Source organism: Erpetoichthys calabaricus, chromosome 10, assembly GCF_900747795.2.
Source record: "Erpetoichthys calabaricus chromosome 10, fErpCal1.3, whole genome shotgun sequence".
In the NCBI taxonomy this organism is placed as follows: Eukaryota; Metazoa; Chordata; class Cladistia; order Polypteriformes; family Polypteridae; genus Erpetoichthys; species Erpetoichthys calabaricus.
In genome coordinates, this window is record NC_041403.2 from 3,463,774 (window position 1) to 3,533,991 (window position 70,218).

A 70,218-nucleotide genomic window follows, 5' to 3' on the forward strand; every position below is an offset into this window, starting at 1 on the left:
ACTAACAAAGTTCATTGCATTTTTCATTCCAACAAACGTCACTTGCAACCCACTCTATAACCTAATAATGGAAATCATAAATACAAAAAAAAAGATAGGAAATAAAAATGACTGATAGAACAAGGACTAATCCCATTGGAACCCACTGACTGTCACACTGGTGGTATGATGGCAAGGGTCTAAAATTCGGGTAACTGTGAGGACAGTGATGCCTCTTAATTGCTGTTAGTAGAATTTTTATTTTTTTAACTTTACACCATTTGTTTTTCTCTTATTTAGCTACCCTAATGAGGGCAGACCACCAGAATGTATAATGGATCTATCTATCTATCTATCTATCTATCTATCTATCTATCTATCTATCTATCTATCTATCTATCTATCTATCTATCGATCGATCGATCGATCTATCGATCGATCTATCTATCTATCTATCTATCTATCTATCTATCTATCTATCTATCTATCTATCTATCTATCTATCTATCTATCTATCTATCTATCTATCTATCTATCTATCTATCTATCTATCTATCTATCTATCTATATAGTGCCTTTCACTTCTATCTGTTTTGTGATTTGTTTGATGTTCAGCAGAAGTGGCTGCTCTTCTTTATCGTTCTGCCATTATGGTGGTTATCACTTTGTTTTGCGATTACTTTGCCATAAACCCTCTACCACAGGATATTTGTGTCTTTTATTGACATTTAATAAAGTTTGGTACTCACTGATATATAAACATAATATTTACACCTAATTATTAATTGTGAACATGCATGTATTGTGCCTTGGGTGTTTATCAATAGAGGGACTTGCAGGGCCTGTAATTTTATTACAATAAATTTTTCTGGTCACCGGTTTGCTGCAAACTTTTTAAAATTATTTCTTTAAAGAGCAAAGTGTGCCATGTTCAAGATCACTTCTTTCTTGTGTAGGTACTTCTGTGTCTTGTCTGCTTCTTTTTCCTTATTCTTCGTCTCTTAGTCACCTTGTGTGGTGTGCTGGACACTCAGCAGATGTCACTACTGCTCTTTTTCTTTCTACCATCATGGTGGTTATCACTCAGTTTCTCAATCACTTAGTTATGTATTACAAAATACATTCCAACAGGTAGGGCATCAAAGCATTTTCACCAAATATTTTTTTCCAAACTCTGAAGTTTAAACCAATTACAGCAAACTCACTGATGTTATCTTTCTTCTTCACTCAATAAACTGACCACCTTTAATTTATCTTCTGGTGGTGGCAATGATAAGCATGTAAGAAGAGATGTTGGTTGGCATGTAATAAATGATATCAGTGGGCATGAGTTTTGTCACGCTATGAAATGAAATCAACCCTGTCTGTTGTCTTACAGCACCAAATGTTTTATGGTGGGGAAGGTTTTGGGGAGAACCCTTCCTTAAAACATAAATCCCCTTTTCTCAAATGCACAGATTCTTCTCCTGCAGACCCAGTGCTCCATGTCACACCTTCGCCACTACTTCCATTTGCCTATTCTTACTTTTGTTAACTTTCAAGAATACACAGTTTATAGATGCAGAGCACTTGCACTCAGGACAACGGTCCACTATTTTCAGACTTCACCACGGTGTGACTGTCACCATTGGGAGTGTTCCATCTCCATTATCCCTGATTGACCTACTTGAGAAAAGATCTCAGTTCCCAGGTATTTTCCAAAGCGGTCGCTAGCATCCTAGTTGGAATAAGTTCTTTTTAATTGCGACGTTTAAGTAACCTGAAACTATATAGATATAATATTACAATACAATACAATACAATACAGTTTATTTTTGTATAGCCCAAAATCACACAGGAAGTGCTGCAATGGTCTTTAACAGGTCCTGCCTCATGACAGCCCCCCAGCCTCGACTCTCTAAGAAGACAAGGAAAAACTCCCCAAAAAAACCTAGTAGGGAAAAATGGAAGAAACCTTGGCAAAGGCAGTTCAAAGAGAGACCCCTCTGCAGGTAGGCTGGGCGTGCAGTGGGTGTCAAAAGAAGGGGGTCAATACAATACAATGCAGTACACAGAACAGAACAATTTCTCAATATAATAAGAAATAAAAAATATAAATTTTAGAAGTACAGAGCAGAATTTAACAGTAGATGATATATCCCATAATAAGATTTGTATTTGTATAGAGTCCTGGAGACCTCATCCATCAAGCTGCCTCCTCCATTTGGCCATTCCACGGCTGAAACAGTGCTGGGCCAGCCAATCTGATGAAAGGACCCCTCTTTCCCATGATTCCTGCGATCCTCCATCTGGGATGACTTTTCCTTAGGCAGGCAAAACAAGTTGGCAGGTGGGCCATGGCACCAAGTGCCACATTTGAGTACCGAGAAGAAAAACAGAATAGGTGAGGGTTATTATACAATTATAACTGTCATGTTACTTATGTTTTAGTGCTAATGACTAACAACAGAGATGCAGTCTGTACAGCTAATCAGCAGCTCTAGTCAGGATATGCTAAACTGAAGTAGTGAGTCTTCAGCCGGGATTTAAAAGCTGAGACCGAAGGGGCATCTCTTATAGTAGCAGGCAGACCATTCCACAGTTTAGGGGCCCTGTGACTAAAAGCTCGACCTCCCACTGTTATTTTATTAATCCTTGGAATCATAAGCAGACCAGCATCTTGAGATCTTAATGTGCGCTCTGGTTTGTAAGTCATGATAAGTTCAGACAAGTAAGCCGGACCTCGACCATTTAATGCTTTATATGTTAAAAGAAGGATTTTGAAATCTGTCCTAAACTTAACCGGGAGCCAGTGTAAGGATTTAAGAACTGGAGTTATGTGTTCGCATTTTCTTGTTCTTGTAATAATTCTTGCAGCCGCATTTTGGATTAACTGGAGGCTGTATAAAGAACAGTTTGAACATCCAGTGAACACTGCATTGCAGTAGTCAATCCTACTAGAGATAATTGCATGAATTAATTCATAAGAATCCTGTTTATTTAAAAAGCGCCTTAATTTCCTAACATTTTTAAGATGGAAGAAACATGTTTTGGACAACTTTGTAATATTCACTTTAAATGACATGCTAGAGTCAAAGATAACTCCTAGATTGCGGGCTGATTCAGTAAAATTGACTGGGATTCCAACTGAGTTAAATGATGACAAAATATTGTTGTGATCAGCGTCATTCCCTCCAACAATTAACATCTCTGTTTTATCTGTATTTAAAGACAAGTAGTTCTCATTCATCCACTCCTTTAATTCGCTGACACAACTAATTAAAGACAACATTGGAGAAACTTCATTTGATTTAAATGAAAGGTATAACTGGGTGTCATCTGCATACGAGTGAAAATTAACATTATGTTTCCTAATGAGAGATCCCAGTGGAAGCATGTAAAGTGAAAACAGTAAAGGTCCCAGTACTGAGCCCTGCGGGACACCATATTGAACTTCTGTGTATAATGACGGAGTACTGTCAGCACATTTCTGTACATATTGGAATCGATTTGATAAGTAAGAACTAACAAGCGAGCACGGTGCCTGTAAGCCCAACATCATTTTCTAGCCTGTGCAGTAAAATAGAATGGTCGATGGTGTCAAATGCTGCACTTAAGTCCAACAACATAATTACAGTTGAGTTTCCTTCATCAGAGGATATCAGAATGTCGTTTACAACCCGTGTTAGTGCCGTTTCTGTACTATGACCAGTGCGAAAACCAGACTGGAATTTCTCAAATAAATTGTAATGCATAAGGTGTGTCTGAAGCTGACTGGCGACTACTTTTTCTAGTATTTTAGAGAGAAATGGTAAATTTGAAATAGGCCTATAATTATTTAGTATATGTGGGTCAAGGTCTGACTTTTTAAGTAATGGTTTAATGACTGACACTTTTAGTGCATCTGGTACTGTGCCATGCAATAATGAACTATTGATAATGTTTAGGATAGGCGCTGCAAGAACATCCATTGCACTTTTTACTAGTTTTGTTGGCACTGGTTCTAGGGAACAAGTAGTGGGCTTCATTTTATAAATTAAAGTTAAGACTTCCTGCTCAGTTACAGGATTAAAATTACTAAAGTGCTGAGTGCAATGTGAGACAGGGTCTGCTAAGCTAGTATTTGGTTTGTACTGTGATGCAGAGATCTGGGATCTTATATTTTTAATTTTCTCATTGAAGAAGTTCATAAAATCTGTACTGCTAATGTCTGTTGGTATTTTGCACTGTTGATCTGAATTTCCATTTGTTTATTTAGCCACTGTTGTAAACAGTGCCCGAGGATTTTTATTATTGCTATCTATTAATGTAGAATAATATTCTGACCAAGCTTTAAAGAGGGCTTTTTTATATTTATTAACACTCTCTGTCCATGCAATTTGAAAGACATGTAGCTTTGTTGTTCTCCATCTGCGCTCCAGTTTTCGACACTCTAATTTAAGAGCTCGAGTGATTTCATTAAACCAGGGAGAGTTTCTATGTGCTTTGAACACTTTTGTTTTAAGGGGAGCCACTGCGTCCAGAGCATCTCTCAAGGTCACATTATAATGTGGTGTTAGCTCATCTAAATTGTTTTCCGTGTTTACATTTGATGTTAACTGATCTCAATGGTTTTCCACAATTACACTCGACTTACTCAAAGTATCTATAAATTTTGAAGCAGAATTACAATCTAGATGCCGCACTGTCTTTGTTTTAATCTGGGAGTGTGTTGGCAAGGGCAGGACTAAATCAAATGTAATTAAGTAGTGATCAGAAATAACTTCATTTAATGGAGTAATAATTAAATTTTGAATTTCAACTTTGTAAGTTATAATTAAATCTAATGTGTGTTTATGATTATGAGTTGGACCTCTGACATTCTGACAAAATCCTACTGAATTTAACAAATAAGTAAAACATTTGCTAAAAGTGTCAGTTTCCACATCAATGTGTACATTAAAATCTCCCATCAGTACTACGTGATCATAATTTATAGCCAAGTCAGATAGAAGGTTGCTAAATTCAGACATGAACAATGAATACGGCCCTGGTGGTCTATAGACTACCACTATAATTGATAGATAGATAGATAGATAGATAGATAGATAGATAGATAGATAGATAGATAGATAGATAGATAGATAGATAGATAGATAGATAGATAGATAGATAGATAGATAGATAGATAGATAGATAGATACTTTATTAATCCCAATGGGAAATTGTGTTGGAATCTGTTTTAATATTTAAAATGAATGCTTCAAAGGATGTAAAGTTGCCTAAATTTTTAGAAGTGATTTGCATTTTGTTACAATGAATTATTCCAAGGCCCCCTCCTCGACCTGAATCTCTAGACTTATGAAGGAACGAGTATCCATCTGGTGACGCCTCAGCTAGGGGGACAGTGTCACATTTACTGAGCCAGGTTTCGGTGAGAAGACACAGATCAGATTTTGTACTTAATATAATATCATTTACCAAAACAGCTTTAGTGCCAAGAGAGCGAATGTTCAATAAGCAGCATTTAAAACTGTAGGCTTCTTTCTGAACTGCTGATATATTTTTTGTTTTAATTTGTAGTAAATTTCTATTACAGATGCCCCTGGTGGAGGGTCTGGTTTTATCCCTTGGTCTAATTATACACCTTATTTTTTGGTTATCAATTAATTTAAGGTTTGTATCAAGACTAAAATTACTGGATGCCCCAAGACAAGGATTATGGGTAATGGCTTCAGGAAAGTAACAAGTGGGATAAACAACAGCCTGTGATTTAAGATCACATGACTGCGGCCTGGATGGTGCTCTGATCAGTCAGCCAGGCAGTTTTGCTGCCATATTTTGGGATAATATATAAGATCCCCTCCAGTTAGGATGAAGACCATCTCTTCTGAAAAATCCAGGCCTTTCCCAAAAATCATCCCAATTGTTCACAAACGCTATGCTTTTGTTTGCACACCAGGTTAGTAGCCAGCAGTGAAGACGATTAAAAGGCGATATCCCTCCCATAGTGATACGGTGGTATAAAATCACATAAGAGAAAATGACTTAGCTTTCTTTAATATGCGGCATTACAAATGGAGGAAGCCAATTGACAATCCTTTTATCAAGGTGTATACAGTCTGCCATTTTCTGTCGCTGCGCTGGAAGGATTCTCAGGACCAGATGACGATATCCCCCATCCGTCCGTCGGCTTGAAATATTTGGCTTTTATACTGTCTTCTCCATGTGCAGGCCCTTACTTAGGTTCCAAACAAGGCCAGGAGAGGATTCAGTTTCATCTCTAACATACCAGAAATAGTACGATGCCCATTTTCGTAGTTGTACCTTCTCTCTTCAAATGCTTGCCTAGCAGTTCTAAATGCTGAGAGCCTCTGTGTGCTAACTTTGGCCTGCTCTGTACATGTGAGTGGATTTATAAAATAATTTTTTTGTACAGAGCACGATGACATTAAACTTATTATTCTGATTACACCAGGTCTTGGTGGTTAAATAGAGCAAAACACGCAACCAGAACAGCAGGCTTAATAAGTTTTAATCAAATGATTGGTGCCATAATCAAAAGCAAATAGAGATTTCATACCATACAACCTGAATTGTCTTGCAGTTGTAAAAGCAGATGAAGATCAGAAACACATTCAATAAGTGTGTCGATTCCAGATGGCTCTTAACTTATTGTTCCAAGAAGTCTTGGCGGTAACTGCAAGCATTTTGGTGACTTGTGGTTCTGCCTCTCTGGTCACATCTATTGGCTGCTGGATTTCTAAATCTTTTTTATTTATGTTTGACTTTCCAAAGACGATGTCTTGTCTCTCTTCTGGAACTCATAAATCTTACTTGTCCCTTCCTCAAGGCCTTCTTCCTGGGTATATCTAAAGCTTCCTTGCCTCCAACGTTCATAGCTCATACAAACTAAACACCTACATTTGTTACATCAGAAGCAGTACTTAAGTTGCTTCCCACTCAGAAGTAGCATTTACAAAAATAAGTTAAAAAGGGTGGCACGGTGGCGCAGTGGTAGCGCTGCTGCCTCGCAGTTAGGAGAACCAGGTTCGCTTCCCGGGTCCTCCCTGTGTGGAGTTTGCATGTTCGTCCCGTGTCTGCGTGGGTTTCCTTCCACAGTCCAAAGACATGCAGGTGAGGTGGATTGGTGATTCTAAATTGGCCCTAGTGTGTGCTTGGTGTGTGGGTGTGTTTGTGTGTGTCCTGCGGTGGGTTGGCACCCTGCCCGGGATTAGTTCCTGCCTTGTGCCCTGTGTTGGCTGGGATTGGCTCCAGCACACCCCCATGACCCTGTGTTCGGATTCAGCGGGTTGGAAAATGGATGGATGTTAAAAATGTGAAAACAGGTTGCTTTGCACTCAGAGGTGGAACGTCAGAAAGCTATTAGCACAGCTTTGCACGGGGCACCGCAGGGTCAGACGGGGATGGAGTTTTGTAGTGAAGCACTCTTGTGAACTGCAACATCTAAAAGCAGGTTGTTTCACATTAAATATGTGTCTCAAAAAACGCCTCAGTCTTTTTAAAGTTTTGACTTCGTACATGTGAGGAGGACTCTAAAATTCCAGGAATTGTTAAAAACAGCCTTCAAAAGTATTCTCCTGGAGATGTAATACCCTTGTCCCCGTGCTTCTTCCATTTCCTTTACTCTCTTTCATTATGATGTCTAGAGGCTCTTCTGTTTTTTCCTGGATTTCTTTCATAGTAGCAGATCTTCCCTTCAGTCTCAGTTGTTCCAAAAAGATGTCACAAGTAGCAAGATCTGGCAAATAGGAGTAGGTGCAGAGCAACAACCAGATTGTAGACCTGTGTCTGTTAACATAGATGGGAGTTTCTCTCAGCCAGCTCCTCTCACACATGGCATCTATCCTGGCTCCCCTTCTATCTTCCCCTTCATCTGCTCCCCTTGAGGGCCATCTTTTACAAACATGATGTGGCGTCTCATTGATATGCTCATGACACACAGCTGTACCTCAGAGTTAGTCCTGACATCACTTCATCTGTACTAAAGCTGTTGAAATGCTTTGAGGATATTAAATATAGGATGGCACAACATTTTTTACAGTTAAATGAAAATAAAACAGAGCTCTTTATTTTTGTTCCTACCACCTCTGCAGTTGAAATTGGCACTCAGTTAGGCACCTTGGCAACAATGATTCATAATGATGTCAGAAACCTACAGTAGGTATCATCTTCAAGTCATCACTAAGTTTTGAAAAACAAATCTTCACGATAGTAAAGTCCAGTTTTTACCAACTGAGGCAAATTTCTAAACTAAAATCCTTTCTTTCACAGGAGGACTTAGAAACAGTCATTCATGCCTTTCTTACATCTCGCCTTGATTATTAGAATTCCTTATATGTGGGTCTGCCAAAATCTGCTCTGTCGCACCTTCAGCTGGTTCAAAACTCTGCAGCTAGACTCTAACAGTGGTGTGAAAAACTATTTGCCCCCTTCCTGATTTCTTATTCTTTTGCATGTTTGTCACACAAAATGTTTCTGATCATCAAACACATTTAACCATTAGTCAAATATAACACAAGTAAACACAAAATGCAGTTTTTAAATGATGGTTTTTATTATTTAGGGAGAAAAAAAATCCAAACCTACATGGCCCTGTGTGAAAAAGTAATTGCCCCCTTGTTAAAAAATAACCTAACTGTGGTGTATCACACCTGAGTTCAATTTCCGTAGCCACCCCCAGGCCTGATTACTGCCACACATCAAGAAATCACTTAAATAGGAGCTGCCTGACACAGAGAAGTAGACCAAAAGCACCTCAAAAGCTAGACATCATGCCAAGATCCAAAGAAATTCAGGAACAAATGAGAACAGAAGTAATTGAGATCTATCAGTCTGGTAAAGGTTATAAAGCCATTTCTAAAGCTTTGGGACTCCAGCGAACCACAGTGAGAGCCATTATCCACAAATGGCAAAAACATGGAACAGTGGTGAACCTTCCCAGGAGTGGCCGGCCGACCAAAATTACCCCAAGAGCGCAGAGACGACTCATCCGAGAGGTCACAAAAGACCCCAGGACAACGTCTAAAGAACTGCAGGCCTCACTTGCCTCAATTAAGGTCAGTGTTCATGACTCCACCATAAGAAAGAGACTGGGCAAAAACGGCCTGCATGGCAGATTTCCAAGACGCAAACCACTGTTAAGCAAAAAGAACATTAGGGCTCGTCTCAATTTTGCTAAGAAACATCTCAATGATTGCCAAGACTTTTGGGAAAATACCTTGTGGACTGATGAGTCAAAAGTTGAACTTTTTGGAAGGCAAATGTCCCGTTACATCTGGCGTAAAAGGAACACAGCATTTCAGAAAAAGAACATCATACCAACAGTAAAATATGGTGGTGGTAGTGTGATGGTCTGGGGTTGTTTTGCTGCTTCAGGACCTGGAAGGCTTGCTGTGATAGATGGAACCATGAATTCTACTGTCTACCAAAAAATCCTGAAGGAGAATGTCTGGCCATCTGTTCGTCAACTCAAGCTGAAGCGATCTTGGGTGCTGCAACAGGACAATGACCCAAAACACACCAGCAAATCCACCTCTGAATGGCTGAAGAAAAACAAAATGAAGACTTTGGAGTGGCCTAGTCAAAGTCCTGACCTGAATCCAATTGAGATGCTATGGCATGACCTTAAAAAGGCGGTTCATGCTAGAAAACCCTCAAATAAAGCTGAATTACAACAATTTTGCAAAGATGAGTGGGCCAAAATTCCTCCAGAGCGCTGTAAAAGACTCATTGCAAGTTATCGCAATCGCTTGATTGCAGTTATTGCTGCTAAGGGTGGCCCAACCAGTTATTAGGTTCAGGGGGCAATTACTTTTTCACACAGGGCCATGTAGGTTTGGATTTTTTTTTCTCCCTAAATAATAAAAACCATCATTTAAAAACTGCATTTTGTGTTTACTTGTGTTATATTTGACTAATGGTTAAATGTGTTTGATGATCAGAAACATTTTGTGTGACAAACATGCAAAAGAATAAGAAATCAGGAAGGGGGCAAATAGTTTTTCACACCACTGTAATTGGGTTGAGAAAAAAAGATCACATCTCCGCCATTTTAGCCTCTCTCTCCGCTGGCTATCGTTGAGGTGTTGCATTGATTTTGATTGATTTCAAATGTGCCACTTGGTGCCACGGCCCACCTGCCAGATTGTTCTGCCTGCCTAAGGTAAAGTCATCAGGTAGAGGGGTCCTTTCATCGGATTGGCTGGCCCAGCGTTGACTCAGCTGTGGAATGGCCAATGGGAGAGGCAGCTTGATGGCCGAGGTCTCCAGGACTCTAAACAAATCCAAATACTATTATGGGATATCATCTACTGTTAAATTCTGCTCCATACTTGTAATATTTTTTATTTTTATACTGTATTGAGGATTTGTTCTGTTCTGTATATTTTATTGTATTGACCCCCTTTATTAGACACCCACTGCATGCCCAACCTACCTGGAAAGGGGTCTCTCTTTGAACTGCCTTTCCGGAGGTTTCTTCCATTGTTGTTTTGGGGAGTTTTTCTTTGTCTTCTTAGATAGTCGAGGATGGGGGGCTGTCACGAGGCCTTGGGGGATGCTAAGTCTCATACCCACATTGTCACCTGTGGGGTCCCCACAAGGATCAGTCCTTGGGCCGACCCTCTTTAATATCTATATGCTACCCCTGGGTCACATCATCTGTAGGCATGGAGTTCCATTCCATTGGTACCGCAATGACTTGCAGCTCTATGTGAGACTGGATTCGACTTCTCTTACACCTCCATCAACTCTTTCCTCTTGCTTAGATGAGATTGAGGCCTGGATGTCCAAGAACTTCCTCAAGCTGAACAGCACCAAAACTGAAGCTCTTTTAATTGGCACCACCCATCAACTTCGTTCCTCTGTAAATTGTATTTCCTTTTCTGACCGTACCATTACTCTCTCCTCTTCAGTTGCAAACCTGGATGTCAAGTTAGACTCCCATCTGTCATTTGATACACATGTCCATCACCTTTGTAAAACTGCATTCCTTCATCTCCGAAACACAGCCAAACTCTGTCCCTACCTCTCCATCTGCGATGCTGAAAAGCTGGTTCATGCGTTTGTCTCATCCAGACTGGACTATTGTAATGCACTCCTCATCGGGATACCCAACAAGAGCCTTCAAAAGCTCCAACAAATTCAACATAGTGCTGCAAGAATCCTGACGAGGGTGCGGAAATATGAACACATGTCACCAATCCTTCTGTCACTTCATTGGCTCCTTATTCACCTGCATATCAAATACAAACTCTGTTTGTTTACTCACCAGTGTATCTATGGAAATGCTCCATAACATCTTAAAGAACTCCTTATACTACAATCCACTACAAGAAACCTCCGTTTTACAAATACCTACCGCCTTCGCCCCCCCGTGACCAAATTTTGTACAATGAGTGACTGAAACCTTTGAAGCCGCTGCTCCACGGCTCTGGAATGTCCTACCAGAGAGCCTGAGAACACAGCAGATTGGGGGCTGTTTTAAAAAAGAGCTAAAGACTTTTCTGTTTAGGAAAGCTTATTAACAAGAATGCTATAATTATTGTTGTTTTATCTCTGTTTTTATCTCACTTTGGCTTTGTTTAAACTTTTTATGTTGCACTTTGAAATTTACTGCTAATGTAAAGTGCTCTATAAATAAAATGCATTATTATGATTATTATTATTAAGAGGCAGGGCCTGTTAAAGCCCATTGCGGCACTTCTTGTGTGATTTTGGGCTATACAAAAATAAATTGTATTGTATTGTATTTTAAAATCTTGTCGCTCCAAAATACATCTCTGACCTCCTTCACCCCTATGAGAGCACTGAGGTCATCTGGACCACCACTCCTTGTAGTCCTAAGATCTCGGCTGAAGTCGAGCGGAGACGGAGCTTTCTCCATTGTTGCTCCACGGCTTTGGAATGACTTGCCTTTTCACTTCAGGTCTTCATCCTCTATCAAGGTTTATAAAACTCAGCTTAAGAGCTGCTTGTTTTCTTCCACCTTTCACTGTGTATAATGGGATTGTGGTGATTGTTATAATTGGTTGTTTTATTAATCTGCTTCTGCATGATTGTTTGCCTTGTGTTTATTGTAATGCTTCTTTATACAGCACTTTGGCGCAACATCTGTTGTTTTAAATATGCTTTTATACAGTGCATCCGGACAGTATTCCCAGCACATCACTTTTTCCACATTTTGTTATGTTACAGCCTTATTCCAAAATGGATTCAATTCATTTTTTTCTTCAGACTTCTACACACAACACTCCATAATGACAACAAATTTATTTACAAATTTATTAAAAATCAAAAAATTGAGAAATCCCATGTCCATAAGTATTCACAGCCTTTGCTCAATACTTTGTCAATGCACCTTTGGCAGCAATTCCAGCCTCAAGTCTTTTTGAATATGATGCCACAAGCTTGGCACACCTATCCTTGGCCAGTTTCGCCCATTCCTCTTTGCAGCACCTCTCAAGCTCCATCAGGTTGGATGGGAAGCACAGCCACAGCCATTTTAAGATCTCTCCAGAGATGTTCAATCGGATTCAAGTCTGGGCTCTGGCTGGGCCACTCAAGGACATTCACAGAGTTGTCCTGAAGCCACTCCTTTGATATCTTGGCTGTGTGCTTAGGGTCGTTGTCCTGCTAAAAGATGAACCGTCGCCCCAGTCTGAGGTCAAGAGCGCTCTGGAGCAGGTTTTCATCCAGGATATCTCTGTACATTGCTGCAGTCATCTTTCCCTTTATCCTGACTAGTCTCCCAGTTCCCCACAGCATGATGCTACCACCACCATGCTTCACTGTAGGGATGGTATTGGCCTGGTGATGAGCGGTGCCTGGTTTCCTCCAAATGTGACGCCTGGCATTCACACCAAAGAGTTCAATCTTTGTCTCATCAGACCAGAGAATTTTCTTTCTCATGGTCTGAGAGTCCTTCAGGTGCCTTTTGGCAAACTCCAGGCGGGCTGCCATGTGCCTTTTACTAAGGAGTGGCTTCTGTCTGGCCACTCTACAATACAGGCCTGATTGGTGGATTGCTGCAGAGATGGTTGTCCTTCTGGAAGGTTCTCCTCTCTCCACAGAGGACCTCTGGAGCTCTATACAGAGTGACCATCGGATTCTTGGTGACCTCCCTGACTAAGGCCCTTGTCCCCCGATCGCTCAGTTTAGATGGCTGGCCAGCTCTAGGAAGAGTCCTGGTGGTTTCGAACTTCTTCCACTTACGGATGATGGAGGCCACTGTGCTCATTGGGACCGTCAAAGCAGCAGATATTTTTCTGTAACCTTCTCCAGATTTGTGCCTCGAGACAATCCTGTCTCGGAGGTCTACAGACAATTCCTTTGACTTCATGTTTGGTTTGTGCTCTGACATGAACTGTCAACTGTGGAACCTTCTATAGACAGGTGTGTGCCTTTCCAAATCATGTCCAGTCAACTGAATTTACCACAGGTGGACTCCAATGAAGCTGCAGAAACATCTCAAGGATGATCAGGGGAAACGGGATGCACCTGAGCTCAATTTGGAGCTTCATGGCAAAGGCTGTGAATACTTATGTACATGTGCTTTCTCAATTTTTTTATTTTTAATAAATTTGCAAAAATCTCAAGTAAACTTTTTTCACGTTGTCATTATGGGGTGTTGTGTGCAGAATTCTGAGGAAAAAAATGAATTTAATCCATTTTGGAATAAGGCTGTAACATAACAAAATGTGGAAAAAGTGATGCACTGTGAATACTTTCCGGATGCTCTGTAAATAAGTAATCCAATGTTGTCTTCGGTTATGGTGTGCACAGGTGCATTGTCTTTGTGCAAAATCCACTTTTGGTGTTCCACTTCTCCGAAAGTTTTTTTTTTCACCGATTCCTTCCTGTAGACACCTCTGCAGTTCAAGATGATGTCGGTGACTAACAGTCTGTCCACAAGAAATAAAGTCTTCCTGAACAAGTCCATCATGAAAACTGAGGCTTGGAGTAAAAAAATGTCTAAAATTTCTGAGTGATTGTAGAATAAATGGATTGTGAATTACACACTCGCTCCACCTGGCAGACTGATTGACCAGACTGTGGGCACACGATACCTAGCAGCTGCGGTGACGAGACTCACGTCTGGTTTTAGCTGCGGACTATCAGTGGATCAGCACTAAGACTCAGGGCAGCTGCTCTTGGAGTCAGAGATGGGGAACAAAAGTGTCTGGTAACGTAGAGCACCTGGGGCCTCATGTATAAATGGTGCGGACACCCATTTCCACGCTCAAATCACGATGTATAAAACATAAACTTGGCGTAAAGCCATGTACATTTTCACGCCAGCTCAATACTATATACTCAATACTATACAATACAACACTATCTATCTAATCCTGCCTACTACACTAAATTCTATCTATCTATCTATCTATCTATCTATCTATCTATCTATCTATCTATCTATCTATCTATCTATCTATCTATCTATCTATCTATCTATCTATCTATCAAGGTATAAATTATTAAATTATATATTTGCAATGCAATCAGAGGGGACCCCAATCCCTGGACTTCTCAATCTCAGATCTTATTAATGAAATAAAAGAATCAATGGAACAGAATGAGTAAAGTGAATCAAAATGCCCCCATCTCTAAAAGGGAGTAGTCGCATAGCCATGGCATCCCAGGAAAACAAGTAAGTGAAAGTCGGCTGATGGTGGAAAGAAAAGACTCGGGAGTCCAAAAGGCAGAGGATTTGAATGACAGCAAACGACAGCAAACCTTTCTTAGCTGCACGTCTCTCCGCTTCTCTCCAGCGCATCTCCCATTGCCTTTCTTTATCCCCGCCTAGTGGTGAGCATACAGAACAGTAAAACGAGCGCATCTACACCCAGACTTTCAGAAAAAGTATCTGAATGCATCGTGGGGTACCTCAATGAATAACAAGTCGGCCTAACTTTATGACAACAGAATAAATAATTTTCCAAAAAAGAAGAATTTATGAGAAGATAGACTGAGTGCTTTTCCTTTCTGCATTCCTATCTCACTCACTCACTCACACATGTACCATTCCCTCGCACCTGAACTTCTCACCTCAAAAGAAGGCTCTAGGAGTCAGAGGATCGGCAAACAGAGTAATTATCTTTATTGTAATAGACAATACTGCGGTGGGCTGACGCCCTGCCCAGGGTTTGTTTCCTGCCTTGCGCCCTGTGTTGGCTAGGATTGGCTCCAGCAGACCCCCGTGTCCCTGTAGTTAGGATATAGCGGGTTGGATAATGGATGGTAATAAACAATAACGCAGACTCAACCCAATAAAGTCAAACTGAGTTGAGCCCCAAACAAGATAAAAGTGACACTTTATATAATCATTTCTTATCATCCTGACTCGCTCAAGATGGCTCATTCGCTGCTTACTTGACTCCCATCTGCAGCTGGCTTCTTCAAGTTTTTAATGGAAACCAACAATTTTCTCTGTGGTTTGAGATTCACCTCCACCTCTTGCTTCGCTTATTTTCTGGTCAGCTTCCAACTGGCAGGTGCCCCCCTTTGCTCTCATCTCGGCTGTCTCCATCTATCCTTCTCCTCCTTTTCTATTCTCTGAGCAATTAAGAGAAAAGCCAAGCAACATGACACCTTTATTGGCTAACTAAAAAGATTACAATATGCAAGCTTTTGAGGCAACTCGGGCCCCTTCTTCAGGCGAGATAAAGTTGCCTCGAAAGCTTGCATATTGTAATCTTTTTAGTTAGCCAATAAAGGTGTCATTTTGCTTGGCTTTTCTCTACATTCATAATGGCTAACACGGTACAACACCCTAGTACTCCGGGCAATTAAGATATTGGTGGTTCCAGCTAAGCTTTAATTAAAAAAGAAAAATGGCATGTGCCTTTATTTAACTATTTGCTTGGCATACCTAATTTGTACTACTGCTTACACTAACTTTAATAATTATAAGTTTTCATATCTATTTATGCTAATATATGAATATAATAAGTTTTTATTTTCCATACCCACACCAATCATATTGCCCAAAGCAGACACCTGCTGTCACTTGTCATCGATCGTAACCACTGGGACTTTTTACATACCTATTTGTTGCAGTTAATGCAGTTAAGGATAGAAAACAAAATGGGAACATTTGTGACAAGAGACTAGGCATCAGGGTGAGAGAGTTATCGTGTCTGACATTACTTGTGCTCTTGTTTGCCGCCTCATACTTTCCCTTATCGGTGTCAGTAATCCACCCCTCCATTTTCCATTTCCATTTTTTCTGCATGGGTGACGCTGGAGCCGATCCCATCAAGCATCAAGTGCAAGGCAGTAACAATCCCTTGAAGGGGCACCTGTCCATCATAAGCCGAAAATACTTTGGGGCCAATTAACATCTCTAATTCACACACACACACACAGGGAAAACATGCAAAGTCCACGCATGGAGGACCCAGAATGCAACCCCTGGTCTCCATGTTGCAAGGCAGTAGCTCTGTTGTTGCCAGCCTCAGACCTTGGGGGACCTGGGTCAGGTACAAGCCACTGTTACTACAGGGTGTAGCCACAGCCATATGGTGAAAAGCATAAAAGAAGCAGGCAGCAGTCCTGAGTCAGACCATACTTCTCTGTTGTACTTTATTCTCATTTACCCACAAATATATAAATGCTTGCCCTGCGGTGAGCTGGTGCCCAGCCCGGGATTTGTTCCTGCCTTGTGCCCTGTGCTAGCTGGGACTGGCTCGAGCAGACCCCCGTGACCCTATGTTAGGATATAGCGGGAAGGACAATGAATGACTGACTATATAAATGCATCAATCTCTACATACTGTAAATCAACATGACGATCAGTTAAACAATGGTGCATGCCAATTTCCTCTGCAGGACAACAGTGTAAACACATTGACTTTGGTTCAACAATAGTACTAGGGTGTTGTACCGTGTTAGCCATTATGCATGTAGAGAAAAGCCAAGCAAAATGACACCTTTTATTGGCTAACTAGAAAGATTACAATATGCAAGCTTTCGAGGCAACTCAGGCAACTCAGGCCCCTTCTTCAGGCAAGATGTAGCATTGTGACGAGTCTTGTCATTGCATGGGCTGTAGGGAGTGGAAGCAGTGATGGGGTGAAGTCTTGGGGGAACACATTTTTTAAGGTCTTGGGGACCCTCCCTAGAGAGAGAGAGAGAGAGAGAGCTGAGTGAAGGGTTAATTAACGGTGCGTGGAGAAAAAGGGGAGGTGGTGGTCAGAAGTGGAGGTTGTTGCTGGAGCGAAAGGGAGACAGCATCAAGTGGTGAAGGGAGCGAACAGTTAAAGAGGTAGATATTGGACGAAGGTGAATTATCTTAGTTATTTTGGAGGTGTCCCCGTGACCCAGACAACGGGCGGCGGTAGGACACCGTTTATATCCTGGCATATAAAAGCCAGTGGGCATTTGGAAGGCTCCCCCGGACAAGCGGCTCCTGAGTGTGTTTATTCGACGGGACGTCACAGTATTGTTGCCAGCTATCAAGAAGTACCTGATTAGAAACCAATGTCCCCAGAACTCGTTCATTTTTAAAGAAAGCAGGCAATTCTGTATCACCACATTGTGTGTGGATGAGATACTAATCAAAACAGTCTGATTATTCAAAGCAGGTAAGACAGGTAAATCTTTGTGTCCTATAGATAGCCATCATCATAACCTGTAGCAAAATTTTCCAGGAATTCTGTCTTTTTTTTTAAACACACTGAATTCAAGCCCATTAAACTGTCACTACGCCACCCTGCACATGTTCTGGCTTTATAACTGTCCTTGACACCTCGGCAACTGTTCGTATAAAATTTGACCCCCTGCAGCACCACCTCATGCGTCTCCTATCCGCTCTGATCTCACGACGTGCCGGCATACGACGAAGAAACTGCAGCGGGACTCGTGACAGTTACCCGCTGTGAAGGTGCGCCACTCCGGAGGCTGATGTCCAAAAGTCACGGATAAACCACGCCCACCGCCAGGGAGACGAGCGTCCCGTTTTCTGACTTTCATAACCACGCCTCCCTGAAGAGCGCGCCCAAGTAGCTCCGTTCTCTGTAATCCATTCATACATTCAGAGGGTCGGATAAGAAGCCGACAGTCGCTAAGATCCAGCGGGATCGCCTTGCTGAAACTGCGGCGGGTTTGGGCGGAGTGACGGACGCCTAGAAGAAAACTCCTGTTTTTCCAAACTGGCGCCGAGTTTTCAGTTTCGTTTCAGGACCCGAGAGCAGAGGTTGGCATTTCACTGGGCTGCTGCTGCTGCAGGCCCCGGCCGTCGTTTAGAAAGGGGGTATAGAAGAGGAGATGGCGATGTACTGAGAGAGCGTTTTGGAGGACTAAACTACAAAGAAAAGGCAAGAGTAGGAATAAGGAAAGAAGGAGATCGGGTGAAAAAAAATTAAAAGGTAAGTAAAAAAAAATCAATGAGGGCTTGAGGAGTGGCTCATTGGGAAATCCGAACAGCATATCAAAGTGGGGGAGCTGTAAATCAAAGACCCCGAGCACCGACGGAACCGTGAAGGGGTGCGAAAGACATCAATACAACGAGCACGACCGAGTGTGCTTAGCGGATGTGCGGTATGACTTTAGACGGGGACTCGTACGGTGTGTGTCATCCAACATGAAGGGCTGCACCGAACAGACGGAAGAAGAGTGTTAGGAAATAGAAGGACGGACGGACTGAAGGAAGAGGGCATCAGTAAAGCATTTTAGCCTTCAGCTTCTTCTCTTACAAAAGCTAGCGAAGTCTGTTGCGTTTAGCCCGCCTGTCTAGTGTCACTCCGGTGTCACTCACTTGTTTTTGCTTTCTTTTATACGAAGTATAGGGAAAGCATTGGAATCCTCCAAAACTTCCCTTTCGAGATTTTGATGAATCTCGACGTTTTAGACCTTATTGAGCCAGAAAATACCATTGTTTAAAATTATCTGTGTGTGTGTGTGTGTATAAACAGGATAACTTGAGTTCGCTTTCACTCAGGTCAACCAAATTTTGCATACAAGTAAGTCAATCAGTCATTTTCCAATACGCTATATCCTAATACAGGGTCACGGGGTCTGCTGGAGCCAATCCCAGCCAGCACAGGGCACAAGGTGCAGGAACACACCCCAGGCAGGGCGCCAGCCCACCGCAGAGCACACACACACACACACAGAGGACAATTTAGGATCGCCAGTGCACCTAACCTGCATGTCTTTGGACTGTGGGAAGAAACCCACGCAGACGCCGGGAGAACACGCAGACTTCACGCAGGGAGGACCCAGGAAGTGAACCCAGACGGGTCTCCTAACTGCGAGGCAGCAGCGCTACCCACTGTGCCACCGTGCCGCCCGCTTGCATACAAGTATTGGGTCCAAAACGTTGATTTCTATCAACTTTTGGGCTATTTCCATTAACCGGAAGTGGTACTTTACCTTTTATTCATGCAGCTGCAGAGTCCGATTTATTCAACTTTACTTTAATAATAATTGTTCAATATATTATTAATTTGATTTGTTGTTGATGGTTCTTTAATGCACATAATATAAAAATAGAATCATTGTCTTGCGGGTTACTCCTCAAATATCCATCCCCATGTAATACCACTGACTCACTCATCACGAAATCTCCTGAACCAACAGGACTTGCGACTTGAAATTTGGAATGTAGGTTACCCTTGGCTCATAGGTGTTCGCTAAGAAACCGTTAAAAAAATTTCATGGTCCAAGTGCGTTCTGTCTGTCTGTCCACTTTTCACGAGAGAATTACTTAATGGATTTAGATCGGATTGTTTTCTATAATTTGCTTGAACTTTCCAGTTTATTTTGTGACTTCTGTCATCGTGCTAAGTACCATAGTTCACTTGCGGTACCGATGTATTTATACAAATCCAACAGAGTGGCTGTGGACCGAGAGCAGGGTGGTGGAACCTACCTCATTCACACACCAGCCTCTGTTCGAGTTGGTCTTCCTCTCGCCACATGTTGGAGTGCACCTCGCCTCCGCTTAGCTAGCGATACCTGTGTTTGTTCAACAGACATTATCATCTACAGATTGTTAAGGAGTAACGTTTGACGTTTTTGAGAGAGAGATCAGAGCTCCATGAGTTTTAGAGGGTAGCTGATGATTGGCAGAGACATCACAGCCATGTGCTTTTCTCCCCATGCGTCCCGTCAGAGCTGAACACGATCAGATATAATGCCAACGTCTATTAATTTTTAAAGTTTGTCCTGTTTCATTACTATGTGGGCGTAGCCACGGGGTACAGCTGGTCTGAGTATACAAGAAAGTCTAGAAAAGACCACTCCCGATTTGTCTAGCCCGTGATGGAAGTGACCCAACGTTTGATTTCTTCTTCCTAATTTACTTTACGGTATTGACTACCTCAAACTCCTGCAGTTGCCTTAATATATTTTTTCGTCCATCATTTCAAACCAGGAGCAGGTGTTTGGTTAAGTGATAACTCAAAAGCACATCAACACATCAAAAAAAAGGGGGAGCAAAAAACACATATACAGTTCATCCAGAAAGTATTCCCAGCGCTTCATCACTTTTTCCACATTTTGTTATGTTACAGCCTTATTCCAAAATGGATTAAATTCATTTTTTCCCCTCAGAATTCTACACACAACACCCCATAATGACAACGTGAAAAAAGGTTTCCTTGAGATCTTTGCAAATTTATTAAAAATAAAAAAATTGAGAAAGCACATGTACATAAGTATTCACAGCCTTTGCCATGAAGCTCCAAATTGAGCTCAGGTGCATCCTGTTTCCCCTGATCATCCTTGAGATGTTTCTGCAGCTTCATTGGAGTCCACCTGTGGTAAATTCAGTTGACTGGACATGATTTGGAAAGGCACACACCTGTCTATAGAAGGTTCCACAGTTGACAGTTCATGTCAGAGCACAAACCAAACATGAAGTCAAAGGAATTGTCTGTAGACCTCCGAGACAGGATTGTCTCGAGGCACAAATCTGGAGAAGGTTACAGAAAAATATCTGCTGCTTTGACGGTCCCAATGAGCACAGTGGCCTCCATCATCCGTAAGTGGAAGAAGTTCGAAACCACCAGGACTCTTCCTAGAGCTGGCCAGCCATCTAAACTGAGCGATCGGGGGACAAGGGCCTTAGTCAGGGAGGTCACCAAGAATCCGATGGTCACTCTGTATAGAGCTCCAGAGGTCCTCTGTGGAGAGAGGAGAACCTTCCAGAAGGACAACCATCTCTGCAGCAATCCACCAATCAGGCCTGTATTGTAGAGTGGCCAGACGGAAGCCACTCCTTAGTAAAAGGCACATGGCAGCCCGCCTGGAGTTTGACAAAAGGCACCTGAAGGACTCTCAGACCATGAGAAAGAAAATTCTCTGGTCTGATGAGACAAAGATTGAACTTTTTGGTGTGAATGCCAGGCGTCACGTTTGGAGGAAACCAGGCACTACTCATCACCAGGCCAATACCATCCCTACAGTGAAGCATGGTGGTGGCAGCATCATGCTGTGGGAACTGGGAGACTAGTCAGGATAAAGGGAAAGATGACTGCAGCAATGTACAGAGACATCCTGGATGAAAACCTGCTCCAGAGCGCTCTTGACCTCAGACTGGGGCGACGGTTCATCTTTCAGCAGGACAACGACCCTCAGCACACAGCCAAGATATCAAAGGAGTGGCTTCAGGACAACTCTGTGAATGTCCTTGAGTGGCCCAGCCAGAGCCCAGACTTGAATCTGATTGAACATCTCTGGAGAGATCTTAAAATGGCTGTGCACCGACGCTTCCCATCCAACCTGATGGAGCTTGAGAGATGCTGCAAAGAGGAATGGGCGAAACTGGCCAAGGATAGGTGTGCCAAGCTTGTGGCATCATATTCAAAAAGACTTGAGGCTGGAATTTCTGCCAGAGGTGCATCGACAAAGTATTGAGCAAAGGCTGTGAATACTTATGGACATGGGATTTCTCAATTTTTTTATTTTTAATAAATCTGCAAAAACCTCAAGTAAACTTTTTTCACGTTGTCATTATGGGGTGTTGTGTGCAGAATTCTGAGGGAAAAAATGAATTTAATCCATTTTGGAATAAGGCTGTAACATAAGAAAAGGTGGAAAAAGTGATGCGCTGTGAATACTTTCTGGATGCACTGTAACACACCTCTGGGCAAAAGGCACTATATAATAGAGAAGGGGTAAAGGCGTTATATAATCAATGAAGGGGAGGGGCACGCTATATAATAGATGAGAAAGACAATACAGTAACATTTATTTCTAGAGCACGTTTTTATACAAATGGTGTAGCTCATAGTGCTTTACAAGATGAAGAAAGGAAAGTTTATATAAAAAAATGATTAGGTAACACTAAGTAACAAAGAATAAACTAAGGTGTGATGGCCAGGAGGACAGAAAAAAAAAACAATTCCAGAAAAAAAGGATTTAATGGTGAGAGACAGAGAGATAAGAATGTCTCTAAAGCCCAGATGGATAAGAAAGACACCAATGAGCGCAGACTTTTCAGTGGCTCAGGTAGCATCAGGCGGCCACACATGTGGCTCTGTAATCTGCTCCCAAGTTCAGGCTGTCCGGTAAGAAGCCGACTGATGCCAAGGTCCAGCGGGACTGTTAAACATAAGGGTCACCAGTCATGGTCCTGGAGGGCCACAGTGGCCAATGGTTTTCCTTCCAATAGTTTTTACAATTAGAAAACACTCCTTGCTGATAATGAAGCTTGGTATTTAACTATTTGGTTTGTTGTTGTTTTTATTCATTCAAGAGAATATTTTAGTTGCACTGTAGAGTTTCGTTCTCTAAGAACATTATCCGGGTGTTTTGTGGAGTAGAACAGATTCAAACGTAACGGTCCTTCCAGTTCCCCTCTTATTTATTTCTAAACATATTATTTTAATCACAGGTACTTCATGGTGCATACGCACAGGTTTGAAAGGAAGTGCGTCAGCTGGGGAGCTGCTGGTTTATTGGTTATCAGCATTTCATTATTAACTAATGTCTAGTTAAGAAAACTGGCAACAATTAAAACTTAATTGCAGCTGCTAAAAACTAAAATAGGCAGGTAATGGGAATGTAATGGGAAAGATAATGAAAATTAAACACAACAAACATATTGCTTTAGTAGTAAATACATGCGTTCTAATTAGGAAACGGGGTGGAGTGAAAACCTGTAGCCACTGCGGCCCTCCAGGACGGTGACTGAGGACCCCTGGTCTAATAGAACTGACGGCAGGGGGCAGAGAAGACCTACTGGCTCTATACTCATAAAGGAAGGGCGCAATATAATAAATGGAGAAGGCAATATGTAATAGAGTGAGAGATGAAGAGAGATAGGAAAGGCACTATAATGGATGGATGGATGGATGTTAAAAGCACTGTTTAATAGATGGAGACACAGGAAGAACAGCATATAAAAGATGGAAGGGAATGTCACTATATAATAGATACAAAGAAGGACAGATAGAAAAGGAGAAGAATAGAGAGAGAGAGACGACACTCTATAATGGATAGGATTGGCACTATGTAAATATATGAAGATGAATAGATGGGAAAGCCAATATATAACAGCATAAAATGGACAGAGAGAAACAAAAAGTCACTATTTAATAGATGCATAGATAGGAAAGGCACTATATGATAAAACAGGAATTAGGAATGCAATATACAATTGAACAAACAAAGGAGGTGAATTAACGGTGCTATATTACAGCTTTGCTATTACAATGTCCTTTCAGAATGGGACTTGCTTGTTCATTGACGACAATGTTTTCTCACCTTTTGGCTTTTCGCTCAGTTTATTTTGCTCTCCCGGTGTTTTGACCCTTTTTCTGGTTTACAGTACATGCATCTCCTGGTTTTCCCCATTGGACTTATTTTGTCAGTGCGCTGACAAGACACTTGGAAGGAGAGTGGGCTTTCTGTGTTAAAGGCCTCACCCACCTTTAATTTTGGCCTGAACTTGCCTACTGGTAAGCCGACCCCAACCACATCCAGATCCACACAAAAAAAGCCACATGGGCCAAAACGGGGCAAGGGGTTTTAACATCACAAAATATAAGGACTAGAAAGAAGGAGAAAAAAACACACAGCCAATGAAACCAAACAAAATTACTTAAATACTTCCAAAGAAATACTTAAACGATAACAACATTTTTTTAAATAACATGTTTTCATACAAGGAATGTAGCTAAAAGTGCTTTACAAGAAGAAATAAAAGGAACTTAATATAAAACATAAACAAGATTAGACAATAATATTATACAGTATGTAACAAAGACAAAAGGTAAGGTCAAGTGGCCAGGAGGACAGAAAAAACAGGCTGCAAGGGGTCAAAGGCCAAAAGACCACCCAGCCCCCACTGGACATTTTACCTAACACAGGTGTTCTAAATCAGCCCTTATGGATTTCAGGCTTCAAAAGGAAGAAATTGAAGATGATGGTCATGTGGATATCAGCGACACCCGCCATTCAATCCATAAACACGGGGTTGGAGGAGCATAGCGCTTTGATCAGGTGGCGTTGGCGCAGGTCACTGCCACAGAAGAACTGGAAAAGAGAGCAGAGAATAGTGAGGTTGCAGAACCCAGAGGAAAATGAGAATTCAGTGCCCATATAGACTACAACTAAAACGTAGCTACAAAAAAGCCATCTTAAAATAATGGGTTTTTATCAGTTTTTCAAATTGTTCTACAGAATTAGTCTGTCGAATTTCTATTGGTAAAGTATTCCAAATTTTAGTTGCATATCAGCAAAAAGCCGCTTAACCACTTCTTTTCAGGTTGACTTTTGGAAGTATAAGTAGACCGTCGCTTGAAGATCTGAGGTTACAGCTTGGAGTGTAAGGTGACAAACATTCTAAAGTATAGGACGGGGATGAGAATATTTAAGGCTTTGTAAACCATTAATAGTATTTTAAAGTCAATTCTAAATGACACGGGTAACCAATGTAACGATACTAAAACTGTGGAGATGTGCTCAGATTTTCTTTTCTAGTTAAGATTCTTGTTGCTGCATTCTGCAGTAACTGGGCCTCACACACAAAAATGTTGCATACGCCTGTTTCCACGCTCACTTCGAGATTCATAAAATCTCAACTTGGAATAAAGCTATGCACATTCTCACACCAGCCTTACCTTGTGCGTATGCAAGTTTCCACTTGGCACCAGTGTCAAAGCAGTGGTACTGTTTCTGTGGTCACCCTTTTTTCTTTTTTAGATTCACATCCATGATGTGGACTTTATCATACACACCAAAATGAATTGCATATCATTTACAAATTTAAGGCACTTGATTGTAGCCATTCTGTAACAATGTAATGGTCCACGGAATGGTCAAACTATTCCAAATACCATAGCTGCTTTAGTGTTATTACTCTCAGTGCACCACTAACCCATTGTATCTGTGTGGTATCATAGCTGCACAGCAGCTGATCAGAAAGCTCTCCAGCGGGTTGTGTCGAGAGTGCAGAGGATTATTGTGATGGAGCTTCCAGCCCTGGAGGACATTTATAGCACACTCTGCCTCAGGAAAGCCAACAGCATCAGCATGAATTCCACTCAGCCATTCTACAGTCTATTTGAACTTCTCCCATCCGGCAAACACTTCAGATCCTTTCCTGCATGGACCTCAAGGCTCAGAAACTGTTTCATTGCAAGAGCTACAAATGCACTCAATCAGTCCATCAAGTGCTCCTTGTAGAACTGTTTGTTCTTATAATTATAATTCCCTCACTGTCAACTTGCACTACAGTTGTAATATTTCACAACCTGAGCCACTATCTGCACATGTATGTTGTAGTTATGCTTTCATATTGTATACTTTTCATTGTTTTTTATTGTATTATTGTTATTTTATCCTTATATAGGAACACGGGTTTATGGAGGAGTTGCATATTGAATATCATTGTATCATACAATGACAATAAAGGAATTCAATTCAATTCAATAGAAGATTTACAGATCCTGATGATGACTGGCTTCTAAGTCGAATTAGATTTCCAAAGTCTGTCCTCTTTGAACTCTGTGCTGTTAGAATACTAGGATATATACTTGATATCATTTTAATTATGAAATCCATTAAATTATGTACATTACAATTTACTGATTAATTATTAACTTCATTTAAATAATGTATACTGTTAATAATTAAACATGCGGGGACACAGTGGCATGGTGGTAGTGATGAACAGGTGACCCATCCTGGGATTGTTTCTGCATCAATGCTTGCTGGGACTGTCGTGACCCTGGATGGATAGATGGATGGAATAATTAAACATGTATAGTGAAGATTTTTCAATGTTCCTTAAAAGTTTTGAACAGTCGGTGTTGTAAGCTTACAGCTGGTTTGACATTTATTACAGTGCTTATATTGTGGCAACTGATTACGTGGAGAAAGTAAACAGAATGACACGATTTGGTGGTTAGTACGTTTGACAGAGACAGTACTTCTGCAGTAAATTATTTCATCCAGGGTTGCGCCTGTCCCAGCAGGCATCTTGTGCTAAGCAGGAACAATTCCTGGACAGGGCACCAGCTTATCACTACTGCTGTGCTACCGTGCCCCCACATATTTAATATATGCTTTAATGGATTTCATCATGAAAATGATATCAAGTATACATCTTAGAATTCTAAAATGTTCTGAGAACTGTAATATCACAAATGTAATGTAGTCTGTGTGGTGATCACTGCCTGTGCGCTCCTGTCGGCGTAAGAGAAAACACGTTTAAAAAGCATGTAGTAATTAACGACTGGGTAAGGAAACACTTAGAATATGAAGCATTTAATGTGCTACTTTAGTTATGGTGGGATTTGAGAAACTTTAGTAAATTAAACATCGATTTTAAAATGAATTTTACGACATTTTACTTTAATAACAAAATAAACTATGAGATTGAAGTGGAAATTTCAAAATTAAAGTTAACATTTTGATATTTAAACTTTAATCTCAACATAGAATGTTTTTCCTTCTCTGTGGCCCTAATATGCTTCTGTAAGATATTCGCGTTTTCACATCAACTTTGACATCTGACTACTTCTTTTTTGAAATTCTTCTTTTTTATATGTGCTTTTACCATTGTTTTTTAAAAAAACACTGAATGGAAGGGGCTATTTATAGTAATTAACATAATCAAATATGTGAAATTCTGTGAGGAGTCAAGGTGAGGCTGTAGGCGCGTGCACGTGCGTTATATTTCATGTTAATTGGGATTTATAAAGGGGAACTGCATGGAACTTGGCATACGCATAGTTTTACATATCTGGATTTTTTTTGTGCATGCACACATTTCCAGTTTTGTTCGTATTCCATGTTTCAGTGTGAATTCTACGCACGGCGTTATACACGAGGCCACAGCTGACGGCCTGTTAATGATCTTTCATCTCATCCCACCTGTATTCTCCCAAGGCTAGCAGGCCAGCCAATACCTGAGATTTAATCTATTATTAGTTCTAACTTGTAGTAAGAGCAACAATTATTTTTTAATTCCTGATTATTGGTTGGTTTATTTTGCTGCTTATGATTGGTTAGAGCCGATGGAGGCGGGGCCACCTGGACATGCAGCTGGGGTGCTGTGTGTCCCCATTCAGTATTTAATGAGAAGCAGAAGCTCTCACTTTTTCAAATCTCAGTTATTGGCTGGCCAGCTAGCCTTGGGGGAGCACAGGTGGGATGAGATGAAAGACCATTAACAGGCTGTCAGTTGGACTGGGGGCTGAAGGCTTTGCATTGACCTACTTGTAATCAGTTTCACAAGGTTGGCCTGGAATGGAAGAGCCGTGGAAGAGGAGTAGGTTTTCAGAAATATAAGCATGGGATGAAATGGGGTCGGAGTTATGCTTAAACAGGACTGGAATGAAGCAAAGGGAGTCGGCCTACACTATGATATTCCACTGGTCTGAGACATACATAAAGGAAGGAAGCAGGCCTAACATAAAGTGTAACAAAGAGCTCACTCTCTCAGCTGCCATATTCAGACGGGTCAGGCTGCCTGTGTCTGCCACTCCATACAAATGCCATGCGGGTTCAGAGACCAGTCATCATACTAAGTCAGAGTGCCACCTGCTGGTCTATTATCAGGTTGTATTATTTTACCAACACTCATTGTTCTCTTCTTATGCTTTAGGCACATTATTTATAATATATGATGAATAAAAGTGTACCCTTTTCTCCTACCTTTTCTGTTACTCCGTGTTGTTGACTGAGTTCATAGATATAAAATGGTAGTAAAGCATATGAGGGCTACATCAGCGATTTGGGGTCATTTTGTTCAGGTCTACGTAAAAAAGAGCAAAAGGGGAGTGTAGGGTCACGCTAGGGTCCTACCCCGACAAAGTAACATCTGTCATATCTCAGTTGTGGCTTAAATGCAGTGCCAGTTACTGTGATCTTATTGTCTTTAAATGTTGTTATTGTGTATAAAATGTTTTAAGTCCATTTTTGTTTTGAATATTATTTATTTATTATGCATATTTTTTTAATTTTTGTGTTTGTTTTTTTTACTTCTGTGTCCTGAATATATCTACTGTTTCAGGGTTGGGGTCATCATGACATTTAACTGGAGGACCACCCACTCCCTAATTATTGTCAAGTCCCCCAGAGTGGCATTGAGAGTTGTTGGGGGTTTTACTTCATTCTGGGCGCTTTTGTGGAAGTTCTGATTTTTGACTCTTTGTTCTGTTTTTTTTGCATTGTATTGACTGAAAAGGTAGTGCAGAATCTTATGAGCAATGAACAGAAAAAAGAACACTGTCAACAAAACAAGCAGAGGTCGATACCAGGCGTCAGAAAGAAACTGTGCAAAGCTAATTCGTTAGTTTAAAAGTCAAAGTCAAAAGTTCAGAGCTTATTTCTAATGTCAGGGGTCCAAAAATTATCTCAAAGTTTCTATTTAAATTAATCTCAAGTAAGCTGGGAATGCATGCAATGACCTTTGTATTCCCTCTCAGTGCATCGTGGGAAAAATTGCCATTGACTGCTACGCAACTATCCCAAAATGATAGTGAAAATGGAAGTAAATAATTATAACGTTTTCAGGGAAGTTTCAAAAGATAAAGCACACCATTGAATTCCTCGTGTCTGTGTGTGTCTTGTTATCTCGGGCAGAAGACACGCACAAAATAATAAAAGGTGCCATTTATTATGCTCATTTCAGTATCGGACTGTGTATTGGATCTGTTAGCTTTGGGTTGTCTTTAGGCAATCCCATTTTTCAACTGTTTTTGTTCTGTGCTTTATATCTTTGCGGTTTTTGTTAAAGAAATGTATTTTTGGTAATAAATCTTCAAATTGTTAAGGTGCTAGAGTTTTTCTTTCCCTGTAGATTATTATGGTGCATGGGTTTATTCTATTTATATTCTATTTTGGAGAAAAGCCCATGTTGAATACTAGGCCTTAGTTTTACCTGGGGTTAGATTTTGGAGGCAATGCCTTATTTTAATAATTAAATGGCAGGAATCACAGCAGAGCATTATAAAACAAAGCTGCAGGATAAAATGTCAAAGCAAGACCTTACAAATAACCCAAAAACACAAACAGGATTCACTGGTCTGTTTCAGAAATGGGCCTGGTCCCAAACTCAAAAGGCAGGCGTCATGGTCTTCACAGGCCCAAAATGGGGCTTAGACATTTAACTTCATTGAATACACAAATGCCCTTCAAGAGATAGGACACCTGGAAACATCTGGTTTAAATTCATTAAACAAAATGTATTTATAAATAAAGAATGAACGTATGTAAGCAAAAAGTAGGCATAGGAAGAAAGGTTAAAAGGGTTTGCCTAAAAGGCCACCCAAGGCTAACACGTCTAAATCAAAATCCAAAAACAAAGCAAAATTGATCATAAACCAGGAAATGCAAGACAATGCTTACTATAAAACTCTTAACTCCATAAACTAGAAGCATCAATGGTAACCTGGGGACTCATCTCCTCAACCCAATTAACCACATCAGTCCGTAATCCCAAATCAGAAAGCAAGACATCCAATGACCAGAAGTGTCCACCAACAGGTCTCCCTGATACTAAACTCCAACAACTCTCAATGATATAAGGGAGGTCCCTCAGTAGTGACATCATGGTGGCCATGGTGGCACAAGGGATGAAGCTCTAAGGCCCAAATACACAACACACGCTGAGTAATATTTAAGTAGACTGTGCACAGCAGTTACTAGTGGAGGACTCACCCCTTGGTTTATTGCTATCCTTCTATTCCAGGTGCTGTCATGTCTTCTGTTATTCCACGTCTGGACAAGCAGACGGAGAAGAAGCTCCTATCCCTATTTGAGGAGCACACTAAGTTCAGCCTGCTCTACAAGGGCAGCCTGCATGGCTTCAGTGTGTCTGAAATAGGCAGGAAGAGCATCAATCAGGGCTACATCATGATAGTGGGCTATTTGGAGGATGACGTCATAATGGGGGGCTGCACAAGTCAGTGGCTCAGAGATCGGAACACAACATTCCAGGATGAAAAGGCCTTTTACTTCTCCATTGAGAAGTCTAAAGTCACTAAAGACCCCGTGGAGTCTTTCACAACTGAATACGACGCAATCAACTTTGAGAATGGCCTGAAGTTCCATCGGTCCAAAAAAAGCAGTTCAAAACTATTTGTCACTAGATTAGACTCGTTTGAGGAAGAAGAAAAAGTCCTGCAAGAGCTGGAGGTGTACCGGGTGGAAGGTGAGCCATAGGACTTGGGGCATGTTGGGTCAAGGTATGAAACACTTGGTGGTCCATGGGGATTTAAAAATCTAAATTGTGGGGAGTTGATGAAAATAAATTTGGTAACACATTATAGTGTTCTAAATCCACAGTCGGCTGGGTCATTTAGAATTTAGTGTCATTAAGATATTTGTATACAGTAATCCCTCCTCCATCGCAGGGGTTGCGTTCCAGAGCCACCCGCGAAATAAGAAAATCCGCGAAGTAGAAACCATATGTTCATGTGGTTATTTTTATATATTTTAAGCCCTTATAAACTCTCCCACACTATTATAAACATTTCACGCACCATTATACAGCATAAACCCTTTGTATTCTCTTAGATATTAGGTAAGATTCGTTGAAATTATGTATGTAAACACAGTTCACATACAGTAAAACCTAAATATTATTTTAAAGATATCGAGCGTCTCCGATATCACATATGTTACAGCCATTACAACAGACAGGCCACCATCAATAAATACGTACAATGCAAGAAAAATTGTATACAATAAAATGTGTGTACAGTGACACTAAACTATGTACATGTAATAAGTACTGTACGTAAATAATTAATTATGGTTACTCACCAACAATGACACGACGACTTGTCCGATAACGATGAGTTTAATTTTACTGCACAACAAAGGATAGCATTACAGCTTTTCTAAAGGAACCTCTTCAGGTGACTGTTTAGCACCGCCGTTGTTCTTCTTCCATCACTCTTCAATCCAAATCCCTAAAGCCGGTTCCATCCAGACTACTGCCTTACAACGTCCACTTGCAACTCATTTTGCGCCCTGGTTAAAAGACACTGCGGCCATAGATCTTATATGCTTTTCCTCCTTTTTAAATAAAAAGAATTGTGGACTCATTTATGCTGTAATGGTGTCCTGCAGCGGTGTAGCTGTTTCCTTCCTTCAACATATCCAAAACTTTTACCTTTTCTGCAATCATTAGCATCTTCTGTTGGCGCTTGGACACGTTAATGCTGAATGAGTGAGATTAGACTTCCTGGTTAATGCAACGCTCAGTCGCTGAGCCAATCAGCAGCACACAGGAACTTAACCGCATGCTCTGATTGGGTAGCTTCTCAGCCATCCACCAATAGCGTCCCTTGTTTCAATTCAAATGCGTCCCTTGTTTGAATTCAAATGGGCAAATCAACTGAGGAAGCACACGTACTGTAGACCGCAGACATAAGCGAAGCAGTGAAAAATTCGTGATATATATTCACATATGCTTACATTTAAAATCCGCGATGGAGTGAAGCCGCGAAAGACGAAGCGCGATATAGCGAGGGATCACTGTATTGATAGATCTATTATATAGACAACATATTTATCTGTTTTTAAGATTGTTTAGATTCATTTGCTTTTTTCTTTGTTACTTATTCTTTAATATTATTGCATAATCTTATTTGTTTTTCTTTTCTTGTAACTTTCTTTTTGTCATCTTGTAAAGCACTTTGAGCTACATTGTTTGTATAAAAATGTGCTATTTAAAGAAATGTTAACATTGTTGGGCATGATGGGGCTAGACACTTCAGTGAATGCCAGCCTGGTGTGGCAGGGCTAGATGCTTTTGAATGGCAGCCAGCAAGGGCGGGTCTTGATGCTTGAATGTTATAAATCAATCAGGGCCTGTTACTAGGATTTCAAAAAACAATTTATAGCAGCTGGTATTTGGCGCTTCATGAACTGGGCGGGGCTAGATGCTTGAGTGGCAGCTGGGTAGCAGGCAAGGAATGGAAGTACAGTACAGTCATGACTCAGTTAACATTGTCCAAACTACCAACGTTGCACTTTAACAACAGAGCTTCTATACAATGAAGGAAACTGAATAGTGTTGAAATACCATCAGAAGCGGTCGTATTACAGGACTAATATTGTTTTCAATGTTTTATTGTTACTATATTTCTAAAACTAGCAAAATACCTGCGCTTCGCAGCGGAGAAGTAGTGTGTTAAAGAAGTTATGAAAAAGAAAAGGAAACATTTTAAAAATGACGTAACATGATTGTCAGTGTGATTGTCGTAGGCTTATTTTAGTATTGAGAGTAAATTTAATGATTGTCAAGAGTTTAATTTATGGTTGTAGATGTTGTGTATGAGAAATGCACATTTTTAGGATGTAAGGATCACTTTGTAAACAACATTTGCAGTTCTGCCCTCGGGCTGTAAAATGACCAAGCTGTCTGCTGAGCTTACTCTTGAACATGCAACGTACAGTTGGCCGTGTGAGAAGCCATCTTGTGTCAAGTCAATGCCAGCCTTTTTTAGAGTCTGGCCCTGTGACTTATTTATTGTCATAGCAAAGCAGACCCTTACTGGAAATTGGAGGCGTTTGAATTGGAATCAGTATGGGTGAGGTTTAGAGGTAGCCTGAAAGAAGAATGAGCAGTCCTTCCACACTTGAAGCAGTAGAGTAAAGATGAAGGGAGCAGTGAGCACGACGAACAGCTGAGGAAAGTAAGGAAGCGAGTGAGGAGGCACATGAGCGTGGGATGTCGTTAATGTATATAGGCAGGGAGCCAACCATGCGGTAGGTGTGTGGGCAGCGGCCTAGCGGAAAAAGGAAGGGGGACTGGGGGCAGCCCTTGTGCGTCTCTGCCGTGAAATAAATCCTCTGTTAATGGAAATAAGGAATGAAACCGCCAAACGGAGAGGTCAGTTCTAAAAGTTCCTTACAGCATAATGGTGAGAACTGCCAAAAAGAAGACGTTATTATCGAAAGTTCGTTATGGGGCACGGAGCAAAATGAAACATACTTAACATTTGTGAGTACAGTGTAAAGGATGAGAATGGGAAATTTGGGCTTTGTACGTATATTGGAAGTCGGTGAAATAGTGAGGACACGTTTCCCCTATCTATATATACAGTTTATAGGGTACACCCATCCCCCCCCCCGATTTGGGTGTTGCAATAGGACATGAAACATACCTAACTTTTGTAAGTACACTGCAACGAATGAGCATGTGAACTTTCAGCTTCCCACCTATATGGAAAGTGGGAGAATTAGTGAGGAGTCAGTGAGGGCTTTGCCTTTTATATGTAGAGATTATTAATTTATATTATTATGTTATGCTAATGTTAGGTTAGGTTACTTGAGGTCAGATTAGTTTAGGGTAGGTAACTTAAGGTAACGTGTATACTTGGCACAAAGGCACATCCCTGTGTCCTGATGGCAGGTGGCTTAGATTTTGCTGCATGCTGTGCACATATAGCAGCGACGCAGACGTGGAGCCGTGTGTCCAAAGTCAGTGCGACAAGAATTACATCAAACTCAAAGGCCTGTCCCAATACCCTTAATGTACGTCAACACGCTTAATGATGAAATCAACTAACGGTCAGAACCATATGCTATTATTAAGCAAAACCAACATCCATGAATACCCTTATACAAAATGGTGTCATATTTGCATATAACTTATGCCCATTCTCCCATATACTATACTGTAAATCATCTCTACTGTAGATTTACTTATACTATCTGATGCAGATGATAAATGCTATGTAAATAGTTGTTCTGCCATATTGTTTTTTCACAGAAACAAAGTGTGCACATAACACAAGTATTGAATGCATGAGATGCAAGGTGAACGAAGCTCAAACAATGAGAGCTGGGATGAGACTGAGGGTCCGTGAAATGGCAGGAGGGTACAGCAGGCTAGGCCTACACATCACTTTAAGTTATGCTGTTTGGAACTTTCTGGAATTTTATATTTTATTTTTTTCTAATATTTTCGATCTGCGGATGTGGAACCCCTGTGGATATGGAGAGCCGACTGTACATTCTTTGACAAGCCATAGGCCAGCTGAGAAAAACAATAAATAAGAGCCTGATGAAGCCATTAGTGTTTGCTTTGGTTGGTGAGTAGAAGAAAGTGAAGAAGAAGTGTAATGTGGAGTTTCTCCCTCAGAGAGTCCATGTCTAGGATTCATTGGTCATTCTTTAACATGATAGTCCAGTGCCTTAATCACAGGGGCACCCCAGCAACCACCAGAGGCGATTCTTAGCACACCATAGTGGAATGAGCACTTGGCTAAAAGTGCTCCAAAGAAAGAGCACCTCATGGACAGGATTTTTCAGCAATTTTGCCATCACCCTCTTTTCACAACAGCTTCTAGTGTGTCCATGGTTGGCCCTGTGATGGCACAGGCTTTCCTGATACGTTTGTTCAGGCATTGGGATTCTTTTGAGCTCATTTTGCTTCTCCAGGAGACCACAGTATAGAACACCACACTGGCTACTATGGACTGGTAGAACATTCCAGCAGCTTGCTGTCCACATCAAAAGACCTCTGAGTCTGCTATGGCCCTTCTTGTACAGTGCCAGTGTTGTCAGAACAGCCCACTTTGGCCCACAATGTTTCTGTCTTGCTATCACAACAGGGGCCCCAGCGCACTACTTTGCTCTGTGATCTATGATGCTGCTAAGACAGCCCTGACTTTATTCATCCACCTCTTCTTTGAGCTCCCTCACTTCCTCTTCCTCTGGACTTCCATTCCTATCACTCTTTTGCCCACATATTCATTGTTTCTCCTCACCACACCCCATGTCAACCTCCTTTCCTGTACTTTCTCAGATGTCTCTTCCACTTTTGTTTAACCTCTGATTGTCTCATTTTTTATTCTGTCCTTTTTTGTAACTCCGCACATCCATCTCCACATTCTCATTTCTGCCGCATCTAACTTCTCCTGAGCTCCGTTTACTGCCCATGTCTCAGTTCCGTACATCACTGTACCGCTGTCTTAAAAACATCACCTTTAACCTTCACCTTCACTCTTCCATCACACAATACTCCTGATACCTTCATTCAGTTTTTCCATCCACACTGTGCTCTATGGGTTATCTCTGCATCTAGTTTTCCATCTTGGGCTACCACTGATCTTACATATTTAAACTTCTACACTCTTTTCAGACACCAACAGTTGGTGAAGAAAGGTTCACGGATCTTGACTTTGCTGATGATGCTGTGATCTTCGCAGAGTCAATGGAGGCTCTGATCGGGGCGCTCGAGAGACTGAGTGAGGAGTCTGAGTGTCTGGGCTTGCGAGGGTCCTGATAAAAACCAAGATCCAATCCTTTAATGACCTCTTGGGCACAGCCATCAGCAGTGTGTCTGTGTGTGGAGAAAGTGTCGACCTCGCTGAGAGGTTTACTTACCTTGGCAGTGACCTTCACATCTCTGGTGACTCTTCCTATGAAGTCATTAGATGGATTGGGAGAGCATGGGGGGGGGGGGGGGTCATGAGGTCATAAAGGGGTGTGTGGTGGTCCTGATATCTCTGCAAAAGAGCAAAGGTCCTAGTCTTTAGAGTCCTGGTGCTTCCTGTCTTGCTATATGGTTGCGAGATATGGATGCTATCCAGTGACCTGAGATGAAGACTGGACTCCTTTGGTACTGTGTCTCTCCGGAAAATCCTTGGGTACCGTTGGTTTGACTTTGTGTCGAATGAGCGATTGCTCATGGAGTCCCGAATGAGGCACATGATCTGCATTGTGAGGGAGCATCAGTTACGGCACTACGGCCATGTGGCGTGTTTCCCCGAGGGTGATCTTTCTCATAAGATTCTCATTGTTGGGGACCCGAGTGGCTGGACCAAACCAAGGGGTCGCCCACGTAACATCTGGCTGCGGCAGATAGTGGGATAGAGGGTGTGACTGGGCTGGGGTGGTTGCAAACCGGGATCCCGAGTTGTTTCGTTGTGTAGTGGGTGTGGCAACGCACTGTACCAATGCCTGCTCCCCAACTTGACTTGACTGTTTTCAGTAGCTCTCCCTGCAGGCTAACCTTCGAATCTTGACCATCATTAAACTTCACATATTCGGTCTTCTTACTATTTATCTTCAACACTCTCTTCCAAACCCCTTTTTCCATTTTTCCAACTTCTTCTTTTCTGGTGCCACACAACGCAATGTCATCAGTGCAAACCCTGTACCAGTGGATTGATCTTTTACCTCAGCACATCCATAACCAGATCAAAGAGGTAAGGACTTCAAGAAGATCCCTGCTTCAGATTTCCTCTTCCAATCTTGTCTTGACTGTTACCCCAACACTGTTTTAACCCGAGTCCTCACTCCCTCACACATGTCCTGGACAATCCTCACATACTTCTCTGGACCTCCTTTCCCTGTCAAGCACCTCCAGACCTATCAATGTGGCACTCCATCATAAGCCTTCTCCAAATCATTAAACATCATGTGCAGACCTTTCTGTTTTTCTCAGTGCTTCTCTATCAGCTGCCTCAATGCAAAGACTGCATCGATTGTTCCTCTTCTTGGCTTAAAACCAAACTGCTCCTCAGTTATGGTGGTCTCTTCCCAAAGAACTTCTCTCTATAACCCTTTCCCAAATTTTCATTCTGTGTGACATCTGCTTTCTCCCTCTAGAGCAGGGGTCTCCAAACGTTTCGCCATGAGGGCCACATTGGGTACTTCAGCAGTGGGCCGTAGTAAAAAAAAAAAAAAAAGATAAATAACTAGATATGAGTTTTATTGAAAGCAGAAAATTTTATAAACTAATTACAGAGTATGTGAAATTAAATTATCATATATTAATGACAAACACTACCAACAAATTTTCATATTTTCATCACAAATGATAATAAAACCATTAATGTGAATGATGGAACTGTTTTTGTGTTTTTAAAATCTTATTAAACTGAGGTTCAAATTTTGAAACGCTAATCACAAGTAGCGGCTTCAAATGTTCATCAGATAAATTTGCCCTGTATTTTGACCTGATATATTTCATTTGGGGAAAAAGTTTGTTTGCAAAGATATGTTGTCCAAAAATGGAGATAAATTTACAAACAAATTACTTCAAATTTGGAAACTGTTCAGAGTTCAAAAATTTATAAAAATCGATCAAGTTTCCTCCCTTGTATTTGTCTTTAATGTGTTCATTTGCCTGAAGTTCAGTAATTTCCATTTGAATTTGACTTGGGAACTCAGCAACATCACAGTCATACAGATTTTGAAACAATGTAATTTCCCCGGCAGAAGCAAATCGCTTCTGAAATTGTTGTTTAAGATCTGAAATAACTAAATTTGCAAACGAGAAAGAATTCTGCTTCACCCATTTTATGCAATTCTGCACAGTATGGCATATGAGCAAAGTTACAATCTTTCACCTGGCCTTCCGCTTTGCTATGAATGCCTTGATATGAGTTAATAAATCACAAATTGAGTTATTTTCACGCTGCAACTTTAAATTCAAATTGTTCATGTGGTTCACCAGATCTGCAGAAAATGCCAATTTCCAAAGCCACTCTGTATCTGATAAAAGGGGTTCATGATAGTTTTTCTAGGAAAGAAATATATCAGTTTCATTCCTGAGATGAAAGAAGCGTGAAAGAACCTTTCCACAGCTAAGCCATCGAACTGCAGTATAAAATGTCAAGTCAACATACTCGGAATCGCATTCCTCGAGAAAAGATCAAAACTGGCGATGATGAAGTGCATGAGAGCGAATGAAATTTACCATCGAAATAACAGGTTTGAAGACACAGCTCATATCAACGTATTTTCCACAGAGTGATTGTTGGTGAATAACACAGTGAAGAAACATTGGGTTTGATATTCCTGCATCCTCACAAGCTTTTGTGATTCATCCAACCAAACCCATCTTCATACCAGACATGTTTTTCCTCCATCAGCTGTCACGCACTGCAGATGATTCCAGTCCAAATTATATTCTGTTAGTGCTTTTTGAATTTCTTTGAAGATATCCTCTCCTATTGCGTAGTGCCGTGCATACTGTGAAGTGACGCTAATTCCTGTTTGACGTTAAGTTCATCGTCGACACCATGCAAAAAATACTACGAGTTGCGAGGTCTTACAGACATCAGTTGATTCATCCAGCGCGAGAGAATCCCGACTTAAACATTGGGCTTTGCCTACAACTTGCTTGATATGCTATTTCCCATATTTTCAACCCGACGAGCAATAGTATTTGGCGCAAGACTTATCATTTTAAAAAGATCAAGTTTTTCCGGGCATAACTCTGCCACTGCTTCCATCACACACTCTTTGATGATACTGCCATCGATGAATGGTTTTCCTCTTTTAGCCAAAACACAAGCAACCTTGTAACTTACTAAGTTTAAGGCTTCAGTTTGCTTTTGTGAATAAGTCTTGCTGAGAACGCAGACGATGACATCATGACTCAGATTTATCTGAACGCTCCTTTTCTTTAAATTGTGATAACGTTGAAGCGCGTTTTTTTTCATAGTGGTGGCGTATATTGTATTCTTTCAACACAGCAACAGTGTCTTTACGAATGAGACATGCGGCGTTATCCTTTGACTTTGATTGTATGAAGAAGTATTTTATGCCTCATTCTTCATTAAACACACAACATTCATGATCAACTTTTCTTTTTTTTTTTACCATCCATGTTAAAACTATAAAAGAGAATAAATTTAAAAATAATTATGACATTATTAAAATCATGATAATTCCATACAAGCAAATATGTGAAAAAGTGACTACACACCTTTAAGTAGAAATTTATGCAATTACAAATTGAGTATTACACTGCAGCACTGCAAGTATTCTTATAAATAATTAACTGTAATGACTAGTAATGAACTTCCAGATTCTATTTAAAGATTAGTCACAGCGCCAGAGCAACCTGCAGCGCCGCAAATTGACATGTCGATTGGGCCGAACAAGTATGAAGAAATACAGCAAAGTATACAATTACGATTCAGTATTAAATAAAGTTGTGAATAATATAAACTGACACATACTTGGGGGCTAATGCACCCCTGGACGCCAAATACTTTTTTGCTGCACCTTTTAAGTAAACGTCACAATTCACAAAGAAAATGTGAAATTTTAATGGAACACATATATTTTTTTTCATGCAAAGAGCATCACAATTACTCAACACTCATCATTTTACACCATGCCAATGAACTGTAAAAACTATTAAAAAACACTGGCACAATATGTAGAAGGTGCAACTGATGCCATTAATGAAATTCAGTAAATCACTGAGCCAACTGCGCTTGAACTGGCGGCACACAAACACACAGAGGTAAGCGCTGATGCTGGCAGGCCAGTCTAGTGCAGCGGCTGAATCTCAGAGACAGTGAGGCTGATTACACTAGGGGGCGCCAGTGGTCACGAGCTGGCTGCTCAATGAATGTACAGCACAAATTGATCAGCTCCAACATGCTGCCAAATTGCACTGAGATCTGACTTTAGCCGGTTGCGGCGTTCAACAAATGTACGTTGCCGAATATACTCGGCTCCAGCGTGCTGGCAAATTGCATTGGGAACCGACTATAGCTGGTTTTGGTGGTTTAAGGGTTAACATAGTGTGGACTATCAACATATTTTGAACACAATTTTAATGTAATGAACTTGAAATCTATCAACACCTCGTGTTTTTTTTTTGTAAATTCTCATTGGAAAATTAATCCAAATGCCACATTTCCCCACAATTCTTCCGCAGGCCGGATCTGGTCCGCTGGCCGTACTTTAGAGACCCCTGGCTCTAGAGTTCCCACAATCCTGAATGTCATCCTACTCCTTATAAATGAGTACAATCCCACTGTTCCTCCACCCCTCTGGTATTCTCTCTTGTTCATAGATCTTCAGCTTCAGATCCCATAACACACCTAGTGCCACCTCTCCTAAACTCTTCCACACTTCTGCTGTTGTCTCATTCAGCACGCCTGCCTTTTCATATTTCATTCTTTTCAGTGCTCCCTTTACTTCCTCCCTCCTTATTTTTGGTACTTACCATTCATTCGGGACTCCATCCCCAAATACCACCCTTGCATTCTCTTCATTCAACAGATTTTCAAAGTACCTCTTATATCTCTTCTTCATGCTGTTATTTTTATTTTAGACCACACCTTGTTCTTCTTCTTCCCAGCCTTGTTCCTAGTCTTTGCTATTCTAAACATCCTTCCCTCTCCCTCTTTTGTCTCCAGTGTTTCATTCATCTCCTCCAAATCCTGTGCTTTGGCTCTTTCCACTGCCCTGTTTATCTCTTGGCTTGTCTGCCTATACATTTCTCTGTCTTCCTACCTCCATGATTGGTACCATGTGTTCTTTGCCTCCTTCTTAGCCTTTATCACATTCTGCACCTCTCTGTTCCACCACCATGTAATCGGGGGTCTCCTCCTTGTTGCCTTACCTACTACCCACCTACTGTCAGTACAAATTTGCTATTCTTCTCCCACCATTCCACCACACTGCACTTTCTTTCAAATGTTCTCCCTAAACCTGTTCTTAAACTCTTCAATCATTTAATCTCCATCACTTTATCTCCCAGTCCATCACCTCCACTTTATGCTCCACTGTGACACTTTCTCCATTTCCCTTACCGTTCTTTATCTCCTTTAAATGAGATCTTCTAAACATTGGAAAGTCAAATTTGTCTTTCCCTTCCTCCACTACTGTAAGTCACAAGCTGATTTACTTTCTTCTCAAAAAATGTATCAACTATGACCAAGTCAAACACCATCGCAAAATCGACTATCCTCTCCCCTTCCCCCATTTCTCTTCCCTTCTCCCCTTCCCCCATTTCTCTCGCTGTCATTTCTCTTCTCTTTCCCACAAGTCCATTTAGATGACCACCAAGAATCATCTTTTCTCTCTCTTGGGCCACCCTAAGGTCTTCATCCATTTGTGCCCAGAAAACGTCCTTCTCTTCCAGATTGTTAGTGTTAGGAATGACATCCAGCTGTAAAACCTTACAGATGGAATCAACCCAATCAGCTTTGGAATATGCTTCTGTTGCTCTTTTTGTATCGAAATACCACCCTGAGATTAATAAAGTTTATTTAATCGAATCAAATGCCCAACTGTTCTTCTTCATCTAATTATTAGTAGGTGTTAGAGCTTCATAAGATGGTTTATAATTTTGTCCTCAGAAGAGTTAACAATAACGCAGAATGTCCTTGTACAGTGAAGTCTGGCTGAGGTCCTTTAGTGGTCCATGTGTCTGATTCCCTCTCTGTAACGTGTAACCTGCTCATGCTTTTACATTTCAGATCTCGGTGACCTGCTGGACTCGCCCTGGCGAGAGCTGTGTTGGAACGAAGAGTAAGTAGTCACCCCCATGCATGGCAGACCCCAACCGGCAAAGAATGCCCATTGTCTCAGTGATTAGCACTGCTACCTCCTGCAGTTAGGACAACAGTGTATGTTGAACATCAGCCCAACAAAGCATGCCAATCCTATCCAGTGAATTCTTTCCAAAGTAACGCCAAGTGGAGATGTGAAAGTCCCTAAAGGCCTGCTCTCTACCACACTACTTAGTCAGTTATTCCATGAGTCTGTTATTCTTTGGATGGAAAAGAACATTTGTGCAAATATGCCCTTCACAAGTTTCCAGTGATGTCCCCATGTCCTCTTTGTACTCATTTCAAAGTCACCATCTTGACCTGCTGGACTAATTCCCCTCATGACTTCAAATACTTCAATCAGTGTATCCAGCAGGGGGCGCTAGCTCCCTTGTTGGAATAACTTCTTTTGTAATTGCAGTGTGTTACATAACCCAAAACTTTATAGATATAATATAAAAAGGCGACACGGTGGTAAGAAATCACATAGGAGAAATAACAGCTTTCTTTAATGACGGGTTACGCAGCATAATAGATGAAGGAAGCCATGACAAGACCTTCGGGAATGGGGGCCCGATGTGTAGAGTCTGCCATTTTCGTTGCTGTGTTGGAATGATTTTCTGGATTGGATGACGTTCTCTCCCATCCATCTGTCGGCTTCAAAGGTGTGTCGGGCAATGTTCCATGGCTTTATACTCTTTCTTCATGTGTAGGCCCCCACTTCAGTGAATCATGCCATTCCGAACAAGGCAAAGAGAATACAATTTCATGCTGAGTTTGACACACAGAAATAGTGCACGTTGCCCATTTCGCAGTTGTCCCTAACTTGTCTTGTCATAAAACGTTTGCCTAGCAGTTCTTATATGGTGAACTCCTGTGTGCTAAATCTGGCTTTGTGTTAGCTGTACATGTGAGTAGAAAGAAAAGTAGATTTATACAGAGGATTTGTACAGAGGACAGTGACATATTAAACGTATGTTACAATCAGGTCTCCTCTTAATCCCCTATTGCTTCATTTAATCTCTTCTCCTGCAGTCCTAAATCAGCTTAGTCCATCTTCTCAGGAGGAGCCCAGAACTGAACATGGTACTCCAGATGAGGCCTCACCACTGCATTATAAAGCTTGAACATAACTGCCTTGGACTTGTGCTCCATACATCAGGGCACTATATAACCAGACATCATATTAGCCTTCTTGAGTTATTTTGTAGCAACATCTTGAGTTCACTGTGACTCCTAAATCTTTCTCATAAGGTGCACTTTTGATTTTCACACCTTCTGTTGTATATTCAGACCTCACTTTTCTATTTCATATGTGAAATTCTTTACATTTACTACCATAATTTTCATCATCCACAAATCTGCCCAAGTCTGTCTTCTGTCCAAGTCCTTCTGTAACCTTTTAGCTGATTCTCCATTACCTGGCCTTCCACCAGGTTTGGTTTCATCTGCAGCCTTGACCAGCTTTTTATTTCTATTCTTGCCAGATCATTTATGGATATTAAAAAGAGCAGCAGCCTTAGCACTGACCCCTACTGGACACCACTGTTAACAACCACTTTGTTCTAAAGTGGTTCCTTGCATCGTAACCCTTTGTTTTCCTTACTTGAACCAATTTTGTACCCACCTACACACTGAATTCCACACTTCTTTTACTTTGGTCTCCAGCCCTTTATGTAGGACCTTATCAAAACCCTTCTGAAAATCATGGCAGATAATCTCACATGCACCTTCCTTATTGTATTTGACTGTTTCTTCTTTAAAGAATTCCATCATATTGGGGAAACACGACTACTCCCGTCAGAACCCATGTTGATTGCTCAGTAACACGCCTGTTCTTTCCAGGTGCTACTTGATGTTGTCCTTAATAATTCCAATAGTTTACCCATGATGCACATTGATCTCATTCGCCCATAGTAACTTGGATCTGCCCCATCACTCACAAAAAGGGTGACGGCCTTTGTCTAACCCTGATTGCTGGAGTCTTGCTGAGATGGTCATCCTTTCCAACAGGTTCTTCCATCTCAGCAGAGGACTCCTGCACTTCTTTTAGAGTGACCATTGGGTTGTTGGTCACTTCTGTGATTGATGCCTATCTTGCCCACTCACTCAGTTTGACAGGATAGCCACCTCTAGGAAGAGTTCTGGAGCCTCATGTATAACGCCATGTGTAGAATTCACACTAAAACATGGCGTACGAACAAAAGTGGAAATGTGTGTTTGCACAAAAAAATTCAGATGTATAAATCCGTGCATAAGCCAACTTCCACTCACTTCCGCTACATAAATCCCGGCCAGCGTGAAATGTAACACATGTGCATGCTCCCTGACTCCACCCAGAATTTTGCATATTTTGATATGCAAATCAATATAAATACCACCTTCCGTTCAGTGTTTGGTTAAAAGACAATGGCAAAAGCATGTGGGGAAAAAAAGAATTTCAGCAAATGCAAAGTGGAGGCAAAGAAAAATGTACTGCACTATTTGTTGGCTTAAGCAGTGGTATAAACAGCAAAAGTGTGACAGAGACACTTGGAAATTCAAGTTCAGAAAGTCACACAGTGTCCGAAATAAAAAAGAAGTGGTCAGATATCACAGTCGTAATGAAAATGCGAGTCTCAGACCACTGTTTGTTTATTCTGTTTCAGACAATATTACAAAAGCTGAACCCCCGTGCCTATGACATGATGGTCACAAAATGCAATGGTGGATGCTGTAAGAGATGTGGCCAATGAATTAAGGAATATAAGGACTATATTATATGATATTGACCACAAATTAATTGAATTGGTTAAATAATAAATGCTGCATCTGATTACCTGTTTTTACATTCTGCTGATTACATTCATTACATTTGGTGGCTCAGGGTCAGGTTCATCATACTACATCTCTTCAGGTACAGGCAAGCCATGATTTTGTGCCACGTTATGCAGGACACTACATGCTTGCACAATGCGACACACTTTCTGTGCACTATAGAGCAGCACATTCTTCATCTTCTTTCGGCTGCATCCGTTAGGGGTTGCCACAGAAGATCATCTTTGTCCACATATTGATTTGGCAAAATTTTACACCGGATGTCCTTCCTGACGTAACCCTGCCCCATTTATTCGGGCTTGGGACCGGCACAAAGAAACACAGTGGTTTGTGCATCCCCTGTGGCTGGGTTACTATAGAGCAGCTCATTAATAAGTGGAAATGCTTTCTATTTACAGTACATAAGCAAATTCATTCTCTGAAGGTGCCTTTATAGTGTAGCGCCTGCACTGAGCATCACAACGGATCGAGTCTCGTCTCTTTATAAGGTGATTTGATATGTCTCGCTATCCTTATTGCCAAATTAGTTTGAAAAAGCACCTGCGTCTCTGCAGAACTAACACTTTTATTGGCTCTCCTGCTATGGTGTATGTAATGCCAGCTTATTCTTTTGGTGATTCATCCCTGGCTGATGTAACTTGTCCAGCATCATTGCAATAGCAATTTGCGTACGGCTGACCGCTTCGATTACATTTGGAAAAATCAGACGTTGTTGCAAATCGCACTTTGATGTTTCCCAGTTCAACCATAGTGTAAGTAAACCTTATACAGTATATCTGAATGACAAGCGGATAATACCATCCTATACAGCTGGCATGGTGTGACTCAGTGATGTTTGTGAAATACCCAATCGGTCAGCAAATTCACATTGAAAACCTCCTGTGGTGAAAAGTTTGATGGTGGACAGAACTTGCAAAGGAGCAGATAGATCATAATTCCTCAGAGTCTGCCTTTGTAAATCCGGCGCCAGTTCAGCACACAGTGCCAAGAGGATAGCTGTTGGAAATCGAAATCGACTTAGAAGCCAATCATCACCATCGATAAATACGTGCTCTCTTCTAATTCTTCCATTTGCTATGTCTTCTAACACCGCTAAAGCATCTATAGTAGTTGGAATAGTTTGGCCATTCCATGCACCATTATATTGTTACAGAATGATTACAGTCAAGTGAATTAAATTTGTAAATGATATAGTTAATTTCGATGCATTTGATAAAACCCGCATCATAGATGTGAATCTAAAAAAGGAAAGCAGACCACAGTAGCACTGCTTTGACGCTGGGTGCCACCAGTTTGCAAAACTGAGCAGAACCGAGCGTACGCAAGGGGGGACCCTGCCATGAAAATGTATGTGGTTTTACACCAAGTTTAGTTTTTATACATCTTGTGGAAATGGGCGTACGCAACATTTTTGTGCATACACTCCGTTTATACATGAGGCCTTTGGTGACTTCCAAACTTCTTCCATTTCACAATCTTTGAATCCTCTGTGCTCCTGGGAACATTCAAAGCTTTGCAGATGGTTTGATCCCCTCGCTCGGATCGATGCCACGCCACAATTTGATCACAGTGTTCCATAGAGAGATCCCTTGGACTTCATGGCTTGGTTTTAGTCCTGACTCACAGTGTGAATTATTAGATTTTTATCTGCACAACAAGCCATCCCCACCGTCAACCATGGTGGTGGCATCACCAGGCTGTGGAGATTCTGGTTCTCTGCCTCATGCCCTGGAACGTTTATGAGGGACAAATGAATGCAGCAAAATACAAGAACATCCTGGAAGAAAATCTCATGAAGTCTGTACCTTGGGAGAAGAACAACAAGACAACAAGCCCAAGCAAAAAGCCAGCATTGCACAGACATGACTTTAAAACAGCGGTGTTGGGTCCCTTTAGGTGAACTAATGGCTGGCCAGTGTGCACAGTGACAGCCGGTCACCTCACATTCAGACATGCCTGTTAGATTTTGTGTTTTAATTCCTGCCCAGACACAGTAAGGGGGCAGCATGGTGTTATAGCAGGTAGTTCTGTTCTAGGACTGCTTGGGTGTCTGGCCTCTCCATCACACACCTGGGTCCACTTGTACCCTAAGATAAGCTGGCAGCCCATCACTAACTGATGCCACATCTCTCTACTGACACAGCAACTGGATGGACCTGACAAGGAGAGATCAAGTCGTTCTTGTTTTCTAGTTTTGGGCAGCAATATTTCAAAATGTGCCAATGGTCAGATTCTGGACATGCAGAGATGTGACGTCACATGTCCTGTACATGAAGCTGCTGTGACAACAGTAATTAAAGGGTCATGTGATGTCACCCTAGGTGTGAGGTCTGAAGTGGAGTCCTGCTGTGCCATTTTATGCTCAGCTACATAAGGTCAGTTGCCCACTCAAGTGCCCAGTTATTGCACCACATTCAAGCGAATGATGGCTAAGGGGTCAAATTAGAAAAGCAGGCACTGTGGGCAAACCTCTTTGGTGTTTCATTTCATCTCAGACCCTCACCCTTTGTTGTCTTCATGCAGAATGAGGGACCAACTGAAAAACTCCATCATCAACTACAAGCCTCCCCTTAACTTGGTCTCCAAGACAAAGGTCCTGCTTGTTGGCCCTGTGGGTGCAGGCAAGTCGAGTTTCATCAGCTCGGTGGGCTCTGTTTTCCATGGCTGGGTTGCCCTCCGTGCAATGGTGGGCACGGCGGCGCAGAGTTTTACAAACATGGTAAGAATTTTTCCATCTTTTTACTTGGGCATGTGAGTCAGGACTGGCATAAGTCAATCTGTATTCAAGCTTTAGGGGCATCTCCTGTAAAAGCTCTGCTATTTTTATTGTGCCTTTTCTTCTACAGTTTAGATCATACAACACCAAATCCTCGCAAGGTGGAGAGCAGTCCCCGCTGGTTCTGTGCGACATCATGGGATTGGGAGAAGAAGACCTACCAGGGGTGAAGGTGAACGATGTGCTGCAGGCGGTGAAGGGGCACGTGCCTGAGGGGTACAAGGTAAGTAGTCGGTGGCCGTCATCCTCTCCTTTAGTGGAATTTATAGCACTGAGAGTGACTCGCTGTGCCCCTCCAAAACGCTGTCCCCTCCTGAATTCTATTGGATTTCTTATGCAGAAATCTTGGAGTAGAAAGTCAAGTAAGAGAAGCGCCGGGCCAAGCGCCAGATAGCACAACTGGTGCAGAACTCCCACTACAAGCCAGAGTTCAAGTGCAAAACCCACGAGAACACCAGTGACATGTCATCATCGACACCCCCAGAGACACTCGCTTGAACTGCATTGCATTTTTCTTTTTTGGATTTTTTATTTATTTGAAGCTGTGGCAACCCCTAACGGAGTAACTGAAAGAAGAAGAAGATTTGAAGCAAATAACATTCCACACAATCAAGTCAAACTCATCAAATAAATTCAACCCTCAACCAACAACCAGAGCAAATCTTCAAAAGCAGCAAAGAAGGAAGAATATCCTTTTCCCTGATACAGAAGCTTATTCTAAAATGTTACTGATTAGATCTGTCCATATTGTTAAAAAGTTCTGGAGAGATTCTCTGAGTGAGAATTAGATTTTTTCCAATTTCAAATGGTATATAATATCAATTAGCCACTGACTTAAAACAGGTGGGCTAGCATTCTTCCAGTTGAGCAAGATAAGTGTACATGCTAGGAGTAAAGTAAAGGCCATCACAGTTTGTTTGTCCTTCTCCACTTTAAGCCCCTTTCCTAGCCCACCAAACACAGCTGTTAGTGGAGTAGGAGGGATTGTGACACCAAGGTTGTCTGATAGGCATTCAAAGATTTTTGTCCAAAATTATGTTAATTTGGTGCAGGCCAAAGCATGTGGCCTAGTGAGGTTGGAGCTTGATTGCAACGTTTCATAGGTTGAATCTTGCCCTGGTTACATTTTAGACAATTTTAAATGAGACTAAATAAATGTGCTCGATAAAAGATTTTAAGTGATTTTGAATGACTGAGTGCTTTGTGTTTATGGAGCTCGAGTGTATTCTGTGCATGGCTGCCTTCCATTTCTTTTCTGAAATATTAAGTGAAAGGTCTTTTCTCCTCTATACCCTGGGATCTTTGAAAGGAAAGGATTTTAAAATGTTTTTTATATATTGTAGAGATGCTTTCTGAGTCTTCAAGACTGATCAACATTTCTTCTGGAACAGAAATGGGTGGGAGGTGAGGAAAATTGGGCAGTTCTGTTTAGCAAAGTTTCTATCTATCTATCTATCTATCTATCTATCTATCTATCTATCTATCTATCTATCTATCTATCTATCTATCTATCTGTCTGTCTGTCTGTCTGTCTGTCTGTCTGTCTGTCTGTCTGTCTGTCTGTCTGTCTGTCTGTCTGTCTGTCTGTCTATCTATCTATCTATCTATCTATCTATCTATCTATCTAATTTGAAAGTAGTGGAGAAATTTTGTTGACGGGAAGTTAAATTTGATGTGTTAAATGTTCAAAGAGTCTGAAGACATTATCTATGTACAAATCTCTATGTGTTTTAATCGGGGACATTTTTCCAAACACAGAATTTGGTGTATGCTTGAGAGGGTAGAAAAAGCTGGTTGTCATACAGGTATACATCTAATTATGCAATCATTGCATTGCATTAAAAGTTTCATATTTAGATCTGGACCACCCTATAGAGGTGCCACAGATAAACGCTTCTCTGTGTTAATCCAGGCCTTTAAAGACATCTTGGGCACAGACATCAGCAGTGTGTCTACCTCATCAACGACATTCATGTCTCTGGTGACTCTTTCTGTGAAGTCAGTAGATGGATAGGGAGAGCATGAGGGGTCATGAGGTTGCTGGTAAGAGGTGTTTGGCACTTCGTTCTTTTGCAAAGATATCAGAAGGTCCAAGTCTTTAGAGTCCACATGAGGCACATTACCTGCTTTGTGAGGGAGTGTCAGTTACGGCACTACAGCCATGTGGCGCCATTCCCCAAGGGTGGTCCAGCTCCCAGGGTCCTCATTGTTGCCCTCACAAGTTTACTACATCCTTTAATGCATTTCATCATAAAAATCGATCAAGTATACATCTTAGTATTCCAAAATATTCAGAGAGCTGTAATATCATGAAGGTAATGCATTCTGTGTGCCAATCACTGTCTGCACGCTCCTGTTGGCATAAGAGAAAGCTCATTTAAGAAGCACTGATGGCATCAGGGAACACTTACAACCCCAAATCAGAAAAAGTTGGGACAGTGTGGAAAATGTGAATAAAAAAAGAAAAAAGCAAGTTATAAATTCTCCTCAAATTTTATTTCATTGCAGACAGTATGAACACAAGATAATTCATGTTTTGTTTTGTCAACATCATTTGATTTGTAAATAAATATTCATTCTTGCCATTCAGGCTTGCAACACATTCCGAAAAAAGTTGGGATGGGGACAATTAAGGGGTAGTAATGAGGTATAATAACTAAATAATTATGTGATTTGAAACTGGTGATGTTAACAGGTGATTGCAATCATGATTCGGTACAAAAGCAGCATCGAGGAAAGGCCTACTCCTTTAGGAGCAAAGATGGGCAGAGGATCGCCAGTTTGCCACCAAGTGCGGGCAAAAATCTTTGAAATGATGAAGAAAAACGTTTCTCAAATGCAGATAGGAAGAGATTTGGGCATTTCTCCCTCTACAGTGCATAACATAGTGAAAAGAATCAGGGAATCTGGAGAAATTACCGTGCGCAAAGGCCAAGGGCGCAAGCCTAAACTGAATGGCCGTGATCTCCGAGCCCTCAGATGGCACTGCATTAAAAACCTTCATTCATCAATAAATAATATAACTGCGTGAGCTCAGGACTACTTCAGGAAGTCACTCTCAAGCACTACAGTACGTAGTTACATTAGGAAATGCCAGCTAAAACTGTACTGTGCCAAAAGGAAGCCCTACATAAATAGTGTCCAGAAGCGCCGTCGACTTCTCTGGGCTCGGAGGCATCTGGGATGGTCCATTGTGCAGTGGAAACGTGTATTGTGGTCAGACGAATTGGTTTTTCACATCTTTTTTGGAAGAAATGGACGCCGTGTGCTGCGGACCAAAGAGGAAAAGGACCATCCAGACTGTTACCAGATACAAGTCCAAAAGCCAGGCTCTGTCATGATATGCGGTTGGGTTTGGCAAAGGTAACTTGCACTTCTGCGATGGCACCATCAATGCTGAGAAGTATATCTCAGTTTTGGAGGAACAAATGCTGCCTTCAAGACGACATCTTTTCCAGGGACGCCCATGCTTATTTCAGCAAGACGATGCCAAACCACATACTGCGCGCATAACAAAGGCATGGCTGCGTAAGAAGAGGGTGCGGATGCTTGACTGGCCTGCCTGCAGCCCTGATTTGTCTCCTATAGAGAATGTTTGGCGCATTTTGAAACGAAAAATGCGTCAATGAAGACCCCGTACTGTTGCGCACCTAAAACGTTGTTTGCAGGAAGAATGGGACATACTAACACCTGCAACACTTAGTCACTTGATTTCTTCAATGCCTAAACGTCTTTTAAGTGCTGTTAAAAGACAGGGGAACTGTACAAAGTGGTAAATGCTGGACTGTCCCGACTTTTTTTGGAATGTGTTGCAAGCCTGAATGGCAAGAATGGATATTTATTTACAAATAAAATGATGTTGACAAAAAAAAACATGAATTATTTTGTGTTCATACTGTCTGCAATGAAATAAAATTTGAGGAGAATTAATAACTTGCTTTTTTCGTTTTTTATTCACATTTTCCACACTGTCCCAACTTTTTCTGATTTGGGGTTGTAGAATATGAAACATTGAACGTACTACTTTAGTTACGATGGGGTCTGAGAAACTCTAGTAAAGTGAACAACGATTTTAAGATGAAGTTTACAACATTCTACTTTAATGACAAAATAAACTACAAGATTAAAGTGGAAATTTCAAGATTAAAGTCGACATTTTGACTTTAATCTTGACATAGACCTTTTTTTCTTCACTGTGTCCCTATTTTTTTTTCTATGTGGACCAATGACACTAAGGCCAGAATTATACTTCACGCGATGCGACACATGCTGCAGTGGACGCTCCTGCTACGCAAGCGTTGTACTGTTTATACTTGTGTGTGTACTTTACATAAATCTGGAAGAATCCACCAGGTGGCAGTGCGAGATATTATCACGGGGAGAACAGGTTCAGCTTCGTTGTGTTGTGAATTGCCTGGAACACCCATTAAATTCCGATTACCACAATATCTCTGAAAGGATTTTTAATGTTTAAATCCATCACTCCAGGGATTTGTCCATTACAACTAGCATTGGGCACGAGGCTGAAACAATCCCTGGACGAGGCACCAGCTCATCGCCAGGTGAATACAAGCACTCACATACACACTGGCGTCATTTTAGTGTCACTGAATCTGCATATCTTTGGAAGGAAACCGGAGCTCACTTTGGAAACCCAGCAGGAAAACATGCAAACTCCAGAGAGGGAATATCAGCGACGTGACTCCCTGCAAGACAGCAGCGCTACCGCTCCGCCACCGTGTCACCCCAATGTGTGTCATTATTAACAGTATTCATTATTTAATGAAATTACCGATTTATCTATAAAATGTAACATACATACTTCAGTGCATTTCATCATGAAAGTGATATCAAGTATAAATCTGAGGATTCTAAATGTGCAGAGAGTTGGAATATCAGACATTTAATGTGCTCAGTGTGCTGATCTATTGTTGTTTGCCACTGCGGTCAGTACCGGAGGAAGCCCTAGAAAAAAGGTGGCACGGAAGACGGTATGTGAGACTTTTAAAATGTATCGTGTCATTACGATCGGGAATATGCGACGCTTGAATATAAAAGCACCATGAATACATCTGTATGTCGAAATTTTGCTTCACCACATCGAACCATTCATCAAACATCGAAGCACACACATCGATCTTGTAGGATCCTCAAAGCGGCTTTCTGTCACATGTAGATAGTAAACAGAGACTCTGACGTCACATTCCAACTTTTAGCACACTGCGCCCCCTGACTTTTTGCTGGTACTGCAACTCGCGCACGTGTTGCGTTAATTTCTGAGGACCTCCTCAGACGACGCATCAAATGAATGTGTGGCAGCCATGATGCAGGCACGTACGCATTCTGAGCGTGAAGTATAAATGAGCCCTTAGATGGTGGGCTGTGACTCACCTTTTCACATCGACTTTGATATCTGACCACTTCTTTTTTTTATTTCAGGCACTATGTGACATTCTGAACTTGAAGTTTTGAGTTCCTCTGCCATGCTGTGACACTCCATCGATTTCCCTTTGTTGCTTATACCAATGCTTAAGCCACCAAATAGTATGCTTTTCGTCACCTCCACTTCACTGAGCAGGATGTCCATTTTGCATTCGCTGAAATTTTTCGTTTTACACACTCTTTTGTCATTGTCTTTTTAACAAAACGCCGAACAGAGGGGCTATTTATATTGATTTGCATATTCAAATAGGCAAAATTCTGGGAGTAGTTGGGATGGGGCTGTAGGCGCATGCAGGTGCATTAAAATTTACTTAGATTGGGATTTATAAAGGGAAAGTGCATTGAACTTTGCTTATGCAGTCTTGTGCATCTGAATTTTTTGGTGCGTACGCCATGTTTTAGTGTGAAGTCGATGTAAGGTGTTGTACATGAGGTGCCAGGTCTTTATGGCTTGTATATTTGCTGCCAGTAGTAGAATGAGAGTGAGGTAGTGCCATGCCCTCTTCTGCTTTAGGTCTTTGTAGAGTCACCCTTTGGATGCATGAATGTCTCAAATTCCAAATAAATGAGGTTATGATTGAAACTAATTTATTTAAAAATGATTTGTTAATGCATGTGGGGATGCTTTAAAATAGAAAAAGAAGTTCGGGAAGGATCTTCATCTTGACAGTGTTGATTCTCCCTGCATTGCATTTTTTATTCTGACATTAGCGATGCTGAGGAGAGTCCTCTACCAAATGTCTTCTGTCCGTGGCTTAAGTGTGCCTCCTTTTTGTTGTTTTTTAAATGTTATTTGTATCTTATTTTACTTGTTCTATTTTATTATGTTTTAATTATTATTTTCCATATTTGTGTGTAATTTCTCTTAGGCTTGTGTATTATTTTTGTACTGTATCGTTAAGTTTTGTTTTTTTCCTTATCTTTTGTGGGCAAAACCCCAAGGTGTGGGGCCGACTTGACATCACTGCTGAAGGTCACCCTCAGTCTTTATAAGTTAGCCCTGCAGGGGACCATCAAGTGTTGTTGAGGTTCCAGTGCAAGTATTGTTTCTTCTGGTTTTGTGGATACGTTGCTTCTGTTCTTGGATTTATCTCTGGAATTATGGTTTGGACTTGTCAGCTTTGGATTGCCTTTTTAGGAAAGTCCTTTTGCTATTTGCTCTTGAGTTTAAAATTCTTGTTTAGACTTGTCTGATCCTGCCGGAGGTTTGTCACTTCCTCTCTGTTGTAGGGTATTTTTCTATATTTCTGGAACTTTTTGAAATATTATTTTAGTCTTAAAGCCAGTAAAGTAGTCCTCCTCAACCAAACACTGATGTAAGGATGTAAAAGCAATGTTTACATATGGCGGAAGTTGTGAGTGTTTGAAGATCTCCTTGTTTGTCGGCAGACGTTTCTCTGTTGTTGTCATTATTGCATTCCATACTGCGGTGTATGTGTGGCATGTCGATGAGCCACAGTGACAGCCAGCTGCTCGACGGCTCCATATTCAGGCATACCCCTTGCTTTTCTGGGGACTGCAAAGTGCCCCAGTGCATGTCAAAGGTCACAGCCCGATGAAGCCAGCAGGGTCACATCATCCACAAAAAGCAGAGGGGCAGTCCTGAGACCACCAAACTGGACCCCCTTTACTGCACCTAGAAATTCTGTCCATAAAAATTATGAACAGAATCGGTGACAAAGAGCACACCAAGCGGGAACGAGTCTGACCTACTGGCAGCCATGCAAAACCAAACCCTCACTCCAGGCTGCAACAGCTGTCCTGATACCCCATACTGCCGAAGGACCCCCCCCCCCCCCCAAACAGGGACCCCATTGTATGCCTTTCCAAGCCTGCAAAACAACATGCTGACTGGTTGGTCACATTCTGGTGAATCCTGCAATAACATTGTGAGGGTAAAAAGCTGGTCCAGCGCTCCACAGCCGGGATGAAATCCACAATCTGAGGCTCGACCAGCAGCCGGACACTCCATTCCTGAGCCCCGGCATGGGCCTTGAGGAATAAATGGCTAGAAATGTCATTAAATGTTAATTGAATAAGTGCTGCAGTCTTTGGTAAGCAGAATGCATAAAAATATTAAAACAAACAGTAAATAAACATTCAAGTAAAAAGAACATTAATGGAGACTTTTCTAAACAATAGAAAACCTGATATTATTGAAAACAAGAAGTGCAATTTCTAACACAGTAACACACTTAAAGGCTGAGCATAAATGCAAACAGTGCACATGGCACATTCTGTTAATAAACTATGATGCCTTTGTAACTTCTAGACTAATGTGCTGCCCCTTTGCTCACAGCCCTGGCACCTACCCCTGTTGGCATATCTTGTAGTTCGCAACCAACATGGATCAGCAACATGAAAAGTCTGTGTGTGTGTGTGTATTACTAGTTTAATTAAATGATGTTTGTCTAGAATTGTGACGTCAAAGAAGATCAATCAATGCAAATATTCAGGGAATGCCACAGGGTTTGTTTACTTATTGCACCTGTGAAAGGCCATCTTACCTGACATGTTGAGCCTTCTTTAGCCTCACCTTAAATACCCCAGCTAGCTAATTAGGGGGCACCACCTCCTTAGGCTGCACCTACATGAGTTGGGGCAGACGACGATTAACACTAAGACATAGAAAATCGATATAATGCACATTTGAAAAATAATTAATAAACAACAACATATTAACCATACTAAATAAATACAATACGTAAAAAAACAAAGTAAGCAACAAAAAGATTAAATACACAAGGCATTAACTTGAGTTAGGGCAGCAATCCTAGCTGTAGCATAACAATAAGGAATGGCTGTTTTTAGTATTTCAGGACCAGGGGTTTACTTTGGTTCCCCCCTCTTCCTGCATTAAGTGTTCTCATTTTTATTTTATTTAAGCCTTTGCAGGCCAGAAGCCTGCTTCTAGATTTGGGGTTAAGGCATATTCTGAGCAGCAGGCCTCCTCCTGGAGGCCAAACCTGCACATTTTGAGTTTTCCCAGAAGTTTTGAATTCAGTTGGGAAAGGAAGATCACAAGGTGCCATTAAGGCAATGGACAAGCACACGAACACTCTAACTCAATTTTCAAGATGACACAACCACCATTAAGCCCTCCGAGGCTAATGTGCTCTCTTTGCAGCTGTTAATTGGACTTATTGCTTGGATTTGATGCCATTTTGCTGCATAAATAATGACGGATCACCACAATATTTAATGGACTCCAGTAAAATTAGCTCTCCCTTTATTATTGTTTTAATTGAAGATCATTATTTTTTCTTATTTAAATCTTCTTTTATTAAGTTATAGTGTTGTCTGTTTATCTGTGGCTTCAATTGTGAGGCACTGATTAGAGGAATCTCTACAGCACTGAGATGCACCATCTGTTGGAATGAAAAATGCAATGCACGACCAATGTGCAGAAGGTGTCTCAAAAGCGTTAGCAGTGAAAATATCTGAGCTCTGAAGTGAAACCAACCACAGCAAACTTGTAGACATCTTAACTTCTACCTCATATTCTTTCTCTGAGTTCTCCGTGCTTGTCTTTCTTCTTTAGCTATTGAATTGATATGTTCATAAATTTGACTTTTGTCAACAATTGGAGTGTCACAAGTGACAGCAGTGGGCGTGTCCTGAGTGATGTCGGCACACGCTGAAGCAGTGAGGCCCTTTTCTCACTGACATCTTCCTCTGTCTCTCTCTACAGTTTGACTCCTCTCAAGCCATTTCCAGTGACACCAGTGGGTATGTCAGTAGCCCGAGCATAACAAACAAAATCACCTGTGTGGCTTTTGTGATCGATGCCAGAAAAGTGCAAACCTATCCTGATGACATCCAGGAAGGGCTGAAGGAGCTGCGGCTGAAGATCAGAGACCTTGGTAATCAAGTGAGGGTGGGGGAGATGGTCAGTTCAAGGGAACCTTCTTCACTGTTTTTATGGTCTGCCCCAGCATCTGACCCTTTGGGGATTTTCAAATTATTTAGAAAAAGGTCTTTGTGAGGTGGATTAAGGCAGGGCTCAGGGCTAAAGACAAAGGACCAGGAGCCTCATGTATAACGCCGTGTGTAGAACTCACACTATAACATGGCGTAAGCACAAAAGCGGGATTGTGCGTACGCACAGAAAAATCCAGATACAGGAATCTGTGCGCACGCATACTTTCACGTTCTTCCACTACATAAATCCCGATCAGTGTGAAAAGTAACGCACGTGCACGCGCCTTCTGTCCCGCTCCAACTCCTCCCAGAATTACGCCTCTTTGAATATGCAAATCAATATAAATAGCCTTCTGTGAAAAGACAATGGGAAAAGCACGGGGGAAAATATAAGAATTTCAGCGAATACCAAGTGGAGGCAAAGGAAAAACGTACTATTTGTTGGTTTAAACTGTGATATAATCAACAAAAGAAAGTTGATCGAGTGACAGAGTGTCGGAAAAACTCGAGAGCTCAAGTCACAAAGTCGCACAGTGCCCGAAATAAAAAAGAAATCACATATCAAAGTCAAGTCGTAGCCCACCGTCTGAGTGTCATATGAAAGCTTATTAGGGTACAGACAAAAAAAATAGGCACACAGTGGGAAAAAAGCACGAACTGTCAACTTTAATCTCGAAATTTCCACTTTAATCACGTAGTTTATTTTGTCATTAAAGTAGAACATCATAAACTTCATCTTAAAATCATTTATATTACTAGTTTCTCAAGTAGCACGTTAAATGCTTTGTTCTGTGTTTGATCTTCTATGTGCTCTATGTGTGTGTTTCACTTTCACTACGTGCTTCTGTTCTTTCTCTTTCTCTGACAGGACACAGAATCCATTACATTCGTGATATTACAGCTCTCTGAATAATTAAAATACTGAGATGTATACGTGATATCTTTTTCATGATGATAGGAATGAAAGCATGTTATTAAACATGAGAACACGGTGGCGCAGTGATTGTTCATATCTCACGCAAGAGACTTGCTGTGCTATGTGTGACCTTCGATGAAATAATTTATTACAGAAGTACTGTCTCTTTCAAACGTACTAACCTCCAATTCCTGTCCTTACTTTTCTTTCTCCAAATACCCAATCGCCACACAATCAGCTCTGTAATAGACGTGAAGCCATCTGTAAGCTTAGAACGGCGATTCTTCAAAACTTTTATGGAACATTGAAATATCTTCGTAGTACATGTTTAATTATTCTATCCGTCTATCCTTCCAGTGTTGTGTCAGCACCAGCAATAATACAGCGCAAGGCAGGAACAATCCCTGAACTAGCTAGCGCTGCGGCACCGTGTCCTCACATGTTTAATTATTAACAATACAGATTATTTAAATGAAGTTAAAGTTTTATCTGTATACTATAAGCAACATATTTTGCTGCGTTTCATCTTAAAAATGATATCGTCATCATACGCGCTTTATAAAGTGGCGCAGGTTGTGCAATATTATAACTGTAGTGCAAGTTTACAGTGAGGTAATTGTACTTATAAGTACAAACAGTTCTACAAGGAGCACTTGATTGAGTGCGTTTATAGTTCTTGGGATGAAACTGTTTCTGAAACGCGAGGTCTGTACAAAAAAGGCTTTGATGCGTTTTGCCGTGGCTGAGGTAGTGTGTGCTTGAAACTGTATACCGATAATTCTCTTTCCGATCAGCTGCTGCTGTGATTCCCCACTCAGATACAGTGATATAAATACTCCGAGTGGTGCAGTGAGAGTAATATGGAAAAAGATGATCTGCTGTGGCAACCCTTAATGGGAGCAGCTGAAAGAAGAAGAAGATGCAGTGAGAGTAACAACGCTAAAGCAGTTATGTTATTTGGAATACTATGGCTATTCCCTGGACCATTATATTGCTGCAGGTTAATTACAATCAGATGCATTACACTAATAAACAATATGCAGTTAATTTCAGTGTATTTATAAAGCTGCGTCAGGAATGTGGGTCTAAGAAAGAAAGGGTGACCACACAGGAACAGTAGCACTGCTTTGACGCTGGGTGCTGCCAGTCTGCAAAACCGAGTGGAGAAATTGCGTATGCCAGGGTATGAGGTACCGTGGAAATGTGCGTGACTTTACGCCAAGTTTAGGTTTTATACATCGCGATTTGAGCGTGGAAACGGGAGTATGCAACATTTCTGTGCGTACGCACCGTTTATAAATGAGGCCCCAGGGGATGAACAAAGTGAACAGTCAAAGCCACAAAGCAAATCCAAAGAAATAAAGGCTTTTAAATTAAAAAATACTTCGAAAGAGAAAGGGGAACTGTGAAAAAACCCTGGCCCAAAAGATAAAAACAATGTTTCATTCTCTGCAGTTTAAAAGTTGGCAGTTGTTTAAAGTCCCAATTGTCTCGAGATCTTTTGAAGTCCCTTCCGAGACTCTTAGGCATCTAGAAGCTTCTTTATGACGGCCTTGGGGAGCTCTATCAATCTCAGCATGGTGATGACACACACTTCAACAACAAACTAAACGTCTGAGTTAGTTCAAATAAGGCGCCTCTGAACAAACGCTTCACTGTTTGTTTGGTGTGGAGAATGTCTGGTCTTTCCTTTACAGTGAGATGAAGCCACCTTGCTGGAGGATAACATCTAACTTACGGAATACCACAGGTGGTCTTCCATACTTCTGCATGTTTACCCCTTAGTGTTGTGGTTTGATCCCTTTGAGGTGAGCTTGTTTGCAAGACGACAGGGGGCATCTTGAGAAGGACAAGCCAGAACTCGGTCAACAAACATCGAGACTTGGACAGGCCAGTAGACGGTTACCAAATGCACTCATCTCACTCCACCATATAGATCCTTGGTGGAGATTTACTTAAGTTTCATGTATTCTTCACGCATAGTGAGTTCAATAAGATGGACAGACGCACTGGGATTTCACGTTGCCCTCTTTTTATTTTTAGGGGTACCACAGGTGGCTCTGCTGACTCACATCGATGAGGTCTGCCACGCCGTCGATAAGGACGTGAGTCGTGTTTATCTGAGCCGACACGTCCAAGACAAGGCAAGTTGAGTTTCTGCTGCTTCTGTCCATCTGGATGGCATTTGACTCGGTAAGAGACATCGGCCCACCCTCTGTCCTGCTGTAAGTGACCACTCGCCTTGTGTTTCAGGTGACCGCCGCTGGTAATCTGCTCGGCCTGCCCGCCTCCTGCATCGTCCCAGTGAAGAACTACTCATCTGAGCTGGAGTTGGACTGCAGCACCGACATCCTGATCCTCAAAGCTCTGGAGCTCATCCTGCGATACGCTGATTTGTTTTACGAGGATTACGACTTTTTCAAAGCCATTCAGTAATTTGAGTTAGCGTCAAGTTACCATTTTATTAGAATCAGCAGTTTTAGGCTTTTTTTTGGTTGAGTTGGACACATCGTCCATTTCCAAAATTTTGTTAACATTGCAAGTCGTCTTAGCTAGGTGGAAATGCCCATTGGGCCACCATCATTTACTCTTTTTCTTTCATTTCACCACCAAAAAAATGACCAGTGCAAGCAGAACGAAATTTCTTTGTGTTGAAGGAGATTCCAAAGCTCAGCAGAAACCCCCGTCGATTACTAAGTGTCCAGTCTGTGGCCACAGGGCTCAGAATTTCATTTCATTTGCTTTTGTTGTGATGTCACTTTGTCACTATGACTTGATCCGGTGACTTTTCATCTGGGATGTTTACAGAGGTGTGGCTACAGTGGTGCAAGCCCCTCCTCTTTCTCCTCATTGGCCCAAGTGCCCTTTTCTCCTGTGAAGTCCTGACCAATCACTGCCCAGCACAAGAGCGCGACTCCTTAACTTTGTGAGAAATGGGGAAAAAAGGAGCGAAAAGCAATGTGCAGTAAGAGAGTTAGATGGGTAAGCTGCTGTTTACTGTGCCAATTAGAAATAAAGTATGAGCTCTGATAATCATGGATATTAATTAATAAAAAATGTATAATAAATACTTGTGTGCTGGCCCTGTTGGTGTATATGATGCTGTGATGTGGGAGCTGCACGCAAATTCATTTTTCTAGTGGGCTTGTTACAACGATCAGCCGCTGCTCACTTTCATAAAGCTTCAATGATTTAAATGCTGACTGTTTCCGCATCTTCTAGTTATCAACTCCAGTGCAGTGCAACCAAGAAAAGCATCATAAAGCTGCAGGTGTCTCCAAGAACGCATCTACATGTCTGTCTGCAAAAGACACGGACAGATATGGCAGTGCCATGTGAGCTCAGACGCATTGGATCAACTGGAGGAGCTCAGTGGACTTCACTCTGCGGAGACAAAACAAAACCCAAGCATCTCGCGGTTGCTGCTAATTTCTTGTTCCACTACTTAGCCACAAAACCAGGATGGCCAGATTACAGTTTGTGATGAAGGACTTAAAAGAGTCAGCAGAATTCTGCAAAAAAATGTCCTGTGGACAGGTTCAGCAAAGATGAACCTGTGTAGAGTGATGGCAAGAGCAACGTGTGGAGATGAAAGAGAAGCGTGAAGTAGACCACCTCATCTGTTAAATATGGCGGTGCTGGGGGTGTTATGGCTTGGGCATGTGTGGCTGCCACAGGTCCTGGCACACTTCTCTACATTGGTGACAGAACTGCTGACAAGAGTGGCACAATGAATTCTGAGGTGGATTGAAACATCTGATCTACAGGAGTTCCAGTAAAAGCCTCCAAGCTCACTGGTGGTGCTTCATCCTATGGCAAGATCATGAGCCAAACATACTGCCGAGACAACAGAGGAGTCTTTTAAAGGTAAAAAATGGAAAATTCTTGAAAGGCCAAACCAGTCACCCAGTTTGAATCCAATTGAGCAGACCTTAAGTGGACAACCACCCAAAACAAGCAGGAGATGAAGATGGCTGCTTGAGAGGCTTGGCAGAGCATCACCAGAGAAGGTCCTCAGCACCTGGTGATGTCTATGAATCGCAGACTTCCCTGCATGCCAACTAAAAGTCCTAAATAGGACAGCTTTAATTGCTCTGTCCCAAATATTATGGTGCCCTGAAATGAAGCGACCGTGTAGAAAAACTGTGACTGAACTATCTGCAAAATGAAAGTCTGCAACGTGCACTTTAATCACAAGTCTGAATTGTTTGATTTCTAACTTTAAACTGTGGAGCAGAGGGGGAAATCGTCGAGAGATGTGTCTTTGTTCAAACATTAAGAAAATGTGCCGCCCTTCAAAAGTTCTTTTTTAAATGTGACCTCAGGACCCCCGTTTGCCAGTGTGCCTCCGTAAACATGCAGCGTCCATCACGTCAGTCCACAACACGGCTGGCTGATCTTAGTCTCGACGTCCGTCATTCAGTCTTTCAACGCAAAGGGAGTTTGAAGTGACGATGATCTCCTGACTGTCCCGTATATTCGACAGCTGCCCCGGGTGCACTGCACATTATGATTAACGCTCCTGGAATACGACTGTAACGGGACCTCTGTTTAAAATGGAAGAAATTAACAAGAGTGCTGTTGAGAAAACGTAAATAAAAAATTTGCACAAACTACGGTCACACAAAAAAAAAGTTGACAAATAGAAATGTTTTTTCTTTTTTTTTTTTACAGCTTAGCAAAAATGAGATTCTAATTCATATTTTTTTATTCTTTATTAATGCTGTTGAACAACCCAGCGACAGGGGATGCACAAACCAGTGTGTTTCTTCACGCCGGTCCCAAGCCCGGATAAATGAGGAGGGCTACGTCAGGAAGGACATCCGGTGTAAAATTTTGCCACATCAATATGCAGACAACAACACAAATTTCCATACCGGATCGGTCAAGCCCCGGGTTAATAATGAAGAACTGTTGGATGAAGAAGAGGGGGGAGATGCAGAAGACAGAAAGATATGGAAGAAGATGATCCTCTGTGGCAACCCCTAAAGGGAGCAGCCGAAACAAGTAGATGAAGAATGTTGTTGAATGCTTCAATTAGGATAAAATACATGACATCCTTACTTGCCTTTTGGAATTAAATGAAAAAATGCTGACACCAAAGACGGATAACAAAGAGCAGATATGTTTGGGTGACTTTCCTTTTGCCTCTTGCGTCATCAGCTATTGCTGCTTTAAAGATGAGCGAATACAAAATATAAAATCAACGAGTATTTTGGAGCATCAAGTGCCTGCAAAGGTGAAGTGTAGAGGGAGATCCTGATTGACGTGGGATGTATAAAGACTTGGAATTTAGAAGGTGGCCATTGGTGTTATTAAAGCGACCATTAAGGAAAATGAGACCCTGCTCTATCCACAAAGTGTGCGTTGCTTTGCGTATCGCATGAATGACAATATTACCTCACAACAGGCAGGCATGAGACCCAGGAGGGGCTACCTACCAATCCCTACCAATGCCGCTTCAGATGTCTCAATGTACTTCCTAAAAACATTTTATCCAGGTGGTGAAGAACATAATAGATCTGCAAAATGGCACTATGGAAACTGCAGAATATGAGTGCATTTGTAACCAGCTAAATGAACACAAGGGTCTTGAAGAGGGGGTCAAATTATACGATGAGCCAAAGGTTGAAGAAATGTCATATTTTGATGCATTAATAAAGACCAAATAAATTAATTAATAGTCTAATAAAGATTGCATTTCATTTGGAAGGAGGTCTTCTTTTCATTGATGATGTATTGGAGCTGAAAGAAGAAGTTTGATTTTGCAGTGGCAGTGCTGCCGTCGTCTTAGGGCACATTTGCCAGTGCATACAGACAACATACTGTATATGAAATAACACTAAAAATATAATGGTAAATTACATAGGTTGTATTTCTATTATATTGCTATGAGAAAAACAAGAAACAACATTGTGTTTATAAAATCATCCAGGGTTGATATTCCATTCTGTACACCCTCTATGTGAATAAACAATTAGATGGCTCCATTATTTTGGGCCCAGTTATTATTACGATTGCACTTTTGATAAACCATCCAAGTTACAGTTATGGGTAAAGATACAATTGCAATAATGTGTCACCTTTACTTTTATCCAGAATTTCTCTACTTCCTGTCTTACATTGATTAAGTACAATGGCTAGTATACAGTACATGACCAGGTGGGCAATTCAGGTGAGTGAGTGATCAACTCAGTAAGTATCGCCATTACATTCTGAGTAGAAAACTAAGCTATTATGTGATTTGGGTATTTGTTTTTGGTTTTTATCATTTTTTAAAATCTTTTTCTATCAAATTAACATGCCATTCACAGACAGGTCCCAGATGAGAATCCATTCGTGCAATGTGGAGAGCAGCTGAACTTTCTGAGAGAAGCCCAACTATCTCTGTTTCTCCCCAGTTGCCCTTTCTGAATCCTGGGTGAAGCCGCAGTCTAACTGGACTGCAAATCAAGCCAACAGTGCACAACTTGTTCGCTAAGAAAGCTTTTCACTGCTGTTGTGATGTGAGATCTTTCATATAAGCTGATAAATATTTTGTATGTCTTTATTTGTAATTTAGGCAAAGCAATGTTACATTAGTGAGAAGCATTCATGTTTAACCCAGGAATGGGTCTCTTTGAATTTTACGACAGAGTTGGGGAGGATGTGCCTTAAACCAGTTTGGCGAATGTTTCTCTGCTAAAGTCTTTCAACCCCTGCAAGAAAGCCATAAAGACATATGGTCTTGGGGGAGGCAGGTTTTAAGATGTATTCCCCCATTGGTCTGAAGTATGGCTGTTTGGAATTGGCTTGGATCAGAAGCTTTTAAGTACCATGATGTCCTATTGGCTCTAGGGGTTGGACGGAGAATCTATAAATCTGCTTGCTCAACCACATTATCTCTTACCAAACTGATGAAGACCATCACACCATGAACTGAAGAAGACAACACAATGGAGAGCACAACTCAGCAGCCATATTGGAACAGGCATGCGGCCTGTTCTGAAGAAAGCTGAGCACCAATGATGCCTTAACTAGAGACATTTAAATAACTAACAAGTCTGTGTGCCGCCTGAAACTACACATCACCATTTAATCAGGTTGTATGGTTGCCAATATTCAAATGTACTTTACATATTGTTATTATTTATGAATATTATCAATAATATATTATTTTATGTGTAACTTAACTCCTGCTTGTCTTTTTACTACACATAATTGCCTACAGATATAGAAGGGAAGGTGGGGATAAGTTCTATACTACAGTATAATCCATTATAAACAGTGGTAAGTCTGTGGGATTTGAGGCAATCTGACAGAGGCTACATCTTAATAATACAAAAGGGGAAAGTAGAGCAATATATTACTCAACCAAGATGAAACAATTGCTAACCTGCAACTTCATTCAAGTAGAGGTGGATTGCAACAACTATCTCAAGCAGTAACTCGCGTCACTGTTCTAACAGCCATCTTAGTTCAGCTCACTCTTTCAATTCAAAAATTGTTTGCTTGTTAAAATGTTAATTATCAACATTTATCTTAGAAGAGGTATACTTCTTAATACTTCTTATACAGTTAAATAAAGCATTTTATTTAAAAGCAGTTCTCCTAATAATGTAATGTTAAACTTGTTTAGTTGAGTTCTCCCATATTTGGTGAACTGGAATGTGAACTATACTAGAAATGAATTAATTCTATTGAATTTCATCCTACGAGGTGGTGCTAAATACAGTACATACGCATAAATTCAACATAACACATTAAAGCAGTGGTTCTCAATCTGTGGGGCGGACCCCCCTAGGGGGGCGCGAAGATGTGAAAAAAAGAAAACAAGAATCGAAAATAGGAAAAATACAGTTAGGTCCATAAATATTTGGACAGAGACAAATTTTTTTCTAATTATGGTTCTGTACGTCATCACAATGAATTTGAAATGAGACAACTCAGATGCAGTTGAAGTGCAGGCTTTCAGCTTTAATTCAGTGGGTGAACAAAACGATTACATAAAAATGTGAGGCAACTAAAGCATTTTTTGAACACAATCCCTTCATTTCAGGGGCTCAAAAGTAATCGGACAATTGACTCAAAGGCTATTTCATGGGCAGGTGTGGGCAAGGCCGTCGTTATGTCCTTATCAATGAAGCAGATAAAAGGCCTGGAGTTGATTTGAGGTGTGGTGCTTGCATGTGGAAGATTTTGCTGTGAACAGACAACATGCGGTCAAAGGAGCTCTCCATGCAGGTGACAGAAGCCATCCTTAAGCTGTGAGAACAGAAAAAACCCATCTGAGAAACTGCTCCAATATTACGAGTGGCAAAATCCACAGTTTGGTCCATCCTGAGAAAGAAAGCAAGCACATGTGAATTCAGCAACGCAAAAAGACCTGGACGTCCACGGAAGATAACAGTGGTGGATGATCGCAGAATCATTTCCATGGTGAAGAGAAACCCCTTCACAACAGCCAACCAAGTGAACAACACTCTCCAGGGGGTAGGCGGGCGTATCGATATCCAAGTCTACTATAAAGAGAAGACTGCATGAGAGTAAATACAGAGGGTGCACTGCAAGGTGCAAGCCACTCATAAGCCTCAAGAATAGAAAGGCTAGATTGGACTTTGCTAAAGAACATCTAAAAAAGCCAGCACAGTTCTGGAAAAACATTCTTTGGACAGATGAAACCAAGATCAACCTCTACCAGAATGATGGCAAGAAAAAAAATATGGAGAAGGCGTGGAGCAGCTCATTATCCAAAGCATAGCACATCATCTGTAAAACACGGTGGAGGGAGGCAGTGTGATGGCTGCCAGTGGCACTGGGACACTCGTGTTTATTGATGATGTGACACAGGACAGAAGCAGCCGAATGAATTCTGAGGTGTTCAGAGACGTACTGTCTGCTCAAATCCAGCTAAATACAGCAGTCACATTGATTCATGATACAGATGGACAATGACCCAAAACATACAGCCAAAGCAACCCAGGAGTTTATTAAAGCAAAGAAATGGAAAATTCTTGAATGGCCAAGTCAGTCACCTGATCTTAATCCAACTGAGCAGGCATTTCACTTGACCGAAAGCCGCTGCAGTAAAGGCCTGGCAGAGCATTAAAAAAGAGGAAACCCAACATCTGGTGATGTCCAGGAGTTCAAGACTTCAGGCTGTCATTGCTAGCAAAGGGTTTTCAACCAAGGATTAGAAATGAACATTTGATTTCCAGTTATTTAATTTGTCCAATTACTTTTGAGCCCCTGAAATGAAGAAGGGATTGTGTTCAAAAAAATGCTTTAGTTGCCTCACATTTTTATGTAATCGTTTTGTTCATCCCACTGAATTAAAGCTGAAAGTCTGTACTTCAACTGTATCTAAATTGTTTCATTTAAAATTCATTGTGGTAATGTACAGAACCAAAATTAGAAAAAAGTCGTCTCTGTCCAAATATTTATGGACCTAACTGTACATCTATTGAAACCAAAACAAATTAACTTAAACTACATTCTGATACTAGAAAAATTAATATAGAGTTAGATAAATGTCGATAAAAGTTAAGTACGTATAATAAAATATGCATCTATGATGTATATTAATTTTAAAAGAACAAATTGGTATTAGTGGGCTCCTTTCAAAAAAATGTTAGGGGGGCGCGATTAAAACTGTTATGAAAACTCGGGTCGCAAATACTTAAAGGTTGAGAAACGCTGCATTAAAGTATTGCGGTTAGTCTAAAACAGGCTCACATATATGCAGCTTATGGTTATTAGTACTGGCAGTCCCCGGGTTACGTACGAGATAGGGACTGTAGGTTTGTACTTAAGTTGAATTTGTATGTAAGTCGGAACAGGTCCATTATTTTAATAAATGCTATTGTTGACCGACTGTAACCAAGTGCTCTGCCAATAAATGATGGAGTTTCACCTCTCTCTGATCTTTTTATTATTTCTGTTTTATTTTCAATGGTGATGGTTTTTCTCTCCTTTACTGTATCACCAGCACTTGCATCAGATTTGTGTTTCAGAGACATTCTTGAAGGATGATGAGCTCTTCTGCACAGCACTGTACACGTTATCACAGCAGGAAGGCACCCGTCAACACGTCTGATGTACTGACGAGAGACAACTCCCTGCTATGTGCGTCACAGTACAAGCAGGCTTGCTATTGAGAATGAATGGGGGCGGCGAGGGGTGGTTCACCACCAGTCCACCTCACAGTCACCTCCACTACAGTATGCTGCTTGCAGTGTCCACTCACCGAGAACGAACACGGTGCGGCCAAAGGTGGGTAGTGAATCGCCCAACCCCAATTCAACAGGCAGCCATCTGAGGCACACTACAATGCTACCCCCACCGCCCCGTTCAGCCACAACCGGGTCACCGCTTGCAGCATTACCAGCCGTGTGTGCTGGGCAGGCAGTGAAAAGCCCCCCTCCGCTCCTTCCAGCCTGCGTCCAATCAGGAGCAGTAGCTGTGGCGGCATAGTGGGCAGCCAGCGAACCATCGTCCTGCACACGAGCGATACCTGTGGCTCCGGTGACTATCTACCACTGGTCACCGCTTGCCGCTGGGAGCCGCCCGAGGAACACTACACTGTGCGAACAGCGAAATCGCCCCCCTCCAGCCACCACTTGCAGCATCCACAGGTCGAAGATGACGGAGCGGCAGTTACTGAGGCGCATGCGTCACAGCTGCGTCCTCGTTTGTAAGTCGCAGGTCGGATGTCCGTAACCTGGGGACTACCTGTACATGATTTGTTATTAAAAGTTAACATTATCAGGTAAATATGACGGTGCAATCACTGCTTGAAGTGGAACTAAACTATTACTCTGTTTATGGCAATACAATATTATTCAATTCAATTGTCCCCCTCTAAGGCCATGATACAATAACACTGGGGGGTCCATCACCTCATGAAACTTCCAGTCAACAAGCACCGTGTGCTACAAAATGAACAATCAGGTTCCATTTCAAAGCCTATATGTATCCTAACCTAATCTGACAATTAGTTGATAAGCAGTCTAATAATAATTTTTAAACAGTGTACTCCTAAGATTGATTTATGACTTGTGTTTATATTCCCATTACATATTGTCTAATAATTTAAAAAATATCTTCCACAGAAAATACCTCCAGTTAACATTTTTGGAGATTCTGAGAGCCCTCACAAAGGTAAGGTGATGAAACAGTTATTAGTACACTTCTTTTTTAATCAGGCCTAAGGATTTTTAAAAATATGAATAAGTTTCAAGTAGACTGAAGTTGGTTTCTTTTACAGGTGCCACTGACATGAGAGGGTTTGGTGAAACATGTAACATTGAAGCAGACAAAAGAACTGAATTGTTAAAGCATGAATCTTTGGAGAAGGAAAGATTGGACCTGCTGAGAGAGAGCATGAAGACAAATAATGACAAGATCATTGAGAAAATGGAGAAGTCCTAATAAGACATAATTGAGAGATGTTTTGGGAATCTCCGTTAAGCCCTCACCTTTGCTGTTGCACAGAAAGTGTAATGCGGTTACTTTTCTGTCAGGATTGTTGCAGTGTAGTAAACGTCATGTCTGGTCCCTGAGGAATGAGATCTTCACATGAGTTGGTGTGCTGCACCTCAACTTCTGTGCTGATGAATGAAGATTTTCAAAAAAATTCTTTTCATGAACTTAGATTGTAAATTTTACTTTGATGGTTGGTTGGGAGACAAAGTCAGAGAGGCGAGATTGCGTTGGTCTGGACATGTGCAGAGGAGAGATGCTGGGTATATTGGGAGAAGGATGCTAAGGGTAGAGCTGCCAGGGAAGAGGAAAAGAAGAAGGCCTAAGAGAAGGTTTATGGATGTGGTGAGTGAGGACATGCAGGTGATGGATGTGACAGAACAACTGTGGAAGAAATACAGACACTCCCCCACACTGGAATGCCCCAATTTAACACTAGAATTACCAGAGTCTACGAAAAAACTCATAGATCCGGCCCACTTTAAAACCGTTCTCACCTCTCTGCCAGCGTCTTTTGTCTTCTAAATGAGTTGATTAAGATGAGCAGCAAGTAGCTGGCTATTCCATCCCCCACCATCGCAGAACGTTCACGAAGTTCTCCCAGCTCAGGCCTTGTTTGATTATCTGGGAGTGACTGAACTGCTGGAGTTTTAGAGTGGAAATAATAGATCATTATTTGGAACACACGCATTTCATGTGTGTTCTGTTTCTACAGTAATCTGTGTAAACATATTGTTAAAACAGAAACTTTTTCATATTTTAGTAATAAATGTTACAAAATGTAGGCATAAACTATAGAATGTGTGAAGCCTGACGGCCAAACATCAAATAAACACTTTCACAAAAGGTTCAAAGGTGAAACAGCACCTTCTGTGGCATAATGCTAAGATTTGCTGACTCAGAATGCAGTAGCACTGCTGTGCCTTAGAGACCGGAGTTCAATTCCCTGCTGGGGAGGAAGTGCTTTTTTTTTTTCTTTATAACCTCAAATGGACATAAAATTTATAAATTAGTATGCACTGTAAATCGTTAAGTTTAAAATATCGATCACGGTTATTTCTGTTGATTAATTAACTCATGCTTTTTACTTAGAGTCAGAACAGGAGCTTATTCAGCTTATTCAGCTTCTGATCTGACTCTAACAGTCAGTATAAATTCACACCCGATCTCCCACAGTCCACAGGGACTCCTGTCTAATCTCG

At 41.3% G+C, this 70,218-nt stretch overlaps 2 protein-coding genes across 2 annotated transcripts in view; both read left to right on the top strand.

Annotated features, from left to right (window-relative positions):
* The window catches only part of LOC114658708 (interferon-induced protein 44-like), a 25,071-nt gene extending 24,646 nt beyond the window's left edge, over positions 1-425 (top strand). The window contains exon 8 of the mRNA XM_051932967.1: positions 1-425. This exon is cut by the window's left edge and continues 321 nt beyond it. The gene's annotated coding sequence lies outside the window, so the exon portion shown is untranslated.
* A 17,533-nt stretch (positions 426-17,958) lies between these two features.
* LOC114658703 (interferon-induced protein 44-like) lies at positions 17,959-60,638 on the top strand. Its single transcript, XM_028810740.2, has 8 exons — positions 17,959-18,329; positions 30,110-30,571; positions 41,613-41,664; positions 47,025-47,220; positions 47,348-47,500; positions 56,411-56,582; positions 59,600-59,700; positions 59,810-60,638. The coding sequence occupies exons 2-8, from the start codon at positions 30,118-30,120 to the stop codon at positions 59,990-59,992; spliced, it is 1,311 nt and encodes a 436-aa protein (XP_028666573.1). The 5' UTR covers positions 17,959-18,329; positions 30,110-30,117; the 3' UTR covers positions 59,993-60,638.
* The last annotated feature ends 9,580 nt before the right edge of the window (positions 60,639-70,218 follow it).

What these genes read in the sequence shown, in the direction of transcription:
- LOC114658703 (XM_028810740.2), top strand. Translation starts at nt 30,118, where the DNA reads ATGTCTTCTGTTATTCCACGTCTGGACAAGCAGACGGAGAAGAAGCTC. An exon ending in ACGTGCCTGAGGGGTACAAG is followed by an intron (nt 47,501 to 56,410) that starts GTAAGTAGTCGG and finishes CTCTCTCTACAG; the next exon opens with TTTGACTCCTCTCAAGCCAT. An exon ending in GCCGACACGTCCAAGACAAG is followed by an intron (nt 59,701 to 59,809) that starts GCAAGTTGAGTT and finishes CTTGTGTTTCAG; the next exon opens with GTGACCGCCGCTGGTAATCT.